The sequence below is a fragment of the Limanda limanda genome, chromosome 9 (genome assembly GCF_963576545.1).
Source record: "Limanda limanda chromosome 9, fLimLim1.1, whole genome shotgun sequence".
In the NCBI taxonomy this organism is placed as follows: domain Eukaryota; kingdom Metazoa; phylum Chordata; class Actinopteri; order Pleuronectiformes; family Pleuronectidae; genus Limanda; species Limanda limanda.
Window position 1 is genome coordinate 17,620,380 of NC_083644.1, and position 64,267 is coordinate 17,684,646.

The 64,267-nt window shown below is 40.9% G+C and overlaps 6 protein-coding genes across 6 annotated transcripts in view; 2 read left to right on the top strand and 4 right to left on the bottom strand.

The window, feature by feature from the left end:
- The window catches only part of LOC133010017 (cytochrome P450 2J4-like), a 6,918-nt gene extending 3,329 nt beyond the window's left edge, over positions 1-3,589 (bottom strand). Inside the window, exons 1-4 of the mRNA XM_061077422.1 lie at positions 3,355-3,589; positions 2,551-2,713; positions 2,190-2,339; positions 1,944-2,104 (exon numbers count right to left, since the gene is read on the bottom strand). Of these exons, the coding sequence (XP_060933405.1) occupies positions 1,944-2,104; positions 2,190-2,339; positions 2,551-2,713; positions 3,355-3,564 (684 nt within the window). The 5' untranslated portion in view covers positions 3,565-3,589. The remainder of the gene's footprint in view (positions 1-1,943; positions 2,105-2,189; positions 2,340-2,550; positions 2,714-3,354) is intronic.
- A 1,375-nt stretch (positions 3,590-4,964) lies between these two features.
- Positions 4,965-9,785, bottom strand: LOC133010018 (cytochrome P450 2J2-like). The gene is made up of 9 exons (XM_061077423.1): positions 9,406-9,785; positions 8,631-8,793; positions 8,263-8,412; positions 8,017-8,177; positions 7,674-7,850; positions 6,692-6,839; positions 6,388-6,575; positions 6,163-6,304; positions 4,965-5,547 (listed from the first exon to the last, which is right to left on the bottom strand). The coding sequence occupies exons 1-9, from the start codon at positions 9,613-9,615 to the stop codon at positions 5,372-5,374; spliced, it is 1,515 nt and encodes a 504-aa protein (XP_060933406.1). The 5' UTR covers positions 9,616-9,785; the 3' UTR covers positions 4,965-5,371.
- A 2,474-nt stretch (positions 9,786-12,259) lies between these two features.
- LOC133011185 (uncharacterized) lies at positions 12,260-21,202 on the bottom strand. Its single transcript, XM_061078890.1, has 19 exons — positions 20,999-21,202; positions 20,745-20,907; positions 20,350-20,520; positions 20,124-20,284; positions 19,787-19,963; positions 18,957-19,098; positions 18,583-18,770; positions 18,357-18,498; positions 17,791-17,961; positions 17,476-17,506; positions 15,823-16,027; positions 15,569-15,731; positions 15,123-15,314; positions 14,927-15,087; positions 14,538-14,708; positions 14,117-14,258; positions 13,662-13,849; positions 13,095-13,236; positions 12,260-12,705 (listed from the first exon to the last, which is right to left on the bottom strand). Exons 1-19 carry the CDS (start codon positions 21,200-21,202, stop codon positions 12,530-12,532), a joined length of 3,090 nt encoding a protein of 1,029 aa, XP_060934873.1. The 3' UTR covers positions 12,260-12,529.
- Positions 21,203-22,915: 1,713 nt separating this feature from the next.
- LOC133010019 (cytochrome b-c1 complex subunit 6, mitochondrial) lies at positions 22,916-25,504 on the top strand. The gene is made up of 4 exons (XM_061077424.1): positions 22,916-23,046; positions 23,342-23,377; positions 24,440-24,601; positions 25,259-25,504. Exons 1-4 carry the CDS (start codon positions 23,002-23,004, stop codon positions 25,289-25,291), a joined length of 276 nt encoding a protein of 91 aa, XP_060933407.1. The 5' UTR covers positions 22,916-23,001; the 3' UTR covers positions 25,292-25,504.
- A 1,903-nt stretch (positions 25,505-27,407) lies between these two features.
- On the top strand, positions 27,408-36,139 carry faah (fatty acid amide hydrolase). Its single transcript, XM_061077421.1, has 15 exons — positions 27,408-27,677; positions 28,502-28,615; positions 30,186-30,326; positions 30,438-30,571; positions 30,736-30,942; positions 31,035-31,075; positions 31,204-31,328; positions 32,155-32,280; positions 32,383-32,480; positions 32,935-33,034; positions 33,481-33,524; positions 33,653-33,692; positions 33,768-33,876; positions 34,445-34,590; positions 35,375-36,139. Exons 1-15 carry the CDS (start codon positions 27,462-27,464, stop codon positions 35,495-35,497), a joined length of 1,764 nt encoding a protein of 587 aa, XP_060933404.1. The 5' UTR covers positions 27,408-27,461; the 3' UTR covers positions 35,498-36,139.
- A 7,693-nt stretch (positions 36,140-43,832) lies between these two features.
- LOC133011070 (diencephalon/mesencephalon homeobox protein 1-A-like) lies at positions 43,833-45,400 on the bottom strand. Its single transcript, XM_061078757.1, has 4 exons — positions 45,247-45,400; positions 44,942-45,120; positions 44,393-44,834; positions 43,833-44,263 (listed from the first exon to the last, which is right to left on the bottom strand). The coding sequence occupies exons 1-4, from the start codon at positions 45,398-45,400 to the stop codon at positions 43,833-43,835; spliced, it is 1,206 nt and encodes a 401-aa protein (XP_060934740.1).
- Positions 45,401-64,267: the final 18,867 nt, after the last annotated feature.

Sequence of the window (64,267 nt, forward strand, 5' to 3'; positions counted from 1 at the left end):
TGTTAAATCTGAATCTAAATATAAATGTTAAATCTAAATGTTAAATCTAAATATAAATGTTAAATCTAAATTTAAATCTAAATGTTTAATCTAAATGTTAAATTTAAATGTAAATGTTAAATTTAAATCTAAATGTTAAATATAAATATAAATGTTAAATCTAAATGTTTCGGGTGAAACTAAATATTTAGCTAATATGCAAATTCAAATGCCGGTTACAGGAAGTAGTAACAAAATAAAAGCTCGAGGAAGTCAGAGTGTGTTTATTACGGAGCCCCCCAGGGGACACGGGGGGAAATGAGGACAGCAAAATGACTTTTGCGAGATCCCGAGAAAGTTTAGGACAATGTACATCCGGGTATCTCATAATAATGACATATTAAGTCATTATTATGAGATACGGGTTGTGGGCGGGGCGGCACAGAGCAGGGCTGAGCGGCTGCGGGGACAGCCTCCCTACTCGCGGAAGTGGGCGACTGTGCATCGATACAGAGACGTAACAGGATCGATCCATGTTTTCTGCTCCGTTCATTGTCTTAGCGATGTGCTGCCGCTGAATCATTATAACCAGCGCTGCTCCAGCATCAGAACAGACGCTCATTAAAAGTCCGGTTGTCCTGTGTGTGTCTGTGTCTGCTTCCGCCTCACTTCCCTCTGTCCCGCGCTCGCTTTACACTTTAACAATAAACATCAGCGCTGATTACAAGTTATTAGGACACCTACAGGACTGATGTTTACTTTGTGTTTGTTTGAGCTCATGAACCACATGTTTAAACACCGTGTGCACGTAGTCCCCCGCTCCACACAACACGAGCAGAACGTGACGCGCACAGTCAGGACTGACAGCGTTAAAGTGACGGAGCGATCAGAAGTCATGATCAGTCATCATCGGATAATAACTAAAAAATACATGTGATTATCAGTTTTAGTGAAGAGGAACAGAGACAAGCATACACCCCCCCCCCCCCCCCAACACACACACACACACACGCACACAGCCCACACACGCACACGCACACGCACACAGCCCACACACACACACACACACACACACACACACACACACAGTCTCCCATGACAGACCATGCAGTCAGTATCTCATTATTATGAGATAGTATGAGATCATTACATCAGTCCTGTAGGTGTCCTAATAACTTGTGATCAGCGCTGGTGTTTATTGTTAAAGTGTAAAGTGAGCGGGGGACAGAGGGACGTGAGGAGGAAGCAGACACAGACACACACAGGACATCGCTAAGACTTCCTCGAGCTTTTATTTTGTTACTACTTCCTGTAACCGGCATTTTAATTTGCATATTAGCTAAATATTTAGTTTCACCCGAAACATTTAGATTTAACATTTATATTTATATTTATATTTAACATTTAGATTTAAATTTAACATTTAGATTAAACATTTAGATTTAAATTTAGATTTAACATTTAGATTAAACATTTAGATTTAAATTTAGATTTAACATTTATATTTAGATTTAACATTTAGATTTAACATTTATATTTAGATTCAGATTTAACATTTATATTTAAATTTAACAATTAGATTTAAATTTAACATTTATATTTAACATTTATTTTTAAATTTAAATTTAAATTTAAATTTAACATTTATATTTATAATTAACATTTAGATTTAAATTTAACATTTAGATTTAGATTTAACATTTAGATTTAGCATTTAGATTTAACATTTAACATTTAAGTGTTACATTTAACATTTGGATTTAAATATTTAAAATATCTCCAAGTTGACAAATATTGTTGTAAATGTGCAAAAAAGTGACTCTCAAAAATTCACACCAGTTTTTTAAACATGGTTTGAAGCTAAATGTGACAAAATGTTGCTGTTATTTTCAGCGTGAGCTGCTTGACAAACGGCACCCCATAGTGTAGAGTTTCATTAATGCTGCTCCTTTCAAATGCAGTACCTGAGCCCAAATGGAGCCCTCGATTTGAGTTGCCGTGTCAATCAACTTAATCAAGGTGAGAAACTTCTCATCGCCGTACTCAAAGCGATGACCAAACACCAGGGAGCAGATGATGTTGGACACGGCATTGTTTATAACCAAGTGAGGATTGAAGGGTTTGCCTACGAAGGTGATCACATATCAGACTTTACAGATCTGACGTTAACATACTAACTACTAGCTTTTTTTATACATTAGATTCTTTACCTTCATGACCAGCAATCTCTCTAGATAGGTGATTAAATTCATCCTGTATGGTAGATTCCAGGGATCTCTTGCCAACTCCAAAGTACTTGAGTGTGAAGAGGGCAAATCGTCTTTGCTGTTTCCACAAGTATCCGTTGGTAAAGATAATACCTGATTAAAAAAATGGAATTTAGACTCAGCTTGTGACATAAATGAGATCACACAGTTAAAAAAAGGTTGTAGGTAGAAGTTGAGATATCTACAGTCATGTACAAAATCTCATACATTACTATTCCTCTTCAACAGTGAGTAGAAACGATCTATGCAGCAGCCCGGGTGAGATAGAAAGTCTTTAGGCCAAAGTTTTGCAATACGTCTTTACCCAGATCAGGAAGCACGTCAGTATAAAGAGGAATAAACGGTCGGCCCGCCAGGGTGTCTCCGTTGGTGAGTAGACCTTCCTTCAGGGTGTCAAGGCCATTCAACACCACTACCCAGGAGGAGCCCATCTTAAGGCTGTACACATTCCCATACTTCTCTGCCAACTGCCACAAGAACAACATACGTGAGATTTAAACGGCATATATGCAACCTTGACCTAGTGAGTAAATAGTCTCCTTTCAAAACATCAGTTGAAAGTTGCTGTAAGATTTACAATTTGGCGATGTGACAATCCACAATCATGATTTACATAAAATATTACTGATCAAATGTTAATTATTTTCTATTTCACAATATAATTCATTATTTGGATGTTAAATGGGTATAAAGCTGCATTTGAGCAAATTCATTTGAAAAATCTATCATTGCACAATTTCCTTTTGATCCGCACATATGTTGTTTTCCTTTGTACACATTGTAAAGTATTATGCTACCCTATGAGTGTTAAGATACAAATGAATAGGATACTTATGAGTGGTAATGGACTATTTACTGTGAGTTGGTCAAGGTTGAGTTATTTTTTCCATACAACATTTGAATTCATTCCAGCATAGAGTCACTGGTTGTATTGGGCAATGTTTACATGTAGCTGTCACATTCAACCGTACAGAGGGTGATACATGGGGGATCAACACAGGCCCAACCTAGGCTTGTTAAAGAAACAATTGTCAACTCATATATGTTTTTAGTCTCAAGGAGAGTTCCAAATTTAGGGTGATGGTAATGTATATGATCTGAATCCTACCTGGGTCATTTGTCTGTGGAGATTCTTAAAGTCAAGGGACAACATGGTCCCCACAAGAGGAAGAACCCGGGGTCCTGGCGGAAAACCGCTGGGACGACGGGTCCTGAAACACTCTGCTATCACCAAGAAGACCAGAGTGAAGATGAGCAAACTGCGAACGTCCTGCCACGGCCACACAGAGAAAACGGACAATCCAAAGAGCCCATCCATCCTCACAACCTGCTGCCTCTGGATACACAGGGAAAATCTGCAGTGATTCCAATGGTGCTCTAGTTTTATATTTACCTCAGGGTAAATTCCCAGAGGTAATAAAATCGATATCTTCTCTAACTTCGGTGACATAGAGCAGGATTGTTCAGTGGGTGAGGTCATCAAAGTTTGTCTTCGTTTGTACGTCTAGATGACCATCATTAAGTGGCTGTAGAAGTGGTTGTGTTATGTAACAGTTCTTTAATCATTTACAGTATATTTACCAAGATAAGGTTTAAACCGGCAACGATCTCGTCCTTTGCCATACTTTGTCCACATTAATTGTTAAAAAGTGCAAGTCAGTTTAAAGGGATAGTTAGGGGTAAACAGTGTTGCAGCCAAATACAATACATTTAAAGTAACTGGAGACATAAAAATGCCTCCATACTAATCAAGTGTTGTCATAAAAGTCTTGATATTTAAATTCAATTTGAAACGGCGTCGTGTCTTCACAAGCTCCAATGATCTCATCTTGCGGGTATCACAAGAACAGCAGGTACTGCAGGTAAGTCCTTATTGTCAGCTTTCGCAGACTTTAGCTTGTCGTTAACAGGTCATAATTGTGGAATATCTTTCGCAGTTGGACGCCATGTTATGAAACTCTCATATGATTCTGTGTGTGTATGGCTCGAGCGGTGAGAAAGGCGTTCAGGGAGAGTTACGTTGACCGCTGTGGAACCCTGGGAGTTCCGCTTTGCACTAAATACAGGTTACATGTTTTTCTGTCGCCTCCGCTGGCATTAAGTAGTTCTAATATTTGCCTGGTTGAGGTCCCAGGTGGTTGGTGTTTTATCACAAAAATGTTTTCATAACTTCCAAAAACTTCTATGATCTTCGTTTCTACTTAACAAATACATTAAACATGTAATAAAAGTACTGCTATAATGCTATTGTTTTCCTAGGTCATAAAAACTATGGAAAGCTAGAATGGCAGTGAGTAGAGTGCATACCGTAGCCAAGGTCTGTCAGTCCCTGTATGAAACCACATTCAAATAGAGTAGATCCAGATTTTTTATTTGGATCCACACCAAATTGCACACACTCATGAATATCAATATCATAAAATTATTCCCTGAAAAAAAAATCCCCCATCTCATTTCAAGCAGCGACTGACTTGTCTGGGTTTTCAGAAATGTTTGAGTCAACTCACAGTAAATGACTGCTTCACTGTCAGTGTCTGTTGTCACACACTGTGGCTGTGTTTCCATTTTGTGGCTTTTGCATCTGTGTTTCCCATGAATGTACTGGTGAGAGATGTCTCAAACCACTGTACACACGTCTGCTAAGGCTAAACATCCATGATGAACATAATTGTCCAGTTCTTAAAGTAGGCATTTAAAAAAAAATATGAAGTGGTCTGATAACCTCAATGATTTATTGGTCATAAAACATATTGTGAGAAAGTCAAAGTGGATCTGACCCTTAATTTACATGTGTTGAAGATTCTTCCCAAGCACCATCCGTGCAAATGCAAATTGTATGCATATAAACATATATGATTCTTCAGGGGATGGTGGAGACATAATATTGGATACTCTATATATACTGTATATTGGACTTACAATTCTGCTGGCAACATAGCATACATTGATTCACATAAGTGAACTGTCAACAGGCAAATGTTATCTAGAACATTGGGCAAAAGCTAAAATAACAAAAGTCGATAACGTGTCAAGCTTGTCGTTAACTTCTTCTGCCTCCAAGTGGCCAAAATATTCATTATTGGACCTTTTTTTAAATCCAACTTAAAGCTTGAGGAGTGTCACACTTAACGCTGCGTGGCACAGATTTCATAGTGTTGGGGTGAAAGAACGACGCTAACACGGGGCTTTAAGACAGGTTCCACCCCAGGAGGCATGGAGAAGGTGAAGTGCTGCATGAAGGAGGTGAAGAGCACGAAGAGCTCCATCCTGGCCAGGTTCTCCCCGAGACATACCCGCTTACCTGCAGGAAGAATACACCACGTTTTAACGGACGAATGTCAAAGATAGGTCAAATGATTTTGAGTTTAACAAAGACATTCATATGGAGGCTGAGACGTCTCACACAAGTACATTAATGTGTTGTGGCTTTTGCTTTTGTGTTTTCCATTATTGTGCCTTTGTGGGTTGAGGTGATAGAAAGAAGGTGTTGTGACCGCGGGGCTGATTGTGTTCAAGTTGCATTATGGGTATAAGAATCAGGTTTAGGCCGCCCAGCATGAGTCTTAAAGTTTAATAGGAGCACTAAATCAATGCAGTCAAATGTTGGGCCGTGTTTTGCTTTAAATGCAGGATGTACTTTGATCTGGTTTTCAGTGATAGAAATTCAAGAGGAGGCAGTACTGTAGGGGTTGAAAATTAGCACAATATGCTTAAGTTTATGGAACATTTCCACTTAATACCTAACCGGTCACATTTGTAATAGCGAAACAATGCTCATGAATGCTTTTAAATAATACATGTCTACGGATGATTCTGGTGTTAAGTCAACCAGCTGATTCGACAAACTTAGGGTAATAATCCAGTATGAATTAATAGATTTGTAAAAAAAATGATCTTGTTGTGTGATGGTACTTACCAGCAGAGAAAGGGAGGAAAGCAGCCTTCTTCACAAACCTTCCCTCCTCATTCAGAAAGTGTCCCGGGTTGAAAGTGAAGGGCGTCTCCCACTTGTCCTTCTCGAACAGCACCGAGGTCAGATTAGGAATCACTGTAACGCCCTGAGAAGTGCATCAGGATGAGTGGGTTGAGGAGCGAGTGTGGATGTGAGGGAAAAAGACAAAACACAGTGCAAAGAAATTACCTTTGGGAGTGAGTAGCCTCCCAGCTGGAGGTCCCTGTTGGCGGAGTGAGGCAGCCCCAGAGGAACGATGTTGGCCATCCTCTGCACCTCGTGGACGACGGCCTCAGTGTAGGGAAGGTCTGCACGGTCCTCCATGCACGGCTGCCTGGACTGTCCAATCACGTGGTCTATTTCAGCCTGGACTTTCTCTGTGCAACATGACAGAGAAGGGAACGAAACCAAAAAGATATCTCACTGCAACAAGTATTTAAGTTTGCACTTATTTTAACAAACTGCCTTCTTGTCTGCCAGTGGGAGCTCCTACCCTGAATCTCCGGGTACTTGGTCATGTAGAGCAGAGCCCAGCGCAGGGTGGTGGATGTGGTCTCAGTGCCGGCTCCAAACAGATCAAACGAACACATCACCAAATTATTCTCGTGAAAACCAGCATCCTCTTTATCATCCTTCTTGCTCTGATGGTGAACATTCAAAAATATACATCATCATATGGATAATTTAAATGTAAACTTATTACAACAATAGCACACTAAATTGGTGAGGATATTGATTCAAGTTTAGGCAGGAAGGGAAATTGATGCTACAACATTTGATGTTAATCATGTTGACTGCAGGAATATCAGTAAATTAGCTTTTTAAATGAGAATTTTTTAAATATTTAATTCTCTTTTGACTCTTATGCTCAACTGTTTCAAGAATGGCTATTTTACAATCAAGATTTCAAATAATAAACTATAAAACTATATTAATAAACTTTATAAAGTAATGATAATATACTTTCAATGACTGATTCAACTCTTCTTCCAGATACATATAGACCTCTACAGGAAGTTTTAAGTATTTATACTCCAATGATTAGTCAGAGAGAGCCCATTGGAAAGCAACAATGAATTCATAATATTAAAGATATTTAACTAAATACAGTTTTACACTTTTACTCCTCCTTAAGGAACATGAGTTTAATCTTACAATTATTATTATTATTATTATTATTATTATTATTATTATTATTATTATTATTATTATTATTATCATTATTATTTTATTTATTATTATTAGTTTCATTGCAAACTAATATTTTGGGAATTTACTCCATTATTCAAAAGCTTTTATAAAATCTTCGAAATAGTTAAATAAATTTACTTAAAGTCTAAAAATATAAATGTACTGTCCAACTAACAGTAGAAAAAACAAAGATATTATTTACTATCAGATCTGACAAAGAAAAGCAAAAATTGAAGTTAAAAAAATGAAACCATTATGAAAATGAAAATTGTTTGTCCACCCACCTTCTGAATCTCAGTCAGGTAACAGTCGATGAAGTCTCTGGGATCCGCTGGGTCCCAGTCTTTCTTGTGCTGATTAATTTCTATTTTCATAAACTTCACCATTTCACCATAGATTTTCTGAAGAGTGCGGTGAGGGCCCGGCAGACGTCTCATCAGCATGGGAAACCCATTGTACAACTGTCGGTATGATCCAGAAGACTCAAAGTAAGACGACTAGCAAGAGCACACGTGTAGCACAGTTCTAGTAGCAGTACTTGATATTAGTACATCACAATAGCAATGAATCAATACAGAGTAGAAATCAAAAAGCTTTCATTAGTGTTGCTGCTTTCACATGCAGTACCTGAGCCCAAATGGAGCCCTCAATTTGAGTTCCCTTGTCAAACAACTTCATCAAGGTGAGAAACTTCTCATCCTTGTACTCAAAGCGATGACCAAACACCAGGGAGCAGATGATGTTGGACACTGCATTGTTTATAGCCAAGTGAGGATTGAACGGTTTGCCTGGGAAAGTGATCAAATATCAGACTTTACACATCTGACTTTAGCTTACTATATTCTTGTCTTTTTTTCACATTAGATTCTTTACCTTCATGACCAGCAATCTCTCTAGATAGGTGATTAAATTCATCCTGTATGGTGGATTCCAGGGATCTCTTGCCAACTCCAAAGTACTTGAGAGTGAAGAGGGCAAATCGTCTTTGCTGTTTCCACAAGTATCCATTGGTAAAGATAATACCTGATGAGAACAAATTTACAATTTAGACTCAGCTTGTGACATAAATGAGTTCACACAGTTAAAAAAAAAGGTTATAGGTAGAAGTTGAGATATCTACAGTCATGTACAAAATGGCATACATTACTATTCCTCTTCTACAGTGAGTAGAAATTGATCTATTCAGCAGCCAGGGATGAAATAGAAAGTCTTTAGGCCAAAGTTTTGCAATCAGTCTTTACCTAGATCAGGAAGCACATCAGTATGGAGAGGAAGTACCGGTCTGCTCGCCAGGATGTCTCCGTTGGTGAGTAGACCTTCTTGCAGGGCGTCAAGGCCATTCAACACCACTACCCAGGAGGAGCCCATCTTAAGGCTGTACACATTCCCATACTTCTCTGCCAACTGCCACAAGAACAACACAAGGGAGATTTAACCGGCATATATGCAACCTTGGCCTAGTGAGTAAATAGTCTCCTTTAAAAAAAGCAGTTGAAAGTTGCTGTAAAATTTACAATTTGGCAATGTGACAATCCACACGGAGGTTTTAGATAAAATAATACTGATCAAATGTTAATTATTTTCTATTTCACAATATAACTCATTATTTTAATGTCAAATGGGGATTAAGCTGCATTTGAGCAAATTAATTTGAAAAATCTATCATTGCACAACTTCCTTTTGATCCGCACATATGTTGTTTACTTATGAGTGGTAATGGAGGCACTGGTTGTATTGGGCAATGTATACATTGTAGCTGTCCCATTCACCCATACAGAGGGTGATACATGAGGGATCAACACAGGCCCAAGAACAAATTTCAATATTATCAATTTATGCTTTTAATCAACCAGATTTCAGATGAAAATGTTGCATTTTTTCGAAATTAATTTAACATACAAGTCACTGTCCCAACCTAGGTTTGTTACAATGACAAGTGTCGACTCATTTATGTTTTTAGTCTCAATGAGAGTCCCAAATTTTGGGTGATGGTCATGTATATGACCTGAATCCTACCTGGGTCATTTGTCTGTGGAGATTCTTAAAGTCAAGGGACAACATGGTCCCCACAAGAGGAAGAACCCGGGGTCCTGGAGGAAAGCCGCTGGGACGACGGGTCCTCAAACACTCTGCTATCACCAAGAAGACCAGAGTGAAGATCATCAAACTGCGAATGTCCTGCCACGGCCACACAGAGAAAACGGACAATCCAAAGAGCCCATCCATCCTCACAACCTGCTGCCACTGGATCCACAGGGGAAATCTGCAGTGATTCCAATGGGGCTCTAGTTTTATATTCACCTCAGGGCAAATTCCCAGAGGTAATAAAATCAATATCTTCTCTAACTCAGGTGATATAGAGCAGCATCAACTACATGTGTTCAGTGGGTGAGGTCATCAAAGTTTGTCCTTGTTTGCACGTCCAGATGACATCAATGAGTGGCTGTTGAAGTGGTTGTGTTATGTAACAGTTCTATAATCATTTACAGTATGTTTAGCCAGATAAGGTTTTAACAGGCAACGACCTCGTCCTTTGCCATACTTTGTCCACATTCATTGTTAAAAAGTGCAAGTCAGTTTAAAGGGATAGTGAGGGGGAACAGCGTTGCAACCAAATCCGATACATTTTAAGTAATTGGGGACCACTTCTTCAAACGTTAAAAAAAACATAAAATGCCTCCATACTAATCATGTGTTGTCATCAAATTCAATTCAAAACGGCGTCGTTTCTCCACAAGCTCCAGTGATCTCATCTTGCGAGTATCACAAGAACTGCAGTTACTGCAGGTAAGTTATTATTGTCAGCTTTCGCAGACTTTAGCTTGTCGTTAACAGGTTGTAATTGTGGAATATCTTTCGCAGTTAGACGCCATGTTATGAAACTCTTATATGATTCTGTGTGTGCTGGGTAAGTAAGACTGATACTGGTGCAGATGGAGGAGGCTGCTGAGGGCCATTTGAAACTCGACATATTCACTGATGAGTTCCAATTTAAACGTTGCGGATTCACATTTTCCATCTTTTACTAAAGCATGAATTGCTTCAGCATCTTCCAACACTTGTGCCTCCACCATGGACATACCAGCTTGTCTTTGTAGCGATAGCACTTCCAACTCTATGTCTATTCTTACTGAATCTAGGTGGTTTTGAGCATCTCTTGTATGTTTTTCTGCTTCTCTGGCATCCTTTTCCATCTTCAGTTTAGCCTCTTTGCTAGCGTATGATACCCTTCCCTTGGCAGCTTTTGTTTTATCCCAGGCACTTGTCGATGATGCAGATGACTTGCTGCTCGTAGCATTGGAGACAGACTTACTGTTTGTTACCATCTTAACCAATTCAAAGCATCAAAATGCTGCCTTTTCACTGTAGTGTTCTGGTAGATGTATGGAGCTGTCACTCAACACCAAGTTTAACCATTTGCCGATGAAGACAGTCACAGTAATAAAGTTTGACCGTTTATTCTTGTACACTCATTAACGTGCTGGTGAAAACTGTAAATAAAAACATTACAAAAATACTCAGTGTCTGTTTTCAAAATTCAATATTGCAGTGCAGATAACATGAGTTGCATTGCTATTATATTTTACATGGAAAATACAGCTGTTTTCTTGCTTTTGGGTAAATAACCTCTAATGCAGTGGTTCTTAACCTTATTGGAGGTACTGAACCCTGCAAGCTTCATCAGTGCATTCACCGAACCCTTCGTAATTGGAACAATAAAATATGATTTCTTCAAAACATAGGTATATAATTTGTTAGTGCACAAATTGAACCATGCATCAGTTGCACACAAAATCAATGTGTTCAAAGAACAAAACCAACCATAAAAACCAACAAAAACATAACTCAATGACTATTTACTGCAAATCAATGTGACTTTTGCTGTTGCCTTTCAGATACAAGTTCAGGAATGCGCGGCTTCACCTTGGCAAGTGCCACTTTCATATCATTTTCGCAACAAAGTCTGTTCCTTTTCTTAATTTTCATGTCTACTATCGAAAAGGATTGCTCGCACAAATACGTTGTAACAGACAGTGTGAGTATCTCAAGGGCAATAAGGTATGGTACGATTTGGTGACACCAAATCGTTGAGAGCATTGTTGTTCTGAAGAGTTGCTGTTGAAGCTGGCTCTGCTGAATGACGTACAATCACAACAGCCACAAGTCGACTACTGAGCGCACCAAGCAGCACAGATATCAAAGATAAGCAATGTGGCGTGATCAGCTGCAACCAGCTTTATCACTGCGGAGTGTGACGTCACGAATAATACGAGTAGCCTGAATTTATTTTGTGTAACACATTTTTACTAAGCAACAAAATGTTTGCAATCTGACACGGCGAAGAAAAATTGTGTGTTACCAAATTGTGGGCAGCCAATTTTTTGACGGCCGACAAAAACGGCCAGACATTGCTAGTGTGAACCGGGCTATACTGTGTGTGTTTTGACCCCTGCCGAACCCCTGAGAGTGACTCACCGAACCCCTGGGGTTCGATCGAACCCAGGTTAAAAACCACTGCTCTAATGTATATTGCTTTACTTTTCAAAGTGAATGGAAATGGTTTGCTCTTTTTGTCTTTTTGCAGCAGCAGTTAAAAACAGGAAGTGACCTACCAGGAAGTGACCTAACAGGTTGTGACGCCATAACTGTTACAAGAAAGGAAAAACTCATTTATATTTTGCACATTAGATATTAAACATTAACTTTAATTATCACTTCTCATTTGCAACTAAAAATAATTGTCACCAATTAAAGAAGGATTGTGAAACTGAAAGAAAATGCTTTGAGGGCAACATAGGTGCAACATATAATACTATACATAATATTATATAATTATGCACTTTGTTTTCAAGAGAGAAAGCAACAAAAATTGTGTAGGTATCTATTAAATTCCACAGTAACTGTTAACAGTAACAGAAAACTAGAGTGTAAGGCTAAGCAAACTAGTCTATAAGAAGAAATCTCATAGCCTGTTTTGGGAAGGTTGGCTAATCAAACAAAAGAGATACAAAGAAACCAACTATATGACAGTTTTGCAGCCTAAAGAGATATCAGCTGGAGTCCCCATGTTATGTTACAGAAGCCATTCAGTTTGATATGGTACAAGTATATTGACTTTTGTGGTATTTTATCTGGAGTGTTAACGTGGTGATACACATAATTCATATGGACGTGGTGCCAGAGTGAGGCCAAAACAATACTCCATCTCAGATTTCACCCCAGCAGGCATGGAGAAGGTGAAGTGCTGCATGAAGGAGGTGAAGAAGAGGAAAAGCTCCATCTTGGCCAGGCTCTCCCCGAGGCACACTCGTTTACCTGAGACAGGTAAACAAATTGAGTCAAGCAGAACATTCTGTCTCATGTTAGGCCGAATTTCAGGGCTAGAGGAAAGGTCAGGGGTCAACACTAGTCAAACATCTCCATTTCTCTGATGTGGCCCTTATTGATGCAGAAATAATGATCAACAATTCCTACTCATCATCTTTTCAGCTTCTCGTGGTGTGTCACTGCAAAATCAAAACAAACTTCCTGGAATGGCATTGTAGTGATCACTGATGCTCATCCCATGAAGGACCAGGTGATGACCCCTGACCTTTTCCCTGTCTCTATTCTCGAAGGTCCCAGGGTGTGCAAAGGACAGGCCCCGGGTCCCTGACTAACCAGGTAAGGTAAGCAGTAAAACAAGTGACGGTGTTGCTCCTCACCTGCAGAGAAAGGGAGGAAAGCAGCTTTCTTCACAAACTTGCCCTCCTCGTTCAGAAAGTGTCCTGGGTTAAAGGTGAAGGGCGTCTCCCACTCATTCTTGTCAAACATCACCGAAGTCAGATTGGGAATGATTGTAACGCCCTGGTGAGAGTTCATAAACAAGCAACATGAAATGTGACATGAAAACACCGGTTTTGTTTGATTGCAGTAGTTTTAACCAGTTACAGTCACAATGTTAGAGAGTACCATCCTGCATATTAACTCTTTAATCCCCACTAAGCTACTTTGGGATGTAACTGTTTGACCTGTCATGATTCAACATTTAATTATCTAGGGTTTTTAAAGTCTCTTCTTAAAAATGCTATTTTTATGAAAGCCTTTCCATACTATTGGCTCTTATTAACACTGACAACTCCTCTTTTATATCTATTTTATTGTTTTGTTTTCTCTGTTCATCTTGCATTGTTTTACTATCATTGTTTCTGCCTTGGAAATTCCTTTGTAACATTGATAAGAAAAGTGCTGTAAAAGTGTATTATTATTATTATTGTTTTTTGGGAATTGACCTTTGGGATGGTGTAGCCTCCCAGCTGGAGGTCCCTGCTGGCGAGATGAGGCAAGCTTAAAGGGGCTATGTTGCCCATCCTCTGCACCTCATGAACGACAGCATAAGTATAATGCAGGTTTGCACAGTCCTCCATGTAAGGCAGTCTGGACTGTCCAATCACTAGGTCTATTTCAGCCTGGACTTTCTCTGTGCAACAGGTCATTTGAAAAAGTCACAAGAGGAAAGACAATATTATTTATAGGTATTTACACATAGTTATTCACTACAGAGTTTGAGAAGGGCACCAATGATTTCTCAATACAGCATATGTCAGTAACATTATGTATGGAGGTCATTTGGTGTGAACGGGAAACACTGGTATTGATTTTCTACAGCAGCAAATTTGTTTTACTACGTTCATATGTACGCTGTTGTGTAAGAGCAAAGCACTATCAGCTTGGTCGGGGCTCTTACCTTGGATTTCAGGGTTATTTGCCATGTAAAGCAAAGCCCAGCGCAGGGTGCTGGTCGTGGTCTCTGAACCAGCCACAAACAGATCCAGGATGCTCATAACCAGGTTGTCCTCGTCAAACGTATCGTCAGACTGTCCCTTATTCTGAGAAATCAAACAAATGTGGTCAAATCTGTTGGGATATAAATGACATTAACTAGAAGTTTGTGTTATTGCAGAATTTCAAAATCTGTTGTAGAGCACAGTTGGAAAAACTTTGTGTTCATTCCATCCAGTTCATCTGTATGTACATTTTATAGATGATGTTTTTCATTTAATGAAACTTAATTTGCTTTATCATTTATCAATATATTGCGATGTTTAAAGATGGCCATCATTACAAACCACATCATAAACATAATAAAACTCAGTAGAGTCACTCACCATCTCATTCAGGTAACAGTCTATGTAGTCTCTCTGGTCCGAGGGATCCCAGTTCTGTTTGTGCTCTTCAAGCTCGGCTCTTATAAAGTCCCCTACTTCCCTCCAGATGTGCTTGACCGTCTGATGTGGCCCCGGCAAACGTCTCATCAGCATAGGAAACGAGTTGTAGAGCTGCACAGTAAACAAGAACATTGAAAAACATTTGCTTTCCATCTTTACTAAACTACTAATATTACAAATCAGCTCTTATGCAGCCTGTTCCTGCTGAGGTTTTCTAATTATGTGAAGACGTGTGCCCAAACAGAGCCACTGGCCTGCTTTATAATGAGAAATATAACTCACAAAAAAGCACATTATAGGTTTTGATCACTAGATATTTAATGTGGTACCTGTGCCCAGATGGAGCCTTCGATCTGGAGGCCTTTTCCTGTCAGCGTCAACAATTTCATGAAGGTCTCATCACTGTACTCAAAGCGATGACCAAAAACCAGGGAGCAGATGATGTTGGAGATGGCGTTGTTGATGGTGAGGTGTGGATCGAAGGGCTTACCTTCACCATCGAGCAGGAGATTAGATGTTACATGCATGTGTTCATTATTAACGGGCCGCTGTGTGGCAACCACTCACCTTTGTTGTCACTGAACTCCTTTGCACAATGTGTAAATTCATCACGGATAACAGGTTCAAGTGATCTCTTGCCCAGTCCAAAATGCCTGAGGGTGGAAAGTGCAAAACGTCTTTGCGGCCTCCAGATGTGACTCTCGCTGAATACGAGACCTAACAGCAAATATGCAGAGTTTAACAAACTTCTCTAATATTCAAAAGGATTATCAAAATTCATACGGAAACATACTTCGACCTAAACTGTCATTAAAAACTAAAAATATAACATTTGACCACAAAGTGTGCACTCAACTTCTCTGGATGATTATTCACAGGAATTGCAATACCACTGAATTCAATACACAAGCTCTGTGTGTGTGTGTGTGTGTGTGTGAGTGTGTGTGTTCGCGTGCACTGTGACCTCTCACCTAGTCCATTGCATGTGGCCTGCGACAGAGGGAGGACAGGACGCTCGGCCAGGCTGTCTCCCTGCGTCACCAGAGCTTCTTTCAGAACCTCAAACCTGTTCAACACCACCAACCACACAGAGCCCATTCTCAGGCTGAAGACGTCCCCATATCTTCTCCCTAACTGTGAGGAGGTTTGAGAGACAAGGTTGAGCATTGATGCTACCTGTTTCAACAGATACCAGGGGGACAAGTCCTATCATTGGTTGACTCACCTCGGTCAGACTCTCGTGAGTCCTGCTGTGGTCCACGGTGAATATGTTGCCCACAAAAGGAAGTGCCCAGGGTCCTGGAGGGAAGCTGGCCGGCCGACGGTTCTTGATATGATCTGTGGTGATGATGAAAATTGCCAAGAAGAGCAGCAGACTTTTCACATCCCAGTCAACGTAGGATCCAATCACAGAAAATAGGGAATCCATTCTGTTATAACGGACTTGGGTTTTTCAACCTTTCTTTAGACTTCCCCTCCCGTGAGACAGCAGGCTGATGTGTTTTCAGACGCCCCCTCCTCTCTCTTGTGAGGCGACAGCTTGTACTGGACTCTGACCTCAGAAAGGTCAAACCTAACATTGATAACTTATTATGTTTACTGCAACAAATTCTCTTTCCCATGATAATATTATGGGTTTTTTTTCTTCGTGGACTTCACTTGTGTTTCTCTGATTCCCAGGAAGGGACATGGAGGAGAGAAACAAATCGGACGTTGAAAAAAAACTTAAAAAAACGTTATTTCGTAATGACGTTTTAATTTACCATGTATTTCCTCTTCCAAAACAGCGTCCCCTTAATATGCTGCAATAACAGCCCCTGGTCCTCTGGGACAAGCATTGCACTTGACTCTGGAATTCCCCTCTATTACAGCCACAGGTGACTGTTTTGTGTGAATTTACTTTTTTTTCTATTTTCTTTTGTCCCTACTGACACATAAAAAGTGTCCCTGGGTCTCTTGAAAGGTGCTATATCAATTGAAGTTATTACTATTATTATTATTATAATAATTATAATAAGAACTGATATACAGAGAGAAGGCTTGACTCACGGTTAGCGTTTCAGGTGACTTGCCTGTGTTAAATGGGATTAACTCAGGTAAGAACTCTGGATACTGAGTTTTATCACTCATGTTGAGTTGCTTGCAAAGGTGGCCTGTTGCAGTTTGCACACAGCACAGTACAGTAACATGAAAGTTATGATCACACCATCAAATTACCAGGTTGCTGATTAAATGTGTTTGTTTATTAAACACAAACAATTATCATATTGTTCAGATAAATCCCAACCTCACTCAACTCAAAAATTAATTGTAAATGTTTTGCACACAAATCTTTTCTGTAACATGAAGGTAATGCATATACCTGAAATCAAAACTGTTATATATGTATATATATACTGTATGTATGCTTTGACTAATCTTTACCAAATTTGGTAAAATCACAGAAAAATCTGTCTATTTTGAATCAAGACTGAAGAATATTTATGTATCCTACCCGACTCTTTTGTTTTGTTTTTGCAATGTAAAGTGAACAAACATTTTAAAATTAGTAAACAAAACTGTTGAGTATGTAGATTTGTATTCAGCGAAATAAATATATGCTAATTGCACAGTGTATGTGTTTTTACTTAATCTTGTAATAATGTGGCTATACCTTGTACATTTAGGTCATATTAAAGCAAAAACACAAATATTTTTGATTTAGCATGTAAAAGATATGGCCAGCTCACAAGGACTTGACTTGACAATACAGTTTTATTTCATAGATAGAATTCAGTTTACAATCTACCTGTATGTAAGCAGACTGGTATAAATGCACACACACACACACACAAACACACACACACACACACACACATTTGCACAAGGACACTCGAACATGTGGATGATCTGCTCTGCCTCGGCCACAGCTGATTGACAAAATAAAACAAAACTATGATTATAATTTTGTCAACATCCTGTAGGAGAAAATGTAATAAACACGTCCTACTCTTGTAGTGCTGTATTTCAACACAGGATGGCAGGATATGGTTCACTAATTTCAACCAAAATGAATTGTACAGCTGTTAAAATGAGTGAAAAGACTCAAAATAAGTCATCTACAACAGTGAGAAAATCCAGTGGACTCAGGCAACAAGTGACAAGATGCAAAGAAGCATATTGTCTCTTGTAGTAATTGTAAAAGTAAATTAGCGGGGTGTTGCGCAGATTTCATATGGATGTGGTGCCAGAATGATGCTAAAACTCTGGTTCATCACCGGCTTCACCCCAGCAGGCATGGAGAAGGTGAAGCGCTGCATGAAGGAGGTGAAGAAGAGGAAAAGCTCCATCTTGGCCAGAGTCTCCCCGGGACATATCCTTTTACCTGAGACAGGAAACACAAACTGAATGAATATGGAAAATGTATGAGTATTGTTAGCACAAATTTAGAGCTAGAGGAAAGGTCAGGGGGTCACCTGTAGTCAAACATTGCTCTGCTGGTGCAGAAATAACAACCAACAATTCCCACTCATGATCTTTTCAGCTTCCCGTGATATACCACAAAAATACTTAATAAGGGGAACAGATTAGCGTCACTGTAAAAATAAATACAAATGTTCTCTGATGGCAGTGAAGTGATCAGCTACACATGTCACAGGAATTATCTGGTGATGAACTTTGACCTTTGCCCTGTCTGTATTCTCAAAGGTCCCGGTAGCGACAGGCTCCAGGTCCCTAACTAACCAGGTAAACAATAAAACGAGTGTTGCTCCTCCTCACCTGCAGAGAAAGGGATGAAAGATGGTTTCTTCACAAACGTCCCCTCCTCAGTCAGAAAGTGTCCTGGGTTAAAGGTGAAGGGCGTCTCCCACTCGTTCTCGTCGAACATCACCGAGGTCAGATTGGTAATCACTGTGACGCCCTGGTGAGAGTTCATAAAAAAAGCAACATGAGATATGACATAAAAGCACATCTTTTCTTTTCATGTACTGGTTTGGGAAATGACCTTTGGGACGGTGTACTTTCCCAGGTGGAGGTCCTCGTTGGTGAAGCGAGGGAGGCTGAGAGGAATGACGTTGCCCATCCTCTGCACCTCATGGATGACGGCCTCAGTGTAGGGCAGGTCTGCACGGTCCTCCATGCACGGCCGTCTGGACTGTCCAATCACTCGGTCTATTTCAGCTTGGACTTTCTCTGTGCAACAGGACGGAAACAGGTTTTTAAACCAGCAATAAGAGGACACACAATGTTATGGTAATAGCACTCAATCAGTCTAACTTTAATTGTACAGCACCCTTCGTTCAGTTTCCTGCAGCTCAAAGTGTTTCACAAGTGCCCGGTGAGCCAAAGAGGGTCATTGAGCTTAGACGGAGCTCTTACCTTGGATTTCAGGGTTATTTGCCATGTGGAGGACGGCCCAGCGCAGGGTGCTGGATGTGGTCTCTGAACCAGCCACAAACAGATCAAGGAGGCTCATCACCAGGCTTTCCTCTTCAAAACTACTCTCATTCTGCCCCTTGTTCTGAAAATACAACCACATGAGATGAAACATGTTGCAATGTATAATTACTTTCAACTCGAAATTAGTTCTATTGCAGAAATCCTAAATCTTTCATGACAGCGACTTTGGATTGAAGTTTTATGGAGGGTTAAAAGAGTATTAATCTGTACTGAACAGCTGCTGAAACCTTGAACATGTTTAAAAGCCTTTACTTTGTTAAAATGGGCTGAATCCTGTCTTTCACATATAAGCAAAAATACAAAGCAATTATGAGAGCGGGCCATCTTTGCAAATAACTCACCATAAGTGATACAACTTAGTAAATAGTGTCGCTCACCATCTGTATCTCGTTCAGGTAACAGTCCATGTTCATTCTAGAGTGAATGTTTTTCATAAAATGGAACTTAACTTCGCTTTATTACTTTATATATAACTTTTTAATATCCTCAGATTTTTATTGTGTGCTGGACGTTGCAGAGTTTTTTAACTACAGTCTCTGGGGCAAATAAAAAATAAAAAACTTTGCGTTCATCCTATCTGGTTTATCTGTAATGCACAATTTGTAGTAAAAGTTTTTTTATTTAAATGAAACTTAATTTGCTTTTCTTCTTTGCTTAATCATATAGCAATTCAATGTTATATAAAAAGATGGCCATCATTAAAAAACACTTAATAAATGTAATACAACTCAGTATCTAGTGTCACTCACCATCTGAATCTCATTCAGGTAACAGTCTATGTAGTCTCTCTGGTCCGAGGGATCCCAGTTCTGTTTGTGCTCTTCAACCTCTCCTCTTAGGAAGTCCTTCACTTCATTCCAGATGTGCTGGACTGTCTGATGTGGCCCCGGTAAATGTCTCATCAGCAGAGGAAACGAGTTGTAAAACTGCAGAGTGGAACAACAACATATAAGTACATCTCCTAAATATTTTTGATTAATTTAGTGTCCAAACAGATTCCCTGGCATGAATGATATGCTGCTCCAGAACGAAAAACACAAAAAATAATGAAAAAAAAAAAAAGATAAGCAGATGTAAAATGGGTACCTGTGCCCAGATGGACCCTTGGATCTGGAGGCCTTTCGGTAACAGCTTCATCATTTTCAGGAACATCTCGTCACCATACTCAAAGCGATGACCAAAGATCAGGGAGCAGATGATGTTGGAGACGGCGTTGTTGATGGTGAGGTGTGGATTGAACGGTTTACCTTCACCATTGACCAGGAAATTATCATTAGTATGTCAATATATATTATGTACATCATAAACAGGCATCTATGTGTCAGCCACTCACCTTTTTGGGAAATGAACTCTTCTGCACAATACGTAAATTCATCCAGGATGACAGGTTCAAGTGACTTCTTTGCAAATCCAAAGTTTCTGAGGGTTGAGAGTGCAAAACGCCTCTGCTGTTTCCAGGGGTTCCCGTTGTTAAAGTTTATGCCTGATGGGAAAGAGTGAGATTAACAAAATTCAAAATTAATAATAAAATATTGGGCACTCTGTGACACTAAGGAAATACATTTAAAATTGCATATGCAGTACACAAGATTAATGTAATTAGGTCTTTAACAATCATTAAGATGTACACTGGTAAAAGGACAAAAATGGGACAAACATGAATCTTCAAATCTTTCAAAATTGTGTTGATGTTTTATGTCCTGTCACCCAGTTTGTGGACTATTTCCACTGTCAGAGGGAGGTCAGGACGCTCTGCCAGGCTGTCTCCCTGCGTCACCAGAGCTTCTTTCAGAACCTCAGACCTGTTCAACACGACCATCCAGTCAGAGCCCATTCTCAGGCTGAAGACGTCCCCATATCTTCTCCCTAACTGTGTATAGGTTTGAGAAACAAGGTTGAGCATTGATGCTGCCTGATACAACAGACACCAGGGTGACAAGTCCTATCATTGGTTGACTCACCTCGGTCAGACTCTCGTGAGTCCTGCTGTGGTCCACGGTGAATATGTTGCCCACAACAGGAAGTGCCCAGGGTCCTGGAGGGAAGCTGGCCGGCCGACGGTTCTTGATATGATCTGTGGTGATGATGAAAATTGCCAAGAAGAGCAGCAGACTTTTCACATCCCAGTCAACGTAGGATCCAATCACAGAGAAGATGGAATCCATTCTGTAAAATGGTGAAAATGAGACTTGTCAAATGTTTTCGTGAGACACTAGGTTGATATGTTCCCAGATGTCTTCCTCTCCTCTCCTGTTAGGCTGCAGCTTGTTAATGTTATATCTTTACCAACGCATCCATTATATAAACTGGACTCTGACCTCTTAATAAACGAAAAAATGCAAACGCTCGTAACTTTTGTTAATTGCATCTAATTCAATCTAACGTGAGTGCCCTTTCATCACAAGGCCCTTTAAGGACCCTACATTAATAAGACATGCGTAAATGGAATAGTCCATGTTGCTGCAATAAACAAAATCTTTCTTTCTACTTTATTTTATATATATATATATATAAGATATATTATTATGACATATTATCTCTATTTATACATATATATATTATATATATATATATATATATATAGGTTACACTTTCGAGGTTACAAATGTGAGATTTCTGCAGAGGTGTAAACATAAATTTAAATCTTACTGGTTCAGAGTAAATGAAGATGTAACAAAAATAAATGTGAAGCAGGGTAAAGTTTCATTTCTTCTATTATGTCACTGCAGGTATTTTTTTAATCTAAATATTATGAATAAAGTTATTTGTAAAATGTGAATTTGGTGTCTTTCTCTCCAAGTTCGTAGAACATAACAGTGAGATAAGACACTGATATGCAGAGATAGGACTTAAATCAATGTTCACGATTCAGATCACTAACAGGTGTTAAATGGGGTGAACACATGTCAGGCTGCTGTGTCTTGCACAACATACAAAAAGAGAAATGTCTTTCATGCAAACTGCCACAGGAGTAGACATCCACTAAACAACTGTTGGAATATATATATATGCATTTTATATGTATGCGTTTTAGCTTCATTGTAACAAAGGAGACTGTTGCAATGCATTAATGGATGCAGTCATATTGCAGTTTTATGCAAGGTGCCTCACACACACGTTTGTACTTCTATCTAAGCGAGGACACTCATTGGCATTATACATTCCCCTAACCCTCTAACCATCCAAACGAAATGCCTAACCCTAACCCTAACATAAACCCTAACCTCAACCTAATTCTGACCGGTCAAAATGTCCTCACTTTCCAAAAATGACCTCACTCTGTAGGATCTATGCTTTACATGCTCCTCTAGGGGCCAAGTGCTGTATGGGTAAATGCAGTAAATATTGATCATGCTGTAATACTACCTTTCAACACAGGGTGGCAGTGTATCGTTTTGTAATTTTGTAATGAGGGGAAGTAGACGATTCTTACATCCAAATAAAATGTGTGCCTTGTTAAAGGGATAGTTCACCCAAAAATGAAAATTCACTCTATTATCTACTCACCACTTTGCCTACGCAGGGGTGGGTGAAGTGTTTGAGTCCACAAAACATATTTGTAGTTTCAGGGGTAACAACAGTGTTGCCCCTCCATCGGCATAGTTGTGAGTAGATAATAGAGTGAATTTTTATTTTTGGGTATAGTATCCCTTTAATCTAAATGTAACACGTTTGGAAAAACTGCTACTGAGTAGGTGGGTGTGTAAATGCACATGCAACTATTCAAATTATAATTTTTAATATTTTTTTACTAATTGAAGTTTAAGATTGAATAAATATTTGGACAGTAAAATGTGCGTTTTAATGATATCTATGGATGTGACCCTTGATGTGTTTTATTTTGAAAGCGCACGAAGCGGAAGCAGTGCGGCGTGTTTCCTGCCCCGCAGCTCGTTTGACCGGTCGTGTCCTCCAGCAGCTCAGCTCTGACAGCAGGTCATCTCAGGACAGCTACAGTATCAACATGGTTTTCGAGGAGAAGATGATCACGAATGGAGAACCCGAGGATGTTAGTAGCTTTTACCGACTCAACACAACTGTGCTCTGCTAGTAACCTTGGGTTGTTTCTGCCGAGAAGCTAGCACAACACGGCTAACTAAGCTACACGAACTGCTAGCTTGGGTTAGCGTCAGCCACCGGAGCCGTCAAGGAATGTGTAGAAGCTAATTTGTGTAGCTTCGACGCACATGTATCATCTGTGTTTACCAGCTGTTGATGAAGTTCATGCTGAAGTGAAGCTGCCGTTTTCCTGATTGTTAGAAGACTGATGTAACTGGGTTGGTTTTGGTGTGTGTGTGTTTCAGGAGGAAGAAGAGGAGGAGGATGAAGAGGACATGGTGGTATGTTCATCAGAATACGATACTTGACCCTCAAATTCCCAGTGGAGGAAATGCATTTTTGGAAAGGGACGAGCGGCTGTTGGATCTCTGAACAGGAACTCTTGTTTACTCTCCTTCACATGAACTGTGAACCAGAGCTTTCTCCACTGCCAGCACCTTTTCTCAGGACTTAGGTGGTTTCATCATTCTGAATTAGAAGAAACTTCAAAACTCAACACATGTGAAGCCCCAGCTTTCACTGATTGAGTCCAAATCCAATTCACAAATCCCAATTTGCCTCAAGGTGTGCCCTTGTAAGATTACTTACAAGAAGAATGACCTTAGAGAGCCGTAAGTGATCCCTCTCCCTCTCACGTGTAATAGAGCACATAAACAAAACAATAATATTTACAACAGTCACGAGAAATGAGGGGTATCAGTGTTTAAAGTATTTATACAAAATAAATTGTCTGCCAAAGATGAAGGGATCAGTGATAAGTTGTAATGATAGCAGTATTGCCAAAAATAGTAGGATATGTGGGCAGGTATAATGTATATCTCAGCAATGTAGTTGTAATCACAATATAGGGCGTTTTGACCCATATTTGCCCCCCCCGAGAATCGGAGGAGAAATTAGATCTGGAATCTTAGGTTGTACCGCCAGATTATATTGTAGTATGAGGGGGTCCCAGTGCCCTTACCAGACAGTGAGGTCCAGATTATTATCTGCAAACCCCCGTCCCCAACTAATGTCTGGAGGGCTGGATCGGACTTCAATCTGCTTGGTTCTACTGCTTGGTTTGGTGTGATTCGGCCGTCTCCCCAAACCATCTGTTTCAAGGGAACTCAAGTCAAGACACAGCTGTTAAATCTTCTGTTCAGAGCTGTTTGGGCTTTTTCTGTGTTCAGGACAGTAGTGCTACATGGGGAGGGCAAGGATAGAAGCTGGTGCCCCTTGACTCTGTTACTCCTTGTCTTACAAATGATCTGCATTGTTACCATGGTCTCATTATTGTATTTTAATATGCATATCCTATTGAAGGACCTTTTTTATGGTATATTTTCCGGTGCTGTGTGTTACAGGATCCTCTTGAAACGCTGCGACAAAAGTGTGCAGAGACAGAGCACTGTGTCCACACTCAGCAGCGTCTGGAGCAGTGCGAGACCCGAGTTGGCTCTCGGTCTGCAACGCAGGAGGAATGCACTGAGGAGCTGTTTGACTTCCTGCATGCTCGGGACCACTGTGTAAGTGAGACATTTAGGGTTTGATTTTATGATACGGCACAAAGCAGAAGATATTAAAGAGAAGGTATTTGTTACCTTTGTTGTAAGGTTCAAGTAAAATCTCCTTTTCAACTCATGGGCATTACAGATTTTCCACAGCTTGTCTTTATACTTACATTTAAGGTTCTCAGCACTGCCCCTTGAGGTTGACAGAGCTTGTAATGATAAAGTTGCACTTCATAGATATCAGGGTATTTCCTCATAGAAATCGTAAAAAGAACTGGTCTTCACATATTATGTTAGTTCAACATTTGCAAGTGAGACGTTAGTGCTCACCAACACCAACATAATACAGGAAGTGAACTTTCAGCCACATGGAGCAGCTGGAACACATTTCACCTCAAAAATAAATACAATACAAGCTAAAGCTACAAGCTATTTCCATTGTCTATTTTGTTTGACAGTATCTTCTTATAAACTGCATAATTCTTTACTTTTCAAATCCACTTAAGGCTCTTTAAGTTACCTTACCTTCCACTGTATGTTTGCATAAATAAATTACCTTATGTGTGCTCTCTCTCTCTCTCTCTCTCTCTCTCTCTCTCTCTCTCTCTCTCTCTCTCTCTCTCTCTCTCTCTCTCTCTCTCTCTCTCTCTCTCTCTCTCTCTCTCTCTCTAGGTGTCACACAAACTGTTCCACGCTGTCAAATGAAATGCTTCCTGATTGTTGCACCGCTGGCTGATGACATTCTTCAAATATTGTTTTATGAGGAGAACATGGTTTTAAACACCTCCACGTGTTGATCTGCTGTATGTTTTGACTTTAAATGTATTATACTGTATCTGCTCATGTGAAGAAACCAAGTATTTAACAAGGTAGTCTGAGTCAACATTTCATTAAAGTAGATGGCTGGGAAAACCTTAACCCATGGCTTTGTGAATTTTTTTTGTAATGCTGAAACAACTATTTCCTGTAGAAATTAAGTTAGAATAAACTTACAACAACACATTTATGGCCAGTTAAAAGATGAGGCATCATTTCATCTATCCTCATCCCTGCTACTTTGTGCTCTTAGATAACACATGAAATCAAAAGTCACAGGAAATTACGTATTTATAATATCAGGGTGCTTCTTTATTTCTTTGATCTATCTGATCGCAGTACATCAAGTAACATGACCACTCAGTCCCTGTTCTGCTCATTTACTCATATTATACAGGAGTCAAGGGGGACACAACATTCAAGTCTTTAAGTCTATCTATAGATCCACCAGTTTAGCTGTTTACCACCACAACATAAAAATCCTGCTTAGCGGGTTGTTATGTTGACATGAAAAACTTGAGGCTGTTATCTAAAATGAGCATCGCGATCATGTCATGATAAACGTAGCAAAATTAACCAAACAAGATAGATTTGATTATCTATTGGTCCAACATGAAGGCCTGAGGCGTCACACAAGATCATGGCCTCCTAGGCTCCTAAGCATTACATAACTGGATCTGTGCTTGATGACTTGCCAAAACGTATCAATTACGTATTTTTGCAAGATATTGCATCTGGGTCAAGGTACTTTTTTTTATTCTGTTTACAAAAATACAGGATAAAGTTCAGTTAAACTCTTTATCTAAGGCCTATAAAGTCCATTTGGGAAGTCAAAATGATATGTAGGAGAACAGTTTTCGTGTTTAGGGTGAGGTTCACCAGTAGACCCTCACTCTCTACAGGAGCTTCTGCATCTGTGTCCCAGTTACCCCTCAAGATTCAGTACGTTATTCAATTTGGAGCCACAGCACGAGTTGAGCTACAGGGCCGACAGCCCAGACACAGCCAAGACCTTTATGATGGTGACCAGTACAAAGTTCTATAAAGGTAAGATATGGCAGAGCAGGCAAACAGCCTCCAAATAACATTCTCTCTCACAAGAGAATGATTTCGCAGGTCTTGTTTTTACCCGTTGGGATTAGATTTCAAGCACAGAGACAAAAGGTGTCCAGACTGGCTGATCAAGTTCTGCGAGAATTGCATTCAATGTCGTCTCTTGAGTACAGACAATTACTTTAAATGAAAATGAACTTTACCCCATAAACATAAAGCTGTAGGGCTACCGCTCCGTAGGCCACCATTCATTCTGGATTACCTTAAGAAATCCCACAGATTAATTTAGGGTCTCGTTCAGTGGCTCTGATTAAGCCCCCCTCATCATTAAATCTTAAATAGACATTCATTACATAATGCATTCAAACTCTTTTCAGAAACCTCTGGGTGGACAGGGGTCATGGAGGTTCTGTCACTCTCGATAGACAAAATACTGATTATTTTGGGAGAGAAATTTAAAAGATGATGCTTATTTTTTTTAAAGCAAGGATTACAGCTTTTCCATTTTTGTTTATTAATATGATACTTAAATTGTATGAATTGTAGTTTTATTAACCTAAAGAAGGGAGAGGTGAGGGGTATTCAGCTGCAACATACATTCACCACTAGATGTCACTAAATTCCACAAATTGAGCCTTTAATATAACTATATTTACCACATGAAATGTGACTGAACAAGAGAAAAGTAAATGTTCAGTAGTGTCGATGCATTTTAAACTTAATCAACAAGCATCTACTTAAAAATAATTTACACAAAGTGTCAGCGACAGAACAATCATTTGCTTTAGGCTTCATTTTTCCAACCCCGAAATTGCCTGAGATCTGTAGAAAGTTCTTCCCGGGCTCCTCCCTCTTGTCCAAATATGGTTATGTCTTTCTTAAAAAAAAAAGGGGAAAAAAAGAACATCAAGATGGCGACTGAAGATGACGTCACAATAAGTCGATAAAAGCTACGGTCGCTTGCACAGACGGCACACACTGATCCGTGAGAGGCAGCGGGAGCGTCATGGAGAACCTGAAGCTGCTCGTCCACAGGGTGCAGGCGGACCAGCGGACAGTGGCTCTGCTGGCGGGGGCCGTCTGCGGGGCGGGAGCTGCGGTGCTGCTGGTCCGGAGAGTGATCCGCTCCAGAGAGGCCAAGGTTAAGATCCAGAGAGCCAGGGAGCGGAGGACCGAGAGCCTGCAGCGGGCAGAGGAGGCGGTGCGGCGGTACAGGGAGTCGGTGAGCTGCAGGGGAGAGGAGGGGAGGGGAGGGGAGGGGGTGATGATGATGATGATGAGAGAAAAGTAACCGTCACACCTTTTGATACAGTGACAGAAAAACAATAGTTGAAAAGTTAGTAAGTAAAAAAATTGAAGTTTAGGTTAAATCTACTGGTCCCAGCTGTGCCAGATGTCATCATCTACTTCTCCGTCTTATATGTCTATTCTATAGTAAAATATTATACATGTTATATATATATATATTATATCAGATGATATATCAGATAAAGTAAGGAATTTTATACCATCCCCTTTGGGGTTTATAATCTAGTATTTCACTTAACTTTTTCCATTTCTGTATTTTTATCCGGACTGGGCCATATGGCCAAACCTTTTGTCAAGATTAAAATGTTCATATTGATAATTATCCAGATAAATTTAACTCCTGAGAGATTGTTGTTGTTTTAAACTCTTCTTTTAAAAGCAGAAAACGACACTTGATAAACAACAACACGTTTTGTAAATTTGAGGTATAGACCAATCATGTGTTAAACCTCCCACTGTGTTTGCACAATGCATAAGCAATATACATCAATACATGTTGGACCTAAGTTATATTCCCATTGATATCAATTATATAGTTATTGATTGTTTTATCCTCCAGCCCTAGTCTCCACTTTACTTTACCTATTAAAACAGTTTAACATAGACATAAAATAGCAGATCAGTGGATAGTGATAAGTAGTTTGATGCATTTTTCATTTGCCAACAACTTTTAGGCTGTACTGAAAATGTACTATTACTATCCACACTGCAATGACTCTATATGTGTGTCTCCTTCAGCATCCAGCAACCAACTCAGCTCTCATCTTGACGCTGACGCTCTCAGAGTTGACCAAGCAATTGCAGGAAGGCTTGCTGAGCCCCGAGGAAGTGTTCTACACTTACATGGAAAAGGTTCAGTACCCGAACACAACATCCCAGCATGCAGCACAGAAAAACAACCATTGACATATTTCATTTGAATTCCAACTGACTTAATCGATCATTATCTGTCCAGTCATTAAATTTATTCACCCACAGTTTAGACTGAATTATTTGCTGCTTTTTCAATCAGGTTTGTACAGAAGCCCATTTCTGCGCTTCTGTTGAAAAAAAAGCAGAAAAGATCAGTATAATGAGAAACTTTATTGAATAACATAGTATCTGTAAGTCATGAGAGACATTCTCAAAATAATAATGTAGTTTCTCAACATGAGTAGAAGTTCCTACTTTGCATCCGAAAGGTCAACTGTTCCACACATACAGTCTGGGATCATACATGGACATAGTTGGGAGTGAAGCTGTCCTCCTCCTGTTAAATACTGAGCTCCGTCAGAGCTGACAGAATGTTCTCACAGAAAGTTCTCACAAAAACAAGTCTTTTAGGATGTTCCTTTCTGGCTGTTTGCCCACTCTAACCCAGCTAACTGTAAGAGTGAAAGAAACTCATGTGTGTTGGGAGTCATTGCTAATAAGCATCAGGAAGTACAAAATACATGCCAGTGTATCTAGTTTGTGGGGAATAAGCTTACAGTGATGAAAAGCCCCAATCTTAATGGGATAGTTCACCTAAAAATACTACTATTCAGCAGTGGTGGGAAGTAACAAAGTAGAAATACTTCGTTACTGCACATAAGTAGATTTTTCACATATCTGTACTTTACTTGAGTATTTATTTTCCTGACGACTTTTAACTTTTACTCGCTACATTTGAGCACAAATGTCTGTACTTTCTACTTCTTAAATTCTCAAAACGGGCTTGTTACTTGAGAAGCGGAGGTTGGCGCAACGTGCACCTTTACACACGGCGCACCTCTCTCTCGCCTTCTCGCTACTGCAGGAGCTCGGTTCAGTCTTTATTATTAGGGCCTTAGCACTGACAGGCACTGACAGACGTGAGGCCCTATTGAAATTGTAGGGATTATTATTCAGGCAAATTAATTGGCTTTTTAAGGGCTTTTATTAGCTGACTTTACATAATTTTTTGAAGGTATTCCTTTTTCTATTCACATTCGTTCCCTTTCCTGCTTCGTGTCAACACCTGCACATAAATACATAGCTCGAAGCAGCAAGTGGTTAACTTTGCTCAAAGCAAATATTGGAAGTAGTTGGTTTAAACAAAAACTGTTGGCAAACAGACTATCATTGGTTGGCCGTGTCTACTTAGTCTTACACGTCCACTTAAACAAAACAAACACAACCAATTATATAAGCAAACGCAAAAACAACTTTCAGCCAACACAACCAAAAACAAACACTGTGTCGTGGACTACTGCATATTCACGCACACAATTCAGGTTTTTTAATGGACCTCTGCAAATGGAACCCTGGGTAATCAGGCCCAGTTTTCCACTCACTAAAATGCCAATATAATTTTTGCAAAGATATTATATATCTATATATTGCCAATTCCAATCCTTAGTCGCCCTTTGAGCCTCCTACTGTCCTCCTACTTCTATTTGTTTTTTCCTCTGTTTTCCTACAGACTCTGGATGTAAACAAAAAGCTCAACTGCTGCACAGGGATTCTGCTGGAGAGTTTCGATCAGCTGAAGACTCTCGACTCCAACAAGAAGGGTCTCTTGTATGGAGTTCCAGTTAGCATCAAAGAAAACATTGCTTATAAGGTTATTTGTGATCATGTATTGTATTGTCACAGTGAATCAATATGTGCTTTACAAAGCTCAGGTGGATCTGCTGTTATCTAACACTGCTCTCTTTGTCATGTCTTCATGTAGAATCATGACTGTTCTTGTGGTGTGGTCATTTATCTGGACCAGCCCCTCCAGGAGGACGGCGTGCTTGTTGAAGTTCTGAAGAGACAAGGAGCTATTCCCTTTGTGAAAACCAACTTACCCCAAGCCCTACTTAAGTAAATCATTCCTCAACCCAGTTGTTAAGTGTTAGAGTGGTGACACCGTGTCACACACACACACGTGCAGCTGTGTACTTTTAAAACAAAGGCGTACTATGAGTTTTGCTGACATAAAGGCTGTGATACTTATGTTTATTTGTGTTTTATTGCCTAACTTCCAGCTTTGACTGCAGTAACCCTATTTATGGGCAGACCGTAAACCCTCATAACCTCCAGAAGACCTCTGGAGGTTCGTCTGGTGGGGAGGGGGCTCTGATCGGGGGAGGCGGCTCTGTGCTCGGTTTGGGCAGTGACATAGGGGGCAGCATCCGCATTCCTGCCGCTTTCTGTGGAATCTGTGGCCTCAAGCCAACAGCACGTCGGTTAAGGTGAGTACGTGAGACAGTTTAACGGAGACTCACTCCGCAGACACGACTCTTCCCACCAGACTTTCATCTTTATTTGTCATCTTTATTGTCAGTTCACAAGGTGTGAGGCCCATTTACAGAGGGCAAAAGTCAGGTAAGAGGATATACACAACACATCATATAAAGCTCATGGAGACGTAAAAGAGTTTCATCATTATTACCTGGCGGTACTACCTGTGTCTTCTGCTACATTTGACGACTGTTATATTCTTATAAACTTAGTGACGTCCTCTGCTGGACCTATGGCGAGGGATGTGGAGAGTCTGGCTCTGTGTATGCAGGCTCTGCTGAGTGACCACATGTTTTCCCTGGACCCTACTGTTCCACCCATACCCTTTAATGTGGAGGTATGTCCAATGAAGTCTAATTGTATTTTAATGTATCGTGAATCACACATTTGCCTCAAAGGGGTTCACAATCTTTGGAGAACATGTGCCCTCGGTCCTTATACCCTTGAATTTGGTGAGGAAAAAAAGAGAGTTTTAGTGATGCTTCAAGGTCTGATATAACCAATGGCCTTGAAAAGGGTCCTGCCAACAGACAGAATGGTCCAGAGAGGGCCCTTTATGTAAATGCCTGCGTAGGTTCTTCTACAAATGCTTGAAGAACAGGGTCAGTGGATGAAAAATGCAACTCCAAAGCTCGATGCCACTAAATACTACGTGCATAATAGCTAATACTCCAAGTAAACCTCATTAAAAAATATTTGGGTTGGTAGTTTGTTTCTGAAGCACATTTTTCAGTAGTAATTGTGAGACACAATATGTTGATAAAGAGGTTTGAAAGTTTGTAAGATTTTACGATTCTACAACTTAAATGTTGACTCCTCTCATACAGAGTCAAGAAGAGAAACATGCTGCTAACTGTAACTCATGGTGATGAAATCTCCCGCAAGGGTTTTTTTTTCCTGTTCTTTGCACAAGGGAGTATCCGGAGTGATGTGCTCTGCTGTGATGATAATGACTTAGGTTCATCCACCAGTGTAATGGAAACATGAAGGCAGATAATTATCCACGTCGTTTTTTTCTGTCATCATGATTTTTTTTTTTTAAGTGAATTTAAGCAGGCAACGCTAATTCAACCACATAATCCCAGCTCATTGTCGATACAGTTAAACCGTTCTGTGTTTACGCTTGTAATGTTTTCACAAAATGCAAATGTGTTTTTCCCCAGATGTACCAGAGCACCAAACCTCTGAGGATCGGTTACTTTGAAAGCGACGGCTTCGTGCAGTCGTCCCCAAGCACGGCCCGAGCCATCAGAGAAGTCAAGGCACTGTTGGAGCAAGCTGGCCACACTGTGAGACCAAACCACACCCTGACACGCACCGTTTGGCCTAAATGTGGCACGTGAAGTGTATGTTTTTAATGCAGCCACTGCTCCTGTCCTTTGTGCCTGTAGCTGGTGCCTTACAGTCCCCTGAAGATCAGACAAGCTGCAGAAGAGCTGTTGGTTAAGGGTATCCTCGCAGATGGAGCTACCACCATGCTACAAAAACTGTGGGTTGAAGTGTCCTTTAAGAACAGAGCAGTCAGTATTAATAAGATGATTGTTTTTAATGAATGTGCACAGCTGCAGTGTTCAGTCTCCAGATGTGTAAAATCCTTTTCATAAGATCCCAGACCTCGAGGTGATTTCTTCAAATGTATTGTTTCCATCAACCAACAGCTTCACAGGGAAGTTTTGTGGTGAGACGCCTAAAGGCTAAGAAGCTGAAACCTTGTTCAGATGGAGAATTTGTGAGGGAGCCTCGTTGCCTGAACCCGGACAAAGTGTCAGTTTTTCTCAAAGAACTGAGGCTGAGTTGATTACAGATACAAGATATGAAAAAAAAATGAAACTGTGTTAAACCTCACATAGCTGCTTCATAACTATTATGATAAACATACGAGTAATCTCATTGACTAGATTGTTGTATCAATTTCCAATGATGTCTTATCGATTCTGCTTTAGGGAGGGAAGCCCTCTGGACCCCTGTCTCAAAGCACAGGTTTATCCCTACTCTCTACCTACGTGGGTGAAGAGAACCCTCTCATTCCTCCTGAAGCCCGTGGTGAGTTCAATCAATTGACCGATCGATGAAGGTTAATGTTTCAAATTGACTGATTCACCCAGAAAGAGAGAAACTCATGCTGACAGCGAAATTCCAAAGAATAGCTTTTAGCTAACATAACAGTAAAACTTTAAAACAGATGCAATAAAGAGAAGAAAAAAATCAATAAAATGGGGATAAAAACACATTAAGGTAATGTTAATAGACTAGTATAATTTACTAGAATCTTCAACGTACTTAATTAAATGCCCAACTAAAGTGATGGGCCTTAAGCTCGTGTTTTGAAGATTTCCACACTGGCCGTCTCTAAGGTCCTCAGGGTAAGTGTTCCAGCAGCTTATAGCAGAAAAGGTAAAAGCTGCCTCACAAAAGTATTGTCTTGCACTTTGGACTTTGACTGTTTCACAAAATCTTTCTTCTTTATTGTTTCATGTCATGTTTTGTAGGCATCTCGTGCTTCTGGCATCTTCAGTGGTATCAGTGGAGTCAGGTGAGGGAGTTGCCTTGACGTGTTGTGCTTTCGGGTTTGCTGTGTAAACACTGATTGTGTAAACACACACTGATGTAATGGGAAGAATGTCAGAACGTACTGACCCTTTCTCTCCGTCTCGTTTCCAGTTCTGTTCCAGAGCTGTGGAAGCAACACGCTGCTGTCGAGGTTCTGTTAGTCCTCAGGCATTTGTTATTCTATGTTCTGAATACATACAATGTAATTCTCACCTGTTTTCCTTAGGACTACATTCATGAAACAATAGCAGATTGGAGAAGATGCAACATAGACGTGCTGCTGTGCCCGATGTTTGGACCGGCCTTCAACTTCTTATACTGCGGCAAAGTTACCAGTACGGTAGACTTAACTAATATCAAATATCTGCATGGGTGTAGTGTGGGAAACTCTGTCTCTGCTGATCAATTCTATAAATCATGGATAGCTGTACAATACAAGGAACACATCACTTAAATGTTTAAGATGGTTTTGATAATACTGTCATAATGATCTTTCTATTTACCACTTGTTTCAAAAAAGTTTCATCAAAAACATCATGACACACTGTAACAGTGAAAAAGTCCTACATGTGTCCCCTGCTTCGGATAATAACAGTTTATTTACTGACACATATCGCGTCCTTCTGCCAAGTGTCATGGTGATCCTGCAAACTAACTAACAGACAAACAAAACAGAAACATGAGCTCCCGCACTGGCGGAGGTTATGATGTTGCAATTATCTTCTGATAATTACATCAAGATGCAAACATGGATGTAACGGAATTACCAAAAGTGATAAAACACTTGACAACAGAATAAAAATCACCTTACTGACAATCTCCATACAGAACAGTGAAAATAACACTGTTATAAAACCCAGTGGATCCCAGTGACTAACTTCTTTCTAATGTCTTTCCTTTCAGCTGCTCTCACGAACACGATGCTTTACAATGTCCTGACCTTTCCGGCCGGTGTAGTTACCGTTACCACAGTAACTGCAGAGGATGAGGAGGAGCTCAAGCACTATAAGGGCTTTTATCAGGACCGCTGGGACAAGCTCTTCAAAGAGGTGAGAAACCCCTGACAGAGTGAGATGACTGCCAAATGAATATTATTAAAAGTTTATTCAGTGAAATAAATAAATGCCAAAGATACACCTTCAAGTATTCTACTGCGATAAAAGCCAATAAATGACCGGCAGTTGTAATGATGAGATGATGATTTCCTTGTAGCCACTTTGCATTTCTACTTTCGTTTTGTTTGACACTTTTTGTGGTGGTTTTTCATCACTGTCTAGTTGATTTGTGTCTCTGTGTACTTGTTGGATTGACTTTCCCACAAGAAATATTGAGTCACTTCACAGACTGTTTGTTATAGCACACCTTCATTTAGTTTGTGTTTCTGTGCTCATTCCCAAACTTAAAGGGATAGTTCAACCTGAAATAAAAAATTCACTCTATCTACTCACCATTATGCCGAATGACGTGTGGGTGAAGTGTTTGTGTCCACAAAACCCTTTTGGAGTTTCAGGGGTAAACAGTGTTGCGGCCAAATCCAATACAGTTGAATAAATTAGTGACCGATCTTCAGACATAATTGAACAGGGAAAAAAAAAAACATGCCTCCATACTGCTTGTGTGGAGGCATGTTGTGTGTATGAGTGTCCGAAAACCTTCATCTTGGACTCGACATAGGGGTGGTGAGTAGATAATGAGTGCATTTTTATTTCTGGGTGAACTATCCCTTTTTAAAGTTTCAGTTAGTCCCCTTCTTAAAACTGTGCTTCCACAGTTGGTCAGCAGGTGGAGGCAGCAGACTGGTTACTAACTGACTGGGTGTGTGTTTGAGCTCAGGCTGTGACTGGAGGCGAGGGTCTGCCTGTGGCGGTGCAGTGCGTCGCCCTGCCGTGGCAGGACGAGCTCTGCCTGCGTCTCATGAGGGAGGTGGAGCATCTGGTCAAACAGAGCAGGAAGTAAAGCCTGGAGGCCACAGGTGGAACTGCAAAGCTCAGAGACTTCAGGTTTGTGAAAACACAAACAAGAAGGCAGCGACGAAAATCACTTTTTGATGAAGATGATCTTTGAAGAAGTGAATAGCAATGGCACAATATGAGATTGGAAAAGAAGTCGACGCACGTAACATTATTTCTGGAGAAAGATTGTTTGGGTTTTTGAAAATATGGGTTAACTGAAGATAATAGTTAAGTTCACCTGTGGAGTTTTTGTTTTGTGTTTAAATCATTCTTTGACAAATCTTTAATGTTTTAAATTTAATTGTACTGTGCTTCTAATTGTTTTTATTGGTACAACAATCTTACTGACATGGTCTTTATTATTATTATTATTAGATAACTTTTTTGTGAAATCAAGTATCTGATTTGGTTAAATACGCTTAACGTTTTATCTGAGGCACTGTTTAATATTTCATACAACATAGTATGAACATATATAATTCACTTCTGGGCAAAGAGGCACCGTGACCACATTTTTTGCTATTTGAATTTATAATGAACACTGAATTGCTTTTTATTGTTGATCATGTCTGAATTTAAAACTTTACTGTGATCTGATTTCTGAGAATAAAACAACTGATTTCTCACAGAGGAAGCACCACTGAAATGTTGCAATTTGTTTTCTATTTTTAACTTGAATTTTAGATGGTTTTCAACTATACAAAATATGCATTTTTTTGCAACTGTATTGTTTTCAACAGTATAAAACATTCAATTTTTAATGCCCGGCTCCAAAATATATGCAGACTTAATAAAGCCTTGATTAAAAAACAATCATTGTCCACTTCATGTATGATACTGGGTAAAAACACTGAATTTGTTTTTTTTATGTCAGAGGCAAGAAGCTGATATGATCCACTGTTCCTTCCACCGTTCATTTGTTTGAGTTGATATTTGCAGCTTTTTAAAAAACTGTACTTCAAACCCCAGTGTGTTCTTTAATCTGAAATGAACTAACTTCCTGATGCACCTTCACCATCGTTCACTCGGCATGGCTGTGAGGCCTCGCACCCTCTTCTTTCACTTTCTTTTACCGTCCCCTCCGCCTCTTCATCACTGTGCCACAGATGAGTGCAGATCATGTTCATTCCTATTGTGAGCGATTGTGGCCCTGATGCCATCACAGGAAACAAAAGACATAAAGCAGACTAATGACACATGGCGCCTCCATCCACGAGGCCAGCGAACAATGTCGTTGTATTGTGATTACTCCCGTGCTATTGTAAATATGTGTTTCTGTTGGGTTTACATAAATTTACATATGTTTTAAAAACTCTCCAGGGATGGGAAACCATTAGGGACAACGTTAGCGTTTTCCATTACAGACGCCTGTGTTAGCACTCGTGTTGTGATTGAATGGAAATGGCCACGTGTGCGTGTGGCAGAGGAAGGAGGGCACATTAGGCGAGGAGAGGAGAGCTGGAATTGAGAGGTTGTTCTAAGCATTATCTGTGGCACATAGAGAGAGAGAGTGTGGCTCTCACTGTGCCACTCAGTCAGGGAGCATTAAGCTTTAAGAGGCAGTGAAGAGACTCAGGTCTTCAGAGGGAACTGACATTGTTCATAAATCCCTCAGGATCTGAGACAGAGGCAGCGACACACACACATACACACACACACAAATCCATCCTTCAAATTGGCCTATTAAATACATTCACCATTTACAGGTTGGCAGGTGTGTGCATAATACTCTATTATACATAATTATAAATCTATTGGAATATTATATATAAACTGTAGCTATTTAAAACTTTAAAGATAATGAGAGCACAAGTGATATAGTGCAAAAGCTAATTTTAACAAGTAAGGCAGTTTAAACCAAATACAAGAAATGGGAAAAATATATTCAAACTGATTTCCACAGATTTTTCCATGCAATCCTAACATCCTCAATTATTCAAACATTACTTGCCTTAAACATGTCATATTTGTAAATTGTAAAAAATTACACAAATAGGAGAGAAGGAGGCCGACTTTAAGGTCTTGGTTATACATAGTAAATGTAAAAAAAAACAACCTAATATACCTCGAAATAACTATTATTCTGGTAATAAGTCAAATCCAACCTAACATGACAACTGTCCTCACTGCTATCAGTTTCTGGGTTAAAACGTGATGAGAACATGAACCCACAGTCTCCTCACATGAACTCTAAGTTTGTTTTTATGGACCTTTTTCAGAGACGATATTATGACATATCATATGAAATCCTCGATGGCTGAATTCCATTTAGCTGCTTCACTTCCAGGGTTCTGGTGTTGAGCAGGTTCACTCTCGCACCGTCATGACTCCCCGCCGCACGAGTTACACAGACTCCTGCGTTAGTTGATATCATTAGTTACTAATCCATATTGAGAAGAAAAAAAAAGCCTGTTAAACATCAGGAAGAGAATAGTCAAGACAAGGGGACAATTAGCCACATTTATATATATTAATAAGGGTTATTAATTTAAATAAAGGAGAAACAACAGATCGCTATGTGACAGCAAGACAGAACTAGAATCATGTTTTGATTTAAAGCAAACTTTTCAATATCAAATCATTTGGAATGAAAATGTCTCTTTAACTGATGACTAACATCCAGTTGAGCAGCTTTTAGCCATTTTCATCTTCGACCTACATATTGACACCAGTGGCTCTCATCAGGCCCCTGTACATCACTTTGCAGCTCACAAATATAAATAAGCTGTTGTGCACAAAGGGGAGACAGAGTAATGTCTGATGAACAGAGTACTGCTGCACCATTTTAAGCTTTAAATACTTTTTTTCACCATTGCACTAATGAACGATAAACCCTCAGTGTCAGTGTAAGAAACCGCTGTAAATGTCATGATGCTAGAAATGTCCTCAAATATTCAACAGCAGAACTTGTGAAACAAAGTCGGAAGAGTTGAAATAGTTTGAGTTAGACGTAGAAGGCATCTGGCCAAAAGCTCAGCCTGTTGTAATCATACAGCAGAACGGTTAAACAGCCGCGGCAGGCCGAGGTGCTCTCCTCATGTAACGTCTCATTGATAAGAGCAGCAAACACCTCATTTACAGGAACCTTAGGCTGTAAGATCAGGTACTTTAAAAGCTATCCAAACACATTCAGACCCTGCCTGCGTGCCAGCAAATAAAACACCTTGCTATCGCCACAACTAACCTAGGATGATTCTGTCTTAATGTCCCATTTCAGGGACCAAGGAGCCCATAGTCTTGATGGCTCCTCAGAATTGCACGATGTAATGTCTGACGCAGCGGGGCTCTGGCCTTTCAGATGATCAAAGTGACAAGTTCATCCTGCAACCAGAGCCACTTACAGGAGACATCAAGAAGCCGCAAGATTGGCAGCTTTTAGGTCTTTGGTGCGTTTCATCAGCCATTTCCCCAGCAGAGGCGACATGCTGCGGAGGACGAGTAGGAGGAGGGGAAGGCAGATTAACAGACAGCTGATACAGGTGTACAGGCGGTATCAAACAGCAGCTCTGTCAATACAGCAGCCTCCAAATTTCTTCAGAAGGGGCTGGGATCCCCAAAGTATGTCCACCGATCTCACTATGACAGGATTAACTGGGAGCTCCGTATGATTTTCTCAGATTCTGTGACTCAACAATTCAGTGATCCACGTTCTATCGGCTTTAAAGGCCCCTATCCCAAGTTTGAAAAGCTTACCCCTCGGACAAGGGACATTCTTTTTCTCCCATCCAGTTCCGCTTTTCGCCTTTTTCGCTGCATGCAGTTATTCATCAACCCAAGCGTCTTCGCCAGCTCTCCCTTCCTCCCTTCTCTGCACATCTGCTAGGTCTGAGTTTTCCTTTCTTTCCGCCGGTGCCTTGCTTGGCCCAAGGCCCTTATAGCCAAATTGGTTTACATTGGAGAGATAAATGCTCTGCAAATGCGCTTTAACACGTACAGTAAAAAATGCAGACAGTGCGTGTCAGGATTATCACCCAAGTCAGGGGGAGAAAGGAGAGCGTCTCTGTAGCACAAAGCTGGGGAGCCAGAGTGAAGCCTGCAGATATAGTCCGTCTCATCCACTTCTCAGGAGAAAGAGAGGATTTAGCATTTCCATGCTAGTCTGTAATTCTTGGCATTATATAACTTGTCGCCAACAATCAAACTCCTGTGGTATTGTGAAAGTATTGTTTCACATGGGTGAGCAAAGTGTGGAGTTACACTCCTGGGGAAAGGGGTTTTCGGTGGCAGCATTAAGACAGCTGGTCCAAGATGTGTGACAGAGACCACCCTATCAGCCCAGTCAAGAAAACCAAAATTCAGCAACACGACATCAGGCCTAACTGGAGAATAAGTTCCCTTCCAAATAAAGGACTCACCTGAACATGGATTTGATCCAAAATGCTTAATCTTTCGGAAGAAAGTGATGGCATTGCTAATCCGCTGGCATCACTAATTGCGTTGTATGAAAGAACCGTGTTTAAAATGTATATTTTCACATTTGAAATGTCTGTTAACCACATGTTTCAATTTGTTATGCTCTACACTTAATGTGAAACATCTAAGATGCCCACGTTGATCCATAATGTGAATTTATCACATGGAAAAAATGGCCCAATTCACATTTGTGTAGTTTTCACATTTGTGCTGTTTTCACATTTGATGGAATTCAGCATTTTGCACAGGCCCTGCTGCTTGAAATTAGCTTGTTGATAATTTTTTTATTTTTTACAAAAATTATTTTCTTTACATGGCTCCAGGAGATTTTTTATTTTTTATATTTTTGTTACTGTCAATAAATCCCTTGAGAGACTGAAACTGACTTCCCAATCAGGTCACTGGAAATTATTTTTCAAATAAGTAAAATGGCAATCTATATATTTTTTAGGCAAAGGGATATAAATCAGCTGGGCACTGTAGTTTTTACCAAATGTATCTTTAACAGGAGAAAATAGTTTTATTAACTGGGGACTATTTTCTGCTGCGGATTAATACACATTTGAAATGTCCCTGTTTATCATAATTAAGGAACAAGCCAGTACAATTTTGTGTCACGCTGCACAATTGTATTTATTATACAGAGGAATAAGGTATGCCAGACTTTGATTATATGCTATTCTAAAGATACTTTTAATAAGATTTGTTCATTGTTAGTTTTGATATGTTTTTTTTTAAATATCACTGCAGACAAAAATCTCTTATCACAAGAAATGTCCTTTTAAGAAACAAAAAAAACTTGTATTAGTCTGAGTCTAAGTCTGAGGTGAAAGAGCTCTCACTTGGTGAAAACAGGCAGGTTTTGTTCAGGCAAAGTGAATCTTGTTGTGTTTTGTAGATTCAGGAAATGTTCCCCTCTCTTCCCACCTGCTGCTGCTCCTGCTGCTGTCGTCCCCTGGGGGACACCATGCACGCTGCTGTCCCTGTCCACCAGCATCAGTGTAAAAACCCCTCCACATGCTCTGCCATGGGGATTTGGGTGTAAAACTTCCACAGTTCCTCCCCCCCTCTCTCCAAAAAGCGCCCCCACCCCTTTTCTCATCCCCATGACCTACCCCTCCCTCCGAATCAACACCGTCCCCCTCAGACCTCCCAACACAAAGCCCTCAGTGCAGGCCCCGGCACAGAAATCATAGCACACCATTCAATCATTGTTTTTTCCCCTCTCTCACCCCTTTTATTGTCCCACTAAAGGTTTTAGCCGGGCAGAGAAGGAGGGCTGTCACTGAGGAAACCTTAGCCCATTGATGAAGTGACAGGAGCTGCCAGAATATGATCCTAATCCTGTTTCCAGCATTCTTTTAGCCCGCTGGCATCGCAATTCCTCCACACATTCTCTAAGCTGTCAACTAGGAAAATCCCTCTAATAGCGCATTGCCCAGATACACATCAAAGAGCTCCTGGAAACCTTCAGCGGCTTAGCTGCCATAGACACACTCACACACACTCACTCAGTCACACGCACACATACACACAAACACACCGTTCCCAGTGATTTACACCCTTTCCCAACACAAAACACTGAGGTTCATGACAAATTGACCACATATTTGAACAGTGTCTGCGAATAACCTGAGGGAATTTGTACAAAAAATTGACTTTTCAGCCCCAAAATTATTTTTACTGACTGTAACAGGCCCCATCCTAATTCCCTCGCCCCTCTCGCCTCCTCCTCTGCACTTAGAAAGTGATATAATCTTTACGGTCATGGAGCGAGGAGCCGCAGAGGAGCCGGCAAAGAACAGGTGTCTGAACTTTGCTGACTCCGGGATCTCTTTCAGTCCCATTTTATCTCATTCTATTCTTTCTTAATCCATCGATATCCCGACCGAAGGTAATCTTCTTATGGCAAAGCATTCTGTTTCGGTGCAGCCAAACCTCGATTGACAGGGTGGGGGTAGAGAGAGAGTGTGAGGGGAGGGTGGTGGGTGGGTTTACTGGATTGGAGACTCTTTAGAGCCTGACACTGTGCTTCAGTCATTTCATTTAGGATTAGTTATTCTACACCGGGTGAACAAGTGGCAGGCTCTCCCCCATGTGGCATGTAAACCTCACCATTGACGCCGGTGGACCTCCTGTGTCTAAATAATTCACGGTTAATCAAGGTGTCTTCAGCGGAACAGTTTAACTTACATTTTCACTGTAAAAGTTGGAGTTGGACTTGATGTGTGTGGAAATCAAAACTAATTCTTTTTTAAGGCTCAGTTTTCTGTCAGTCCCACTCTCAGCCATCAGAGGAACTGGATTCGGCACACCCTCCACTAATCCCTCTCCTGTTGCCGACCAACTCTCACACAAGCAATTTAGACAGAAGTGTATGTGTGAGTGCATGTTTTAATGAATGTGGTTCTTGTCCAGTCTCCCCCTGACTCACCTTTTAGCTAACCTGGGTCCAAAGTTTAGGGAGGAAAAAAACTGCCACTGGGGAAATTAGATAGAATTTCTTTTTCCCCTAATTCATGAAGGAATATTGTTCAGGGAATTGTGGTTTGTGTCTGCTTGCCTTCATTTTAAGTAACACATGGTCTTTTAGGTTCCTGTTGGCTTTGGAAAATGGCAAAATGAAGCATCGTGAACAAGTGCGAGTAAACATTTCCATGCTGTATTCCAACCAACGACACTGACAACAGGAATCGTTCTTATTTGTGATTTATTCCCTTGAATTAAACAGATAAATTACTCACATTCAAAACCATTGAGAAATACATGTCTTGAATCTACAGTGATATAATACATAAAGATCTGGCTAGTGCGTCTCTCTGGTGACCTCGATCTGGCACCCGAGTTACCAAAAATATACGTGGGCTGGGTTGATATTTATTTGTTACTGTGCCTCTTCCTTTTTCTTTAGGTCCTTTGCTTAAGAGCCACAATTGCTTCACACAAAAAGGAGACATGAAGTTACAGGGATATTTACAACGCTCAATGGATTCTTGCAGGCAGAGCTGTGACTTTAAACAAGTAGAATCGCGTGTCATCGACAAAGAAACACATTTGGCTTGAGGATTATAATGAATGATCGGAGGTTTACTTGTGATGTTCGATCTGATGTGACTTCATTCTGCGTTGTGCGGCTGTAAGCCATGCTTTAGAGGGTGCACACATGCATAGTTCATGGTGTTGGATTATGGAATGCTTTAATATCGGTTGTCGGTCCTGGAAAGAGAACGTTAGCTCTGTAGTTCGAGACTCGATTCATGGTGGACAGCAGCATTCGGCTGGAGCTGTTGACCAAGAGGAGTCAAACACAAGCAAGGTCCACACGGGCAGGAGGAAGTGTTCAGTCGTACCTCCAGTCCAGGTGGGATTATACTTTCTTTTCTTCTTTTTTTCATCTATTCATTCAAGCCCATTGAGTTCTTCTTATAATCTTGTTTTCTGTTCTGTCCAGCAGAGATGTTCTTCATGTTTTCTTCATGAGCTCTCAGCAGTGAGCTACATGCCCACTTGATGTGCTCATCGGCCGAGGGCCCCAAGCTGAGGAAGGGCCCCTTCAGTGTCTGCTCTGAAACACACTTGTTGTCTTCATGTTTGCCCTAAAATAAGTTGTTTCTACTCTTGTGCTGCTCTGGTTTTAAAATTGAATTTAGTTGGAAGTCTGAAAAACTGCAAAATGTCCTCAGTAGTTGTTAAAGTAGGAAACAGATTTTGAACTGAGGAATTTTAGAAAGATCATTTTGGCGGCCAATTGGGCACAGACAAAAAAGATTTATTTCTTAATGGGTTTTTGGATTGAAACACATGGTTGCTGACGGTGATGAGAGGCCAAGAGGAAAGTGTCGGGGTGGCTTCCTGTGGACTGGGCCCATAATTCATAGCTACGACACAGAGCAACAACCCAACGTAGAAACTGAGCAGCCTGAGCTTCAGTTGGGGAGCGTGTCCAATCCCAGCGAGGCTGCGTGCTGCTTAGCCCTCATGCGGAGGTTCTCAATGCTCGTTGTCTTGCTGTTGAGGCTTCCCGGGATGCTTCCCGGGAGGCTGCCTGGCGCCGGCTGCATCAGCGGGCTGTTCCACACCTGCTGGGCCTGTGACAGCGACTGGTAATAGGACTGGCAGGGCAGTGAGCCCAGCGGGGACGGCATGTTGACGTTCATGCCCAGGTAGGGCATAGAGGACTGTGTGCTCATGTCGAAGGACGGGTAGTGCACCATGTTGCTGGTGGCGGCCATGTGCTGCCGAAACTGTTCCTGCAGCCGAAAGAGGCTGAGGGGGGACGAGGCGTAGGAGTTGCCCGGAGCCATGCCGCCACTCGCACTGCTGGAGGACGGCAAGGCAGGGGAGCTCAGGGGAGAGTCTGAAGGAAAGAAAGGGAGGAGCAGGACGTTAGCATGTTTCTACAGGGACGTCAGTACATAAATTTCATGTTAATCCTGTACTATTTGTGTGTTTTTGTGTAGTATATAGAAACTGTCCATAGTCTTACCTGGTGCAGGGCTGAGTCGTTTGCAGGATGGGGGGGTGCTCCCTGGCTGCGCTCCTCTCTCCCCATGCGTCTCCTCCCTGGTCTTCACCCTCGTCTCCCCCCTCATTTCGTCCTCTTCTCTGTCAGCATTATCTTCCGCTGCTGACTCGCTGTCCGAGGGCTCAGGGGAGGTGACGTTGACTTCCACGCTCATCTCGTCAGGCTGGGGCCGTGCCGCCTCCGGCCTCTCCTCTGAGTGACAGGAGGAGGGGTGGGGAGGGGTGCGGGCCTCAGGAGCCAGGGTGGTGGTGGTGGTGGTGGTGTTGGCGTTGGTGAGGTCAGTCTTGGAGTCCTCAGGAGAGCCGTCTGCTGCTCCTGACGCCTCCTTCTGTTTCTGGAGCTGCTCCTTCTGCAGGCTGCGCTGCTTCTTACGGAACTTGGCCCGACGGTTCTTGAACCAGACCTGGAAAACAGAAGAACACATGTTGAGCTTGGGCTAAATACTTGGGCTAAAATAAGGTCCTGTCCATTTCCCCCTTTAATGATACAAGATTGCCTCTGGCTTCTTACCTGCACTCGTGCCTCGGGCAGGTTGGTGCACATTGCCAGACGCTCACGCATCACCACATCAGGATAGTGGGTCTTCTGGAAGGTTTTCTCCAGGGCCTCCAGCTGCTGGGCGGTGAAGGCCGTGCGACTCCGCCGCTGCTTACGGTGCTGGGAGCCATACCGGGCCTCAAGGATGATGTCTTGAAATGTGCAACCGTTGAGAAAGAAGAAACACGACCAGTTTAATTAAAGGGACATGGCAAAGGGCAGGTGAGCAAAACAAGAGCATGAGGAGCAGAAAAGCAAAATGAGCAACTGCTTCTTACCAGCCAGTCTCTCTGCAAGAGTGAGGGCATGCACTGAGGGCCTGTAGTCAGGGGCGTGCTGGGCCTGTTGCGCCGCCTGCTGGTGGAGGTTGTACATGGCGCTCAGTGAGTTCATGGCGTGGAGCGAGTAGCCGTTCACCCCGTAGTGCTGCATGACTGAAGTGTTTTCTGCGGAGGAAAGAAACAAACTGCTGTGAGGGTCAGGCCACCAACAAACAGAGCTGTTCTCTGGCGGAAGTTTGGTTACTTTCAAAATGAGGAAAGCTGTAAAATATGGTTTTATTATTTAAATTAGTCACAGGGGGAAATGACCTTTAAACGCTGCGCTTCGGTGGAATAGATCCTTAAATGTATTATAGAGGAGATTCAGAACTTGAAAGATTGAAAAGAAAGTTTATTGAAAGCAACCAAACAGAGTTTTTATGGAAATCTGGGGTTTTACATGTAGACAGTCAGAAAAAAACTTTTTCAAATTGTTACTTTTATTTGCTAATCTTTATTTTCAACTAGAATTTATTTAAAAAAATCTATTTTGTGGTTTAAGAATCCACTGCGGCAACAGAACAATTTTTGTACAGGCTTTTTAACATAATATTTTAAAGTGAGCAGAGAAAAATGATTCGTGCAATTTTCCAGTTCAAGACAAATACAGCGTCATATTTAGCAATTTTGTAATTCGAGTAAATGTTGCAGAGATCTCAAGTTTAAATTTTAAAAAAGGCTGTAATTTTGCTGAACTATTATATTATTTAATTTAACATGTCGTGTCTTTGTATCAGGGAACATTTAGCGCGGTTTAATTATAATAGTCATATAATAATGTCTTCATAGTGGTCAGCTGTGATGATGTATAGCTAGCTTTTCATAATAATAATAAGAACATTATAATTTAAATCATTGTAATCAGGTTGACAAACCAATGACAATACAATGTATTGTGGGTTTTTCTTTCTCCTTTCATTATTTTCAAATTAAAAGTTCAGTCTGAAGTGTTTTTTTTAATTTCAGGCGCTGTGTGAAGCGTATGCAGGCTGCGCTGACAGAGGAGGATATTTACTTTGCTCCCAGAGAGTTTGCCCGCACTGGGGCAGCAGTTTGTTTCAATCTGTGTCGGGTCCCAGGTCAGTTCAGGCGCCTGCAGGCTGAAGGAGATGTGTGACAGCTCCTCGGTGAAATGTGCACACAGATCCCCCGTCGGGCTCCGGTCTAATGTGGGGTGCAAATAGGTTCCTACTATACCAGACTATTAATTTATCACCAGGCCTGACACGTGAAAGCTGGCCGTGTGAGTGCGTGTGTGTGCGTGCCTGTTCAAAACGTGTGACTAATGCAATAACAATTTTCTTTCTTCGAGCGTCTATTTCATTGCATTATTTTTACTAAATCAATCTCTGGCTGGATTGGTGTAATCTGTTCGCGTTTTTAAATCTTCCCCATAATGCTCCTCTTCCAGGACAATGTCACTCTGCAGCCTCGGGCTCTGATTTAAGCCTAATTATGCTAATTGCTGTGGATTTATGAGCTACACAGGTTTAGTGAATTCTGCCCTCGGGCCCGCAGCTCTGGCGGCTGCAGCAACACAACTCACCCGAGGACATTGATGGGAAAATAATGACTCTGTAAAGTGGAGTCAATTCAACTACGTGTAGTGTTAAAGGAAACACAAACAAATGCATCTGCCACAAAGAAAACCATTATCAGCTGATTGGGGCTCAATTAAAAATATAAATTTGCAATATTAAAGTGAATTCTTAGCCCTATATTCACACACACATATATATATAGCCATAAACATATATTGAAGATGACTTGACACCATGAATCCATAATGAATGTAAATAACCACAAACAAACATAATATCTAGTAAATATAAGAAATTGAAGAATATAATAAGTAGCCTATATTAATAGTATATTAACATATGCTTAGGATATGGGAGATATTTAACCATGTATTGAACAATTGACGTTAATATTGCACAATGCATGTAAGTACATATATAATATATCCTTTTCATATTTGATAAGTATTCCTCATATATATCTTTTCCCTCTTTTAGGGCACTTTAGGCTATAGTTGACGTCAAGTTCAAACATGTGGTTATAAAAATGAAACAAAGTGAAACAAACTCAGGCAAAAAAGTTGAACATTTGACTGAAACCCTCTTTTTTCTTTGTCGGTTTAATTCTTTTTAAAGAAAACTAATCGCACTCTATGAACTACAGCTCGTGCGCCGGAGAAACTTCCACTCGGGGAACTTCTTACCTCTCCTCTCTCTCTCGCTCTCTGGTGAGAAATATGTCCACGATCTGAGCAGCCGAGTATTTTTCCTCTCAGATCTTCTCTTCTACAATCCGCGTGTTGTTCATGTCCTCTGTGGATCCGTGTTTTCAGCTCTTCTCTGGATATCCTGCCTGATTCCCGGTGCTGCTGCGGCTCTCTGCTCTCTCTCTCTCTCTCTCCTCTCCGTGGATGTGGGAGGATGCTGAGCTGCCATGTATCGGCCTTTAAAGCGACCCCCGGGCGGGGTCAGTGGGGCGCTGCGCACGCTGCTGCTCTCTGCCAATCACGTCGCTTCACGTCCCCCCCCCCCCCCCTCCCTCCCATTACACCTCACAGATGATTTCTGCATCCGAGCCGCAGACCGACGATCTGTTTGTATTCTTAATTTTATGCATTGTATTTTTTTTTATTATATTATCCTAATAGTCCATTAACATTAAGTACATCGTTACTATTTTTGGAGTTGACATTCATATTAATAAGATAAGTTATATTTAAGTTGTTAGAAGAGAAATTCAATATAAAGATAACATTCGATGGATATGTTAAAACTGTTAAAGCTTTTAAACATGATACCTTGTATTTTTCACGCATTAACTTTTTATATTTTCTCAATAGGAAGTAATGCTGAGGTCAAAATCCTGTTTACTGCAAACATCCTTTCGTTTTAAATTGCTTTATCCTTATTAATACTATTGATAAAACGACATTTTATAAAATATAGATAGGCTAGTTTATATTTTTTTAAGACTAGACAACTTTTACAAATGTGAAGAAATCAGACTTTAGAATCTATTTAAAGTAAATATGTACCATGCGGTGGAAAAAGTATTTGAGAATAACTCTAAACGCTTGAATTCAGCCCCAAAAGATTTATTATAACAGAGGTCTTCATGAAATGATATGCGTGTGCTCAGTACTGGTCCTGTATACTTTCTGCGGCACGGTGACTCTCCAGGTTAATTCGGAGCTTTAATTTGATTTGCTCCTTCAGTCTCTGCAGAGATGCTGCATGGTGGCGCACAGCCTCCAGCTGCAGCCTCCAGCAGCAGCTCCCCGGCCCCCAGGGAATTAGGTTAGGATTGGGGAGACAAGACGCCATTTCAACCCTCCAAAAAATGTCTTAAAATGACTGCTGGTAAGAGGATTAAAACAATAATGCCCCCTCTCTTCTTCTCCGCGGTTTTTTAGAAAAGATTTCTTCTCCCGGAGAAAACCCGTTTAGGCTGGAATTAAGGGCACCGGGGAAAGTAGCCTTTTAATGTAAGGCTTGCATATTTTGTTGAGTTTTCTTCGAGAGAAAGGGGAAGGTGGGCTGGGGTGCTGGCGGTGGGCGTGGGGGTTAAATCCTAAACTCAATTTGATCTTTGGCCACATTCGTGCGCCAAAACTCCCAGATTCCTGACAACAGCAGCCAGTGGGAAAAAAGGAGGTGATGCTTAACATCAACACGTTTAACTTTACGTTTCAATTTCTATAAAGGTCAAATGTTGATATTGTTCAGTTTTAAATTGACTGAAAGGATATTTATGCACTTGGAAAAATCTCAAAAAATAAATGATTGAATGAGTTTTGTTTTCAAGCAACAAGTGGTTCTCAAATGCGTAAATGGATGTTTTATAATGATAATAATAACGATAATACAAATAATAATACATTTGGTCAGTGGCTAAAGAGCAGTTGGGCCTATACAGGAATGAAAAAAAATCGGATTAACTTGTGAACCGATGGAAATAAGAACTTAAACTGCAGATAAATCTGGCCAGTGTCTCTTTGTGCAGACCGTTTCTAAAGCAATTAAAGCGAGAAGGAATCCCTCTCAGCTGCTCTTCCTCAAATCAGCTTTTTTACGGAACTTAACGCGAGCTAATGTCCAGCCTGGCTGAGGGCTTTAAAGCAAGTGTCAAGAGGGCCGACTATTAGAGAGATATTAGGCCAGATGAGCAGCAGCAGCAGCAGAGCATGCAGGGATAGAGTGGACACTAGTAAACTCAATCTACAAGTGCAGCGTCTACATCTATGGAATAGATCGTGTATAAACTCCTGCAAGACATTTTAAATGAAAATCAAAAAGGAATCAAATAATTGTTTTTCAGTGGATTTACATACTTGGAGTTGTGATGGGCGATTGATCATTTGCACACTCAGTTTTACATCCTCACAAACTCTACACTTAATTTATAAATCATAGCATTTGTTATAGATGTATAAGGTATTGTCATTTTTAATATATTTTAAAGCAATTTCTGGCAGTTTTTAGGTAATTAATTTTTTTAATATTTAGCTGCACGAAGCCAAATAATTTAGGGGGAGTGTAATGCTTTATTTTTAGAGTGATCATAATTTATAGAAATCTAAGTAGATTGCACATGTTGCAGGAATTCATCTCAAATAGGAGCTGTAACTGATTATTATCGATTAGTCGTTTGGTCAGAAAGTGGTAAAAAAATAAGTCCATCACAACTTTCTGGTGGCAGAGAGCAAGTCATCAAATTTCCTTCTTATGTGCAACCCACACTCAGATATTTAATTTATAATGCTATGAAACAGAAAGGATTTGTAGAAAGAGCAACCAGAAGATGTTTCGACAATTGTGTTTAGAAAATGACTTAAACCATTAATAGTTTATAAAAAATTCTGGTAATGAGTTAGTTGACTAATTCCTGTCGTTCTTTTGACTTTAAAAGACACAACTAGTAACTCTGAATGTTTTCTTTCCCAGAACTGTATTGGTGGTTTTAAGGCCTCCTCATGTTGATGATCCTGAATCCATGGCTCTATAAAGTTTACCCATCTGTTTATACACAATCCTCACACTCTGCGCCTCATCCTGATCATCTCCAGGATCTCAGCACCGCTCGCTCCAGGCTAACTTTCTAAACCCCAAATTCATCTCAAGATTTCCGTGGATTTCATCGGTGCTCTCATTGTTCTCTGCACTCCGGCTGCATTCAGGCTCTATCATGTTAAAGCCTCTCCTCCGATCTGAGTTATCGCCTTTGCTTTCAATCATCCTCCCGCTCGCTCTCTGAATATCAAAACTTTATCCCTGCATCAGGACTTTGGCAGCCTGAATCGAAGCTCAGCCGAGGAAGCCGCAGCGATTTATAAACCATGTTCAGTTTTTAATCAGGTTTATAACGCATGAGAGTTTGTAATTTTACCCCTCAAATGGCTCCCTATATATTCCAAGTGGCATTTTACATCAACTCGAGGAGAAAGTTGATGCCTTCAGCCTTCAGAGCCCATTAAGTTTTATCATTAGCTTTTCTTTAACTTCATGAATATATTAGGTTTCAATCCAGCTGCTGTGGCCTGCACAGGCTCTTAGTCAAGGTTAGCTTGTGCTCATTTGGATGAAATTAATCATTATGATGTATGGTTGAGAAATGACTGCTTCCGTGGGACTTGTGTGACTGGAGTAACAAAGCAACATGCCATTAGCAATCCTCTGGCTGTGTATCAGCTGGACATCCACCTCTTAGACTGGATGTCTGATTAACACAGACAAATCCCTGACTCAGCAGTGTAATTTTGTATTTAGATATCACTAAATGGAAGGATACGGTCACACAGTCTCCTTTTATGTTGATTGTGTTCTTGCCCCCCTCACATCCATATGATTGACATGTTTTTATGAATAAAACAACCAGAGTAGTAATCCATCACTCTATATGACCAGTCTTGTTACTGCAGTGATTATACAAACATTTAGTTGCCATAAAATGTGCTTCTATTACTGGAATTCTTATTCAAAACACCAGTGCAGATTTCAAGTTATGTCCAGTTTCTAACTGTTAAACTGTAAAATCATGTGGACAACAGAGTAAATAAAATATCTCAAAGATGAGCAGCAAACATTAGTTTAAGAGTTATTGATTGTGTTTTGTCACATTGGTAGTAGAAAAAACTCAAAATATAAAATAGACTTTATTACATTCATTAAGTCATTAAGCTGAACTAGTTTTCAAGCTGTTGCTTTATGACACATCCAGCAGACACAGAGTAACATCCTCATTCATTCGAAATAAGGTTTCTGGCAATCTGATGAGTGAAAGTTCAATGATCGTTATCCTTTTAGCTCTGGTTTGGTCACCAACTCCTAGAGGAAATATCTGCTCTTAAGCTACATTAAAAAAGTTCTGCTCTGTTCATCAGCCATATATAGCTGCTAGCTTTGTCTGTCTGCAGGTTGCGTCCTGTTGGTTTATCTGAGGTTTCTCACTGAAGACCGCTGCCTGCAGCAAGAGACAAAGCTGATAAGTGCTGAGATTGTCAAGAAATTCCCTGTTTAGCTGTGGGAACTGTACAATTAAGTGATAACTCGCTGCGAGTTTGCCACAAGTGTCATTGATTCCACTGGTAGCTCCATAATATGTGCTAGTGCTGTTCTATACGGCAGCATTGGACTTCCATCGCTCACCATGTCCGACTCACAATGGATCTTTTAAAAGGATGAAAACCACTGTATAATTTCAGATTTTATTCGACGCATTCGTTGTCTTTGTCAAAATCAGCTGCCTAAATTCCGCACAATGCACCAACATTTCACTCTTCAATTTCCTTGTGCTATGCTAGTAGTCTAGCCTTATGTTGCTACCTTTAAAGGTTCAGTGGGTTGAATTTAGAGACATCTAGTGGCAAAGACGCATGTTGCAGCTGAATACCCCTCACCCACCCTCCCCTTCTAAACATGAAAGCGAACCTGTTGTAGCCTTCAGACCAAAAAGGTATTTAGTTTGTCTACTTTAAAAACATGGCGGCCTCCGAGAGGACCCACTCCAGGAGTAAATATTAAGTATCTAAATTTAAAGGGCCCATTCTACGGTTTAAGAAAACAACAATACATACAATTTAGATAAAACACACAAAACATCACTTGGATTATTTTATATTCAATTTCTGCCAATAGCTCCCTTTCACCTAAATCTTACACACTGGACCTTTAACGGGGGGGCAACAGAGGTCAGGTGAGCTCACATCTCAACTCCACCAGATTGGTTCCATTCTCTTCAGGCAACTTTTCAGACTTCACACTATATGTTGTATAAAGTCGTACAGCCCAACACCTGTAAACTGAATGTTATATGTAAAATTGATAGGGTTCTGAATTCACATTTAGCATTTTGGTAGATATTGGTTTCAAAAGAATATAATCGTTGGAACACAGACACAATAATTCTGTGTTTTAGAGGCTGACAACACCTTGTTCACTCTCACTATTGTTTTTCCTTGTATGATCCCCACGCTGCAGCCAGGGCCGCTCCTCTGAACGGTTTCTCTGGCAGACTTGACGTATCGAGGTTGGCAGGTTTGTTTCCTCCCTCTTTCTCAGAGCCCGTCTTTGGTTGTGGCCCTCAGGCTGCGGCCCAGCACAAGGGTTCCTATTGTCAAGGCCTAATCCAGGGGCTACACAGCTTTAGCAACATGGTGGGATAAAAGCCCATCAAACCACTACTTTATGGGGGCAAATCTTTCCTAATCCCTCGCTTTATCTAAACAAAAGGAGAGAAACAAGAGGATAGAGAGAAATTGTGCAGACACAGGGCAAGACCGGGAGCTAAGATGCAAAGAAGTAGTTTCACTGGAGAAGCTAACCACTTTTGACAGGCTTTCACTAAAGGGTTGACAAAAAACGGACACTGAGATTCCAAAAAGGGCCGTACAGGCTCTTTTTTCTTTTCTGAAGTTAAGCTTTAAGATCCTCAGAGGGATATGTAGAAATTAGTGAGATTAAATTCAAAAACCTGAACTATTAAGAGGACTTGGCAGGGGGCACCTGACGCTATAAAAAATGGTCCTTGGTTTACTTGGTTGATGTAAACAAGCGACAACCGTGTGATCTTGAACCTATTCTCTGCTCCTTTCTCAGAGTGCAAAATAGGAGTATGGGAATTTGTCTTTCCCGCGTCACACACCGCTTCGAAAAATCTGCTCCATCAGGCATACTGCGAGACCCCGACCTGTCTCCAAACTACATTCACGTTCAATAAAATGCAAGTCAGCAAGGATTTACTTAATCTTGCATCTGGGATTTCTTCAAATGAGAGCGAATGACAGCTGAAAATTAGGCTTTTTATTCCAAGTCTGTTTCTGAGACTCTGTGAACTACAGTTCATCTGCGGCACCTTTGTCTGAACAGAACTCTCCCCTGTAAAACTAGAGGACCCTAAAACTCACATGTTCTCTGTATGCATGTGTGTAACTGTGTCGGGTACAAGTCCCCTGACCCCATTCCATGTCTGCTGCCAATTCCAATTTATATCTTTGATCTGTGGCGACTCGCTTCGAATCCCAAGTGTCGCATCTGCAAATGACTGTGTGAGTTAGAGGCTCCATTTTCTGCGGCGGCCCAAACGCTCCACAAGAGAACCATTTGCAGCCCGGCAGTCAAGAGCCGAGCGGAGATTGAGAACAAGCTGTAGTTCGCTCTGCCTCTGCGTACATAAACCACCGCAGCCGGGGGGGCTCTGTGTCCTGCTCGCCCTCTCAGGTGTATGAACAGGAACGTGGTGACAAACATAATTCACCACCTGGCAGTAAACACACTGTCCTCATCTGCACACAATAAAGTTCAGGCATTTTGTTAATTTGAAATACATCATGGAGGCCAAACTCAAAAGTCTTACTTTGCATTATATTCTCTGTATTTGTTTGACAGTACGCCCCCTGCTGGCATGTGCCCATGCCTCCCTGATTGGGGTAATTAAAAGATAATAGGCTGGGGATGCTCGTCAGGGACAGAGTGATTAGCGATTCATTACATGAGCTTAGAATGAGGAGGAAGAGAAGAGGTAAGTGGCTGCGTTTGGGTGGCTAGGGGTGGTTTTGGGAGGGGGCGGGGTTTTGGGAGGGGGTGGAACACTGGAACAGGCCCACCAAATTGCCAATGGATTTATCTGGAGTAATTAACTATCAACCAGAGAAAGAGCCGGGACAGAGACTGTATCAGACACAGAAAGTGGAGTCACTCTCTGCTTATCTTTGCTCAGTTAATTCAAGTCCTTTTAATGTTGAATGTTTATTATTCAGAATACAATACACAAAATGCGAGACTTAGTGGATGTAAAATTCATTTAACTCAAATGCTTCTGCCTCTAAGTGATAAATGCAATGGGAACAAGTGGATTCTCTCACACTGACTGTGCCTACAGTCTGCAGTACATTCTGTAAATTGGGATGTGCAGTGAGTCAGATCACAGGTCTACAACTGTTCAAGTCACTTTGCCTTCTGCTCTATTGACGCTTCAATCAGCAAACAAATCTGGGTCCCCGCAGAAAATGTCCTATAAGTACAATATTAAAGTCCAAGAAAGGTGCATTTAACCTTGATTAATATCTCTAGATAGAGAGTGTGTGTGAATATGAAGATCTGTAGGTGAGGGCAGGGATTTGGGAGCTGGAAGCCTTCTGGTTTCAAATTTTAGTTTGACCAATCATGGGTGAGCAGGCTTTGGTGGCCCGCAGGTGGAGACTCTGAAAAGTGGAACTCAGAAAGAAATGAATCGGCTATCAGCTTTTTAATTCATCTACATTCATACATTGATATCTGTTAATATAGATTAGTCAAAATGTTGTCTGGACCTTAAATACCCATTAAAGGTTGTGTATTATATAATGTATGTTATTTGTGACTCGAGCGGACAGCGAGTGAAGTTGGTCGGAACATCTGCTGCCAACAAATGAAGTCCCAAAATATTGGCCACTGCCCCCACAGGCTAATTCATCCTCAGACAATAGCCAATCGGCTCTGAGACTTGATCTTACAGAAGGAGACCAGAAGCCGAACCACTGACATTGTACACAGTTTAAATCGTATGTCCTATTGACCATAGCAAAGGTATATTAGGATGTTAGTTTTTAGTTAAGCATCTCAGTGAAATTACATTTTAATGCCAGTTATTTGCAACCATGAAGTTGTTTTGACTCAGCAAATCAATACAAAGAAGGAACATTGAGGACAAACACATCTGTCAAATCACAAAGTCTTCATACTGTTCTGATCTGTTCACTGTGAACAGCCAGAACAAAAGAAATCCACAAAGCGATTTCCCATAAGGTCGGGAAACAAAGTGTACTGACTATTTATCTTTAGTTTTGTGATGTTTCCTTCACAGCGACATTCCACTCATTTTCAGTTCCCTATCTTGTTGACCTCATGGCCTAGGAATGATTTAACGATATCTCTAAAGATTACATAAACTTTCAGTGCCAGTGAATGGAAACTTGGATTCAAAGCAGAAAACATATGTTCAATTGAACAAATAAGTCATAAAGTACTCTGTTGAATTAGATGCTACTTTCACTTGTCTGCCTATTGTAATTGGAGCATAAACCACTATGAGAGGTTCTACTAAAACTAAGGCTAAGAAATATAGTATTAAACTGAAATTCTGCTCTAGGCCCCTTTGATAATCTTTGCATGCAGCACACGAGAGACTTCCATCCACCATTTGACTGTCATGATCCTCTAAAGTAGCAAAGTCTATATATTCCCATCTTCATAGTCCTTCCAAAGCCAGCCTCCCATCCAGGAGTAATCCCCTCTGGTCCATATCAGCCTCACAAAGCAGCACACACTTACATGGAGAAGTTGATTTTCCCTGCCTGTTTTATCTGATTTAGGAGCACTTAGAAACAGCTCCAAGTCTTTTCTCTCGATTAAAGGGACAGGAAAGAACCTCAGCCGGTGTGATAACCGCCCCCACCCCTGCTCTATAGCTACCTCTCAACATCCTCAACATCTGTCTATTGTTGTGAAATCTGCTTTAAAGCATCTGCGGGTCATCTGGATTCAAACATTTAGAGAATTGCGGCTCATCTGTTGAGCTTAAGTCACTTTCGATTTGCACTCTCTTTCTTTTTTAATCAGAATAATGGCCGCCGAGCAGAGGCTCTGTTTCAAACACCTCTGGAAGTGCTGCTTTCTCAGGCTGATATCTGCTAACTGAGACACAGGGAGGTCAAACACAACTGGGTGTGCAAGTGTGGCACACATACACATGCACACGTGCAGAAAACACCACTGAATCTTGATTACTGACAGTTTAACTTCCAATTATCTGCCGTCATGTCTCTCAATGCGAGCACAGCACACTGGGCCTGTTATACCAAGCTATTCCCCATAAGCTTATTATTCATGTGTTTTATGAAATGAGCATAAGGGATTGATTTATTGTTGTTTCATAATCTGGGTTTATGCCTTGTTCTGCAGAGCCACATCCAGCATTAACCCACAGGCGGACAGCAGGGACACCAGCCCGACATGACCACTTGCAAACGGGCCTCAAACTGTTTCACAAGAACAGCAAAGGGTCTAAAACTGTGTGGCTTGTGTGAGGGTCACTTTAAATGACAGTAGTTTTGTGTAAAAACACATTTAAACAAATTTTTAGACTTTGTGTTACCTTCACAAATACTCTGCCCTGGTGTCGGTCTCAGGGAAATTACATTTTTCATCCTATAAGCTAAGCTAACAGTTGCATGGGTCGAGTTTACATAAGCTGCTCTCTAGACACGCAGTGAAGTCCAAATATTTTCAGTGGCTGCAGACGTTTTCCGAGAACGTGTCCTGCCGACCCTGCGACTATTATGTTTGTAAAATGTCCGATTGAGCCTTTGTTTACATCCAGAAAATGTACAATGAGTGAGTGGACGTGCTGATGACGTTTCTAACACCTGCCAGATGTGAAAGTGGAAGAATTCAAATATCTCAGGGATGAAAAAGAGGCCATAGACTTAAAACACACAGAAGAGGATGTCACCCTGGAAAGACATTGAGATACGAGCACTTTTGCTGATGAGAGCCGAAGCCGAAACAACAACACTATGATTTCCGCAGCAGAATTTATATGTCCTGTCCTGCATGGTCTTCCCAGGTGCCCCCCCTCACCTGAATGTTAGGCAAATTATCCTGTTGTTGTGAACCTGTGTGACACAGTTTTTTGTTTCCATTCTTCATCAGTGAATTATTTCCCAAAATGCTAAATAAATTGAATTAATCAATTAAATAAATGTCTATAAATCAAAGATTCCTTGCAATTAGTGTTATCTTGAAGGAAGCTCCTATATTTTATTAAAACTCTATATTAAGTATTTTGATTGTTAGTTCTTTGTATCTCATTCCTATGCTGACTATCCAGTGGGGCAAAAATATCAAGATCAAATTGTATCAGTTGATATCAATAATTATAGCGTTAAAGGTCACGTTATAATTTCTTTAAAGTTTAAAGTGGCTTTGCTTGTATTAACACCTCACTGTGTAAATATAATGCATAAGTAATATTTCTACTGGTTGCAGCAATTATTTATATAGTTTTATTGCCATGCCCCAACATCCAGTATCTTTGTTTGAAGACTCCATCAAACACATATTTGTAGAATCTGTGAAGCATTGTGTGTAACCGAGAGAGGTAACATTTTGATACAAATTACACAACCCTTAATTATTGTGTGGTAACAATAGGCTGTGCAGTTGAGATCATATTTTATTGGGTTATAGCTGCAGTTCAGCAGGTCCGCTCGCAGCCATTTGGCTCTAATTACAGTGGTGGAGGCCTCTGCAGAGAACACATGCCAGTGTGGAAATAAGTGCTTAAGAAATGACTGTGTGCGACGGCCTAAGGGCAGCCAGCTCTCTGCTGGGGACGCTGCAGTCGGGCACTTCACCCGGGTGCTGTACCTGCTCACACAGGTCCCACCGATCAGCTACGAATGAAGAGCTCTCAGAATGCTAAGAGAAAGATAGAATGAGCAGTTTGACTAAACAAACAGTATGATGTCACTCTCGATACCCGCAAATGAGCAACTCCTCAACTGTCAGAGACTGGGGATGAGGGAGGGAGCGTTGGCGGAGAGGCCTTGAGGACAAAAAGGAGTCATGCTGGGCCCAACTGGCCTCGGATAGAGCCGGGGCCGCCCTGCCCGTCAGATGGCAGTGGGCTAGAGGAGTGAGGGCTGATGTCCCCTCGATAGATAATCCCTCCATCACACAGCAGGGGCAGGGGGGAGGCAGCGAGCGCCTGTTAAAGAGAGCTGATGGATATCTGTGTGTATTTATCAGCTCCTAATGAGCGCTGATTAGTGGCCCACTGAGCTGAAACGTGGAGAAACTAAATGACAGGCATAAACTTTAATGGAACCATGATTCTGTAGAACATGAAATTGTGAAAATGTCTTGGAGGTTATGTTTTCATCTACGTTTGTTAGTTTTTTTGGTGAGCTAGTGAGACTTCCACGAAACTAAGCGGAAGGATCATATAGATTAGGGAAGTACACATTCAAATTTGGAGTAGATCTGAATCACAAATCACTTTCTCTGATATAATGAGAAAGAAAATAATTCAGGGATCTTGATGAAAATAATCAGGCATGTTTAGGAAACTCCATCCAGATGTTGGTGAAAACCCACCAACATCTGGCTTTTGTCTGCAATGGGATAAGACACAATCACTCTGGTGTCAAATGACTCTTACAGGTTTTTATCGGTTCTTTGGCAAGACATTGAGATGTTGAAAATGACGCACAAAGGGAAAATAAACAGAACACATTTCGGTATAATAAATGTGTAAGGGGACTGTTGAGGTGTGCCATTTTACTTTAATATACAGTATGTCCTCTTAATCACACACTTGTCACATTACCTTAAAATAAATAAAGTACCCTACGTGTCATGCCTTGAGTTTGATGCTTTCTATGTGTATGTGTGTCTTTGGAGTGTTTTCCTTGCCTCAGTGTAGTGTCTCCCACCCACACACACACACACACACTCTGCAGAGGAGCCCTTTGGCAGAGATCTGACTCCACATGAATATGAATGAGGAAGTAACACACAGGGGAGAGTCTGGGAATCTGATGACAGTGCAGGAAAGGACCATAGCATCTACTGGGATGTGTGAGTTCACAGCCCTGCCAGTGATATGATAAAGTGGCTGCATTTGAATATACACGTGTGTGTGTGTGTGTGTGTGTGTCCCATCAGATGGATATGAATAATGTATTGATAGCCAGTCCCCCTGTGGTCTAGCCCATACACTCTCATCTGTGTGTGTTGTGTTTAGCCTGCCCAGCTGGCAGGGTCACGGGGGATGCACACACACACATTATGTCACTGAGTCCCAGGAGGGGTGTGGGTGCATGTTCGCTTTTCATCATCAATCAACAGAGCAAACTGTTTAACAACAACAATGAGGCCGTTAAGAGGCCCCTCGGCTCATGCCAGAAGTGGTGATAATTACCTAAACATGAAGTTGTCAGTCCTCTCCCTCTTCTGCTTCCCTCCGCATCTGCCCCCTTTTTGATTGTGTGCCGAGCCGAGCGTGACTCACTCAGAGGCGAGACAGACAGTAATTGGCTAGATTGATTTTTAAAAGCTCCGTCAATTGACCTGCACCTTGTTCGTATGGTGCAATTTTACTTTAAGCTTGACAAATGCTATAGTGAGTTTCTCGATGCTCTCAAAATAATGCTTTCCTGAAACGCCTTTTTACCTCTTTGTCAAGTAGATCTCAGTTCTCTCAGTTAGTGGTTTTTCCTGCCAATGGGAGGACAGACAAACACACCTCCTGTCAAATTGTCAGCAGGTCTGGATAAAGAGGCCACACACGGCCTGTGCTGTCTACACTTGCATGTATTTACTCATCTTTCCACATCTTGAACACTGCACAAGATGTCTTCAGTGAAAGCCTCTAAGCTTTCCATAAAACATGTGAGAATAAGAATGAACTAAGACATTATGTTCAATAGGTAGAATAATGCACATAAATTAGTGTCTTTGTTTTCATGCTCCATGTATGAAAAGGGCTTGATTTTCAAAAGGTTGTGAAAACATAAATTGTAATGAGCTTTTTATTTTATCTTGACACTGAAACCCTTAGAGTTCGAATCCCTGGACTGGACTGGAGGGAGTGAATGGACGGCACCTTCCCCCACGTCACTATTCAGAAGTGAAGTGCCTTTGAGCAAGGCACCTAACCCCCCAACTGCTCCCTGTGCATTGCAACATGGCTGCCCACTGCTGCTGGTGTATGTTTGTGTGTTCTCTACTCACAACTAGGTTTTACATACACAGGAAAAAGAACATTGTTGGACCAACTTAAAACGATCACTTCAATTCTCACATAAAAATGTACTTGTTATCAATTGTGTTCATATAACTTGTTAACTTTGATCTGAACAAACACAATTAATGTCTGTGTTACCAAGTAATCTTTTTACGTTGGTCCACAGTTTATTTTTTGCAGCGTAGAGGTCAAATTTACTTTACGTGTAGAAACACAAACTGGGCCATGGAAGGGATTCTTCCTGTTCTTATACTGACACAGTTTTAAGTCTCTGCAGGAGCAGAGTCCAGGACCTCTCTGACCTCTGAGCAGTGAGTCCGACATTGATTTCTGTTTTCTCCTGCCCTCAGCTAAGTTGTGTGCAACCATATACAGAATCTCCTTGGTTTGATAGTGTAAGTGATCCACTGGAAGATTGAGGAGGAGATAGGAAAGGATCAATTCTTGCACAGCAAAGTTGCAGGGCAGAATAACAACCAACTTGACTTAAATTTGTATTTGTGTTAAAAGGATGAGTGCAGCTATAATGTTTTTATGTTTATATATATTCCCCTTTTAGCGCTCAGCAGGCTTGCAGAGGCAGACTTGAGAACTCTGCTCTTAAAGAGACGCATTGCCTTGAAACACAGGAACGAATCCATGATATTGATCAGTGTGTTTCATATCGGCCCCTGTAATCCATCAAGCTAACAATGTGGGATAGGCCTAATTTATATCATCTGAAAGGTGTAATCAAAGATGAATGAACCCCAGCGTGATAGAAATGTGCACTGGATCATAATTCCTACCAATGTCAGTAATGGAAGCAGCGGGTACAAACAACAGTTGCTGTACTACATAGACACAAGGTTTTTAGAACCAAGCTTGTGTGCATGTGTGGCACAGTTTATCTGCCAACATGCTCCAAACTTTTTTTTTAGAATCAGATTTGTGCAATTTGATTCAAAATGAAAGCATAAAAGGTGAATAAAAACTTAAAACGTTTATCCAAACAAAAAAAATAAATGATATGCAACCTCTACTTCATCTTTTACACTCTTTTCATTACACTCTGAATAAAGTTATTTCACAGATATTCACTGTATTATTTTACAGTTTGTTTGTTTTTTTCTAAATTAAGTGTAAATTCCATAAAAATGCTGTAAATTACTTCTAGTAAAAACATTAACCATCAAATAAAAGTTGTAATCTGTAAAATAATATAATTGGAAATTATAGGATACACAGGGTCATTCAATTGCTTAAGTCTTAAATGTCTGTATTTAAAAAAAATCTCTGTGCAATAACTTATTTTGGTAATTATGTTATTTGACGTATTAAAACATTTGGCAGCTTTTGCTGCCATATTTTTTACAGTGTAGCACAACAAGTTTAAACTGGAGTCTATTAGAATAGCGGATCAATTTACTTGAGGTATCCTATGAAAGGTTTTCCTATATACAAGATCATTAAGCAAAAATGCACGTAAAGTCTGTATATATCTACATTCATCCTTAGGTTTTATGATTTGGTTACTAGCATTTCCATGAATTAAAACTTCAGCTTTACCTTTGTGCAATAGGAAAAGCCTGTGTACATGTGACAACGCAGGCTGACCCAGAGGTAAAGCTGAAGGCAGAGCTGAAGCTGTGAAGAGGGAGAGAGAGAGAGAGAGAGAGAGAGAGAGAAAGAGAGAGAGAGCAGCTGTAAATATATGTGTAAATATATATAAATGTTCCCTTTTAAAAAGCCACTTAAGAACTCCAACCCTTTAAATAAGGCCAGGAATAATCTGTTTCCTCCGTTGCGGTAGATCCAGCAGGGATTTGCAGAAACATTCGGCAGTGACACAGATCTACATAATCATTTTAAGTTTCTACCCGCTCCCTCCAATGATTCTCCTGCTGTCACTTTAGATACCGCTAAAACTGATTTGGGCTCCCTAATCTCCCAGTATTTCTTAGACTTTAAAAATCTCTAATATTATAAGGAGATTATTTCATTTATAATTGATTGAGTGCATTTGCCGGAGTGCCACTTCAAAGTTGCTGAATTAAAGATGCATTTAAGAAGCCTGGTGCCGGGCGCTGTGAGTCGAAGGGTGGGGTGGGAGGGTGTGTTGGGGGAGAGGGCGGCGGAGGGGGTTTGGGAACGCTGGTGGTGTCGTTGGCGGGAGGGGAGGAGAGAGGGGGGGGGGCCTGTGTCTTCCCAGTGGAGCGAGAGAAGAGCTATAGCTGGGGCTGATCCACGGAGATTTCTTAAAATGGGCTCTCGCAAAGTGCCTCTCTTGGAGAAGGCATCGGAGGACACCAGCCAATGGCGGCGGACCAGGCAGTGGTGGGATTCTGTGTGTGTGTGTGTGTGTGTGTGTGTGTGTGTGTGTGTGTGTGTGTGTGTGTGTGTGTGTCAGATAGACTCTTTGGTAAAGAGGTGCAGGGTCTAGTTAAATTATACCTCCTGGGAGATATTGAGTCAAACCCTGTCCAGGATTCCAAGGTGATGTCCGCTCTACCTCTAAGAGACTTCACCTCAACACCTTCCTCTCCTCTTTGCCAAAAATATTCTTTTTCTCAGTCTCTATCTCTGGATTCACTCCACACATTGGATCCTAAAATATTCACAGGCCAGAGCTGAAATATGCTTCCCCTGATTCCTCATCTGCTCCAATCTGCTAAACTGAGCCCCCCCAAAAAAACGCGTCTCAGAGGATCAGGCTCTCAACCTCCTCATTGGTTTACCAATACCTGCAGCTCCTCCCATTGGACCACTCCAAGGGGTCTTCATTAACGGAGCGAGCGAGATGCATGCAAGTCTTTAAATACCCCCCCCCCCCCCAGACCCAAAAGAACAGGAAAAAGATATGGCCTATTTGGAGAGCTCAGGCCTATTGGGGTGCTTAGTTCTGACTAAATGAATCTTGACAGTGAGGAGGATGCTCTCCTCCTGCCCAGTATTGTACCAGCCGAGCATGTGCCCCCCCCACCACATCTCACTGCCTTAGATGTGCTGACCCCCCCCACCCCCATTATCCACCACCACCACCACCACCATTACTATGGCCCAAGCAGATCATAATCCTCTTAACGCTCTGCCTTATTAACCACTCATCTAAATGACATGAAAGCAACTGGCTGGAGCGAAGGGAGGGAAAAAAAAGTAAATTATTTCCCCTGAAATAAAGTCCTGGCCCTTTCTCCATACAGTACTTTGTATTTCACATTTGATTATGTGACAAGTGTATCTAAGTCTGCGAGGGGCTCAGGAGAAATGTATTTCAGAGCCCATCAAGCACAGCAAATTTAAAAAAGAGGGGTCCAACATGCCCTATGTGCTTGTATGCACACACTCACACACACACACACACACACACACACACACACACGGGTAAATTGAATTCCAATTAAGACGAGTCCTCACAGGATGAATAAATGGATGATCCATTTGGCTTTTTTTTTTCAATTGAAGAAAATGAGAATTACTGATCCCTCTTACCCCCGAAAGAATCCGCTCATTAGGGTCCATTTGAATTAAGAACTCTATTCCCCCCCCATCTGCCCTGATGCCCCTCGTCACCACCAACCCTGTACAACCTGGTGAACCTTTGTAATTCTCAGAACCACCACCTGTAAATTAAATCCTGGTTCAACTATTTGACCCAGTTCTTGCTCCAGAGGTAATATTGGTTTGTCTCCCCCTG

Excerpts from the sequence above, each read along its gene's own strand:
- LOC133010018 (XM_061077423.1), bottom strand. The coding sequence starts at position 9,615 with ATGGATGGGCTCTTTGGATTGTCCGTTTTCTCTGTGTGGCCGTGGCAG. Across the intron at positions 8,794-9,405 it reads TCCACAGACAAATGACCCAG|TTGGCAGAGAAGTATGGGAA; the intron begins GTAGGATTCAGG and ends TTCTTGTGGCAG. Across the intron at positions 8,413-8,630 it reads TGATGTGCTTCCTGATCTAG|GTATTATCTTTACCAATGGA; the intron begins GTAAAGACTGAT and ends TGTTCTCATCAG.
- LOC133011185 (XM_061078890.1), bottom strand. The coding sequence starts at position 21,202 with ATGGATTCCATCTTCTCTGTGATTGGATCCTACGTTGACTGGGATGTG. Across the intron at positions 18,499-18,582 it reads GAAAGTACACCGTCCCAAAG|GGCGTCACAGTGATTACCAA; the intron begins GTCATTTCCCAA and ends AACTCTCACCAG. Across the intron at positions 15,732-15,822 it reads CTCACGAGAGTCTGACCGAG|TTAGGGAGAAGATATGGGGA; the intron begins GTGAGTCAACCA and ends ACCTCCTCACAG.
- LOC133010019 (XM_061077424.1), top strand. The coding sequence starts at position 23,002 with ATGGTTTTCGAGGAGAAGATGATCACGAATGGAGAACCCGAGGAT. Across the intron at positions 23,047-23,341 it reads CGAATGGAGAACCCGAGGAT|GAGGAAGAAGAGGAGGAGGA; the intron begins GTTAGTAGCTTT and ends TGTGTGTTTCAG. Across the intron at positions 23,378-24,439 it reads AGGATGAAGAGGACATGGTG|GATCCTCTTGAAACGCTGCG; the intron begins GTATGTTCATCA and ends TGTGTGTTACAG.
- faah (XM_061077421.1), top strand. The coding sequence starts at position 27,462 with ATGGAGAACCTGAAGCTGCTCGTCCACAGGGTGCAGGCGGACCAGCGG. Across the intron at positions 32,481-32,934 it reads ACCACCATGCTACAAAAACT|GGAGGGAAGCCCTCTGGACC; the intron begins GTGGGTTGAAGT and ends ATTCTGCTTTAG. Across the intron at positions 33,035-33,480 it reads CATTCCTCCTGAAGCCCGTG|GCATCTCGTGCTTCTGGCAT; the intron begins GTGAGTTCAATC and ends CATGTTTTGTAG.
- LOC133011070 (XM_061078757.1), bottom strand. The coding sequence starts at position 45,400 with ATGCAGCACTACGGGGTGAACGGCTACTCGCTCCACGCCATGAACTCA. Across the intron at positions 45,121-45,246 it reads TCTTGCAGAGAGACTGGCTG|ACATCATCCTTGAGGCCCGG; the intron begins GTAAGAAGCAGT and ends GCACATTTCAAG. Across the intron at positions 44,264-44,392 it reads ACGACTCAGCCCTGCACCAG|ACTCTCCCCTGAGCTCCCCT; the intron begins GTAAGACTATGG and ends TCTTTCCTTCAG.